This window comes from Alosa alosa, chromosome 21, assembly GCF_017589495.1.
Source record: "Alosa alosa isolate M-15738 ecotype Scorff River chromosome 21, AALO_Geno_1.1, whole genome shotgun sequence".
NCBI classification, from domain to species: Eukaryota; Metazoa; Chordata; class Actinopteri; order Clupeiformes; family Clupeidae; genus Alosa; species Alosa alosa.
Window position 1 is genome coordinate 207716 of NC_063209.1, and position 60948 is coordinate 268663.

Genomic DNA, 60948 nt, shown 5'->3' on the forward strand with positions numbered 1-60948 from the left:
TTAGCATTGCTAGCACTGCTATAAAACATTAGCTAAGTAGCATGGTTAGCAGAATTAAAAATCTTAGGATAACTGTTAGAAAACATTAGAGCCATTCCAACTTTCAGTTATCGTCAAATATCTACCTATACACAGCCATTAAACTATTTGAATATCAACATTCATTAAACTGCTAGAAAATGTTAGCTAAGTAGCATGGTTAGCAGGTTAGCATTGCTAGCACTGCTATAAAACATTAGCTAAGTAAAGATGGTTAGCATAGTTAAAAATCTTAGCATAACTACTAGCAAACATTAGAGCCATTCCAACTTTCAGTTATCATCAAATATCTACCTATACACAGCCATTAAACTATTTGAATATCAACATTCATTAAACTTCCAGTCTGTCAACAACTTTTAAACTATCATTAAACTATCTATTAAACTAGCTGTCTATCAACAACTTGTAAACTATCTACATTCAGCTTTTAAACGGTCTACTTTAAAACTATCAACTTTTATTAAGCTATGCAACCACCATGTCTATCCTAGCATCACCGTAGTAACCATCTCTGTATTATCTGTTTTAACTATACATTATATTTTACATCACAACTTTAGCATTTTCATGCACTGGTAATTCCTTGGAATTGCATTTCTAGTTATCATTTCTGTTTGTTTATTTTGTCTTGGGTACTATACTGTATACTTTTCCTATTTTCTTTTTTTATATTTAGTTAAGTTTGTGTTTGATAGTTTGTAGTTTGGTAGTTTACTATTTTATCATTATTATTATTACAGTGCATGAAAATGCACTGTACTGTTCTTCCAAGGCAACAACATCAACAACAACTTCTTATTATTCCGCTTACCACTTTTTCCGTATGCAATTTCTCTTGAACAGTTTAACTTAGAAACTTCGTTCAAACTTTGTAACGTAGGTCTTCAAACGGACCAAGCTGCTATGTCTTTTCAACTTTGAAACTTTTATACTTTTTAAACTATTAAAGAAAAACTTTTTAAAAATCCCCATAGACTTAACATTGCCGATTGTGACATCATAATACGGCCGTTAAGCAATTAGAATCCTATGACAGTTGTTCAGGCCACCTGCAGCCTCAGGCTTTAAGCATACAATCTGGGTCAATTAAGACTACACATCCTATTCAACTGTTTCCTCTGCCCAAAACTGTTTCAAAATAAAAGTCCTCACTACAATAATCCACTGTTAAACAATGAAACCCATTAAACTACTGAACTTTTTACATTCAACTTTTAAACGGTCTACTTTTAAACTATCATTAAACTATCTATCTATTAAACTAGCTGTCTATCAACGATCTTTCCTTGCTGCTCCTGCGATAGCACTGCTCCGAGACCAGTGTGGCTGGCATTCACCTCCAGGATAAACAGTAGGTTAAAATCAGCAAACGCCAAAGTGGCGTCTGTAACCTCTGCTTTAATGCCTGGAAGCTTGTCTCGGAGGCATCGGTCCACACCCCATCAAGCCTTGGCCCTTCCGGGTCTTGGTGCCGGCCAGCTCCGCCACCAGGCGGTTTAAAGGAGCTGCCAGCTTGGAAAAACCCTCCACAAATCGCCTGTAATAACCCGCGAAACCAGGGAAAGACCTCAGTTCGGACACGGTGGTGTATCCAGACGATGTATATGTTCTTCAACACTGGAAGAAAAAACAATTATATCGTCCAGATACAGTAAAAGGGACTGACAATGTTGTGCTCCAAACATTCTCTCCATTAGCCGTTGAAAAGTGATTGGAGCGTTACAAAGGCCATGCGGTTAAATTCGAATAACCCAAAAGGTGTGCAGAAGGCAGTTTTTGAACGGTCTTGTTTGGCTACAGGTACCTGGTTATATAGCCAGGTCCAGCATGGAGAACCACTGAGCCCCTGATAGTGCATCCAAGGACTCCTCGATGCGAGGGAGAGGGAAGGCATCTTTCCTGGTCCTGCTGTTTAGCTGCCTGTAATCCACACACATACGTAGGCCGCCGCATTTCTTTCGCACAATCACAATGGGAGAGGCATAGGGGCTACTATTTTCTCATATGACCTGGCTGTCTAGGAACTGTCGCAGGTGGGCCTTAACTGCATCCTAATCAGAAGGGGGGAGACGCCTGTACCGTTGCCTGACTGGTTTGTCGTCCAGCAGAGGTACATCATGGGAGATCAGATTAGTACAGCCCAGGTCACCCTCAAAAGCAGAGAACACTGACTCGTGTTTTAACAGGAATGCCCTTACTTGTTCTTGCTCAGCCTCCAATAGCACTGACAAATCAAGGGACTGTATCTGCTCCCTCACTGACTTAGGCCTGGCTTCCCCATTAGGAGCCTGCATGCTAGCCACAACAGACTCTATTTCTGGTGGGTCTTCAGAAATCCCCACAGGGAGGCCCTCAACAGTGGCGTGAACAAGCAACCCTAACGAATGGCGGGGGTATAATGTAGCATGTGTAAACCCCACGTTGACTACAGGGATGACCACTAGGTAAGGAGCCACTAGTCGGTTCCAACAGGACAGCAGGAGCATCACAAAAGTGAGGAGAGCAGGTGGCTGCCACCAATTTTACCATGCTTCCAGGTATATGAATGGGCCTTCTACCTCTAATTTTAGCTACACCCGTTTCGGGTGGAGGGGAGCTGAGCTGGACCCGATGACAATGCTGCAAGGCGTGCCGCCATGGGAGTGAGGCATTAACTACCGGTGGGAGATCGAACAAAGACTAACCATGTTGGCCAAATAGTTCAGCATAGCATTTGCGAATAACATTCATTCCAGGCACACAAGAGAAGGAGTGAGCTGACCTGGGGGATCAACCACTAGCCAACCTCGTTGGGGGATTACCTGCCCCAGCACTTCAACCATTAGCTCAGCATACCCGGTATTGGGTATGTCTAGACCATTTGCGGCCAGAAGCTGCAACCAATTACACTGTTGAAGTTTATCCTTGAAGTGTTGCGCAAAGAAACTCTCCACCAGGGTAGATTAGATACCATAGACCCTGTGTCTAAAAGACAATTGACAACTACTCCCCCTACTCTCACAGCTACCTTCGGGCACTGAGCGACAAGGGAGGTTACAGGGTGGCTAAGAGTTTTGGAGTATTGCAAAGCGCAAAGAGAGGGAACTGAATGGCTCCTACCTCTATTGAAGTCACTGGGCCTGCCCTCACACTTCCACCGAATGGCGGTAGCACGCACTTCTAGCATGGACATCCCTGGGGTCTGACGGACAAGTCTCTTCAATTCCCTGCAGAGGTCAGAGTCAATAACATGCTCTGTAAACTGGTCACGGAGCAGACTGGGGCACTGAGTCAGGGGAGACCTGTTTAACTTTATCCATCAGAGAGAAAAGAGCATGCAAATATTCTTTTAAAGATTCACTGTCCAATTGTTTTCTAGAAAAGAAACTTTCTTGTAAGGCAACATAAGACTGGGAGCACCCATAAAGTTCTTTGAGAATATCTGCAATCTTTTCCAGGTTTTCCCGATCAGTTCTTGGCCTATAACGGATCTCATCTTTAGCCTCCCCATCCAGATGATCAAACATAAAGTAAGCTTTGTCAAGTGCACCCAAATGTCTAGTACGTGTACAAACCTCCACCTCTTCCACCCACTCAACAATGCCAGTACCCTCCCTACCCCGAAATACAGGGCACTTTCGTTCCCTGGGGAGATAAACCAATCGTTCATGAGAAGCAGGGTTAGCAGAATTGTCCGGCTGAGGCGGCGGTGGTTGCGGCTGCTGCTGCAGGCGGTCGTTGTCTGCCTGCAGCTGACGAATCTGCTCTCTCAGCCGTTCCATTTCATCCATTGCTGCCGCAGAACAATGCCCACTTTAGTGGAGAGGTGGCGGGGCAATCAGTGGCCTTTCAACTGCTCCTTTAGGTCCCACGCCGTGCCCACTGCTGCTTTGCCCTTAAACTATTACTATGGCTTTCAAAATTAAAAAAGTGTATAAGCAGAAAAAAACAAATAATCCAAAAAAATGAAAGGCACGTCTTTGTGTGCAATAAAATCGAAACGATGTGTGTTTCCCATACATCGACTTATTTGTGGCTGCCCACCACAATATCAACACTGACCACCACACAATGATTTTCCATGTTGTACTGTTTAAATTGGATGGAATTCTTTCTTTGAAGAGCTATGTACATGTAGCAGAATGGAATATTTCCGCCCAGTTAGCTCACGCCAAAGCTAGCAGATAATTGGCCAGCCAATTCGTGGTTCTTGTACATAAGCTTGGTGACAGCCTTTCTGACTAGCTGGTTCCTGCTCACCTGATTTCCGCCACTCACGCAGCTTGCCTGTGGATTCTCCCCCTTTTTCTGCCCAACGCTTGTTGATGGTAGGTTTCGTTTTACATTGCGATTCTTTCACTGTTGCATCATATAGTAAACGTAGCCTGTTTTCACTGTAGGTATCAGCTGCTATGTTCCTCAGGCCATCCTTAAAAATATTTTTGTTTGCAGTAACTGCCAAAAATAAATAAAAATGGGTCGGTAGGTAGGTCAATATTTTTTTTTTCAAGATTCAAAGTAAAAGAAAAAGTACAATTTTGGTCATGGTGTTTACGTAGGAATGAATTTACACAAATGTGCATATCGTGACGTAACTGACTGGGTCTTCAACCCGTGCCTTCAGGCGCACCATTGCAAACCTCATTCTGATGCAGGTTATATAGACCAGCCTTTCTCAAACTTCTTTGACCTGAGGCCCGGTCATGGCAGACTTTGGGGTCATAGGGCTCATCTACATGTACCCAGAAAGAAGGCTACAATAGCTCTTGGCCACGTTATATTGAAATTTGACTATACAATACTCAATGCTATACAGTGTCCCAGTAAACAAAATAAAGTCATCTCCTCGACATTGTGTAGGGTTCCCTTTATGTCCCACGGACCTCTGTTCGGCCGTTCGCGACGTTTATATTTCCGCGATGGTAAAAAAAAAAAAACATGAAGCGCGATTTGGTATGGTATTACATCCTGTAAGTCTCAGCGTTGCTAGGAGAGAGGTAGACTGAACATGAACACGAATTAATGACTTGATCTACAACTACACAATCAACTTCACTCACCTCATATTTTCACGCATGTATGAAATCACGTCCTCCGAATGCATTACACTTATGATGAGTAGACATGGACATTTATACCGGGCTAGGATGCGCTGCTTTCACATCTACGGTGTCATTTTCTTAATAAACTAATACGACATTTTAATGGGCATATCCCGTAGCATATTGTTCAAAACATCATCAGATTAGGCCTAGGCTAGCCTAAGATAAATTGTTCAAACCATATTGTTTCAAAATATTAAAAACTAATAATAGCCAAAAATACAAAAAATACGCAATGCATGCTGGGAAGCAAAACTCGAAACATGAAATAAAGTAGGCTACATGAAACATAACTAGAATGCATTGATGTTATATCCACTCGTTTTCTTGGACCTGTGATCAAACAGGGACAGCCTATAAATGTAAGCCTATCTTCCTGGAACATTGCAGATAAAGAAAAATGTATCGTTTTCTCTAGGCTATGAATGCTCTTTGTAGCCAACTTTAAGATTAAATAAATAGATTCCAGATGTTTCTATTCTATATCATTGTTTTATTAATAAACAGTAAGGCTCTGGTGAGGCAGAGAGCTTGCTCCTCGTCAGAAATCTCATCGGATGTGCACTCTTTGCTGTTTCCACAAGGAGCTGCTGTAACATCAGGGACAGCTATGCGTGACACTTTTAAACGCGAGCATGCGTCAAATAAATTACAATGACATTTAAACATGAAGTCATGAAGAAGCAGTATCCTTAATTCTTCTGCAATGTAGAGCTAGATCGTTTTGCTTTACAAATTAAGAAGTCACTTCTGATGCTACGTGGTCTGTTTTTAACATATCTCTAGTTTTATTGCATCGTATTCAGCTCCAAAAGTCGGTTCAGTCCCAATTCGGCCGTGTGTGTGTTTCTGAAAATAAAACAGATAATAAGTACGTGACTACGTTAAATAAACCACTGCCTATTTAGAGCATGTTACATGCATCACGTAATGACAGTTATCTGAAGAAATGCGCATTGTAGGCTAAGCTACAAGCTAAGAATAGCGACTTCGCTAACTACACCAAGCATCACATCAGCGAACATGAATTTGATAAAATCCCTTCCCTAGTTTGTAACGTTATACATTAACGTTAAACTCAAAATGTATGTGCTACATAATTCGCAGACATGCTGAATCATGTAGCACATACATTTTGAGTTTAACATTACCACCCTTTTCCCAGTTTATGAAGTTGTGCGTCTATGAGCAAAGTAGACATATGGTTCTACTTTGCTCATAGACGCACAACTTCATAAACTGTATGATATGTTGCCTTAGACTACGGTAGGCTAATGCAGCTACTGCTAGAGACTAGATAGATAGATACTTTAGTCATCCCCAGACGTGTAACGTGAAGTCGTGCATGGATGTGATGTCTCCGTCCTGCAGGCGGTAGCCAGAGCGCTCTCAACTCCGCTGCCATGTGTGAATAAACAAACGTCCCCCCCATGTCCCCGGTATAACAATATTGTCTGGTCCTTAGGAGGTATTTGAAATGACCAAATGCAAATGTCATCCGAGGGACCTGACGGTGACGTCCCCAGAAAGTCCGGACGTCACGCAATAACCAAACGATAACTTGCTCCAGACGTCAATAAGGTCACCGGAACGTCCGCTAGAGAACATGACGTTCGGGACCAATCGGGGACATCGTGAATGTCGGCATAAGGTCCGGGGGACGTCCCGTGTTTGTCGGGGTATTATACAGTCTCTGCTCTGTTTCTAAGGAAGTTCCAAAAAACAACATCGTTCTATTAAGTTTCGTTAAATAAATAAATGAAGCGGAGCTTTGATACCAACGTTATTGATTAGTTTCAGTTTCTCTCGCGCAGACGCGCATTGAATGAATGCTCATACCACCACTTAATTGTAGGGCTCCATGTTTAATGACATCGATAGCAGAAAGTGCTGTGTAAAAAAAACAATCGGTCGGTATTAACGCAAGTTTACAACCGGCAAGTCGGTCGGACTAAAAGGGAAAAAAAAAAATATTTGGGTTGGTTCTAAATTGACAGGGTCGGTCGGGTTACGGCAAACGAAAATATTTTTAAGGATGGCCTCAGCGTTTGTCTGGATAGTAGAGAGACAGTTCTATCTACTGGTATATAGCCCTTCGAGTGTTCAGTCCAACTTTCTTCATCAATTTTAGCCTTAACTTTCTATTTTAAAGGCACACCAGGCAACGTTTTCGTGTTAATTACTCATCTTCGTAAGTCGGTATATGGTTAAATGGCTCATTACAGGGCGAATGAAGACTCTCTCGCCCGCCTCTACTGCCTGTAGGAAGAATATCCCGCTTGCAAGTTCAGTGTATCGTACCCAGCGACCGAAGCAGTTTCAGTTTCCATCCTGCATCCACAGCACAGAGGGAGGCTAACGAAACGCTAGCCATTGTTGCAAACGTGTGTATAATGGCAGAGCCGGGCGAAGAAGCAGCTTAAACCCTTGACGGAAGATGCAAAGAAAAGGAAAAGAGCTTCAGACCGAGCGAGGGGGAGTTTCGTAGAGAAAAAGCATCAGGCTTGCCTGGTGTCCCTTTAATATATTACACCGACTGTAGTTGATGTTTGCAGCTAACAGCTGGATGGGCAACAACTACAGCTTCTGTGTGAACGCTGCTGCTTTGGCTACCGAAGTTTGCCTGTATTGGGCCTGCAACTGCCCTCACGTCTCACCAACACGAGTCCTTTTTTTTTTGCTGCTGCTACTCTTTTATTTTTTCGCCTGTAGCGCTAACCTACTAGCCTAGAAATCTAGACGCGCCCCTAGCGGCCGCAAATTACATTTGCTGCCAGGGCTAGTCTAGCAACTCTCCGTTGGCTTGTGAGCTCCAGAAATCGAAACTTAATTAGGCCAATGAAATTGTGTATAGAGTCGTTAGGTGGGCTTAACATAACGATTGATGGCAGAGTTGCAACGGTTTGGCTTGTATTCCCTGCTACTTGAAAACAAATGAGATGGATGTTGCTGCTGGCGAACAGTGTGACACGAGTTAAGCTTTTATTAAGTAGGCAAACGTTTGAACTAGCCAACTAGCTCCGCTGGTGGGAAACGCATGGGACTCATAGCACTGCCGCTGTCCTATTGCGTGCAGAGGGAATTTGAAAGACAACTGATTATCCCGCCCCTCGGACTGAGCACTGCGAACGGTGAGTGCCCAGACCCTACATTTTAATGTGGGTCTGGCTCGTCAGGCTACTAACCTACTGCTTCTATTGTTTGAGTTGCTTTAACAGCGCATATAAAGTAACTATAAAAGCTAGCCAGCTGTACTTCTAGCTGGCTAACCTGGGGCCTGTACTACGAAGGGAGCTTAACCTACCCAGATGTAACCCAGGGTTACTTTGTTAAACCAGGGTTGACAAAACCTGGTTATCTTAAGTGGTGTTAATCGGTACTACGACACTGATTATGAAGTTGATTTGTTGAGCCAGGGTTAACCTAATTGGAGTTTGTGCACGTTCACATAAAAGGGGCGGGTTGCAGCGCAAGTCACCACTTTCAATGATGACGCGATCACCTTATTTTACGGATGATATTTTGAGTTCATAGAAAGGCCTACAGATGCAACCCAATTCAGAAGTGGGCATATAGATTACAGTAATAAGGATAATTGAATGTTTAAGTAGCCCCCATTGACTGATTTAGTGTATGCCTAATCCTGTGAACATTTCAGATGCAACACCATTGCCAAACGCACATGGCAGCAGCTGAAAATGAAACACAAAAACATTATTCAGAATAGTAGGTTTATATAGTTATAGCTTGCATTAATATTTCTTAATTATGAAAACATGTAGGCCTAGCTTATAGCCTTCACTTGGCCTCTGTTTTACAGCTAACAAGAAAAAGGTGTCTTTGAGCACTACTGTAGGAGGAAAGGCACCAGCGTGTTTTACAGTAGCAGAAGAGTTGGCCATCGCAAATAATAGTGGAAGGCCGATTATGGAGGGGGTTGAGGGAGGCATTCGGTCGGATTCTGGTGCTGTGGAAATGTGTAGCCTTTATGTGCAGGGTACAGTAATATGACATTCAATTCAACAAGTTTGTTAAAATTGTGATTTTAATTTATTAGGCCTACTGTAGGCTATGTCCGATTTATTTTAGGCTATTCTTGCTCAGATTTTCAGCATACTGTAGGCCTATGTCCGATTTATTTTCGGACATACAGTAGTCTTGCGTCACCGATGGAATACATGAATGTCCACGTACGGGCATTGCTATGAGACGTCTTCCTAGATCATCTGACAAAAATAACAAATTCCCTTGGCTGACAATATATATCTTCATAGAGAATATCGTCCGGGTAGGCTATATATATTTTCTGTCTCTAAAACCCCTCGCCCTGCGAAGAGAGTCCCTCACGATTTACGCTCCAATGTCGTATGGATCATCCAGGTACGCCGACATGTCTCGGGAGAAATTGTTAGTGGAGGGGTGGTACTTATAAGGGGTGTGGTTAACGGAAACCTCGGGTTAACCAAGAACATAACCTGGTCGGAGCAGGTTTGAGATGCAGCGTAAATTGCCATGGCAGCATACCTCGGTTAAAACCTATCCACCTTTCGTAGTACGGGTTAATCGGGAGGTTACGCCACACGTGATCAAGTTACTCTCGAAGTTACCCAGATAAGCCAGTAACCCCGCTTCGTAGTACAGGCCCCTGTACTAGCAAAAGGTCTGTGACCAGGAGCGCTATTGTTTTGGTCTGTGTGTCGGATGAATGAGAGTAGAGTGATTTATTTCTGTTCAGCTGTTTACCCATCCCCTGTTAGTCGTGTTTTGTCGATTTCTGTCATGTTTTGTTGATTTCTGTCCTGATTTGTCACTGGCAGGAGGCCCTTCTCAGGGCTGCGGATAACCAGTGCCCTGTATTTGTTACTTTATGAACTTTTTTGTTATTCTGTGTATTTAGTTTTGTTGGTTTGTGTTTCACTGGCGGGAGGCCATTTTGATAGCTGCTGAGAGCCAGTGTTCAGGTCTCAGCGATTGGTTACTGTCATTTGTTAAGTTTGACTGTGGTGTTGTTAACCCTATTGAAAAAATATAATGTCCGCAACACTGCTTTTGACTCCCAATTATTTAATGCAACGTTTCGACCCTGCTGGGTCTTCTTCAGGCAAATGGTGGACACATTTGGTGAAGAGATATATACAGTGGGCAGTGCTTCGACTTGGCCAGCTTCACTCGCGGTCCCTGCGTGGGATCACGCGACTTTAATTTGTATTTTCCCCAGTGTGACGCTGCAACAACCCAAACAACCGGTAGATGGCTCAAGTGAGCAGGGTGTCTCGTAAAAAGAAATGGAGCCTAAAACCCTACACAGACTTCACTACAAACTTTAGCAGACTGGTTTAGAAATAATTTAATAGTCAGAAATATGCCTGCCGTGCCCTAATAAAGAAATATTTGGTTAACTGCGAGTGAATCCCGTTTGCAGCCGTAGAAGAAACGCAGGACAAATTAAACATTCTGGTTTTCTCCGAGTGCAACGATGATAGACAGACATCATTTGGACAAAATATAGAGCATATTAACCTCCGTTGCTCAGCCAAATGCCTTCCTGTTACGTCCTGTTATCACGGAGTTACAGGCGATAAACGATTTTTGATGGTCACAAGTTTACTTCATTAACGGTTTATTTTTTTGATTTTTCAGCCCCGAATGTTTAAAATGTATATAGCCCTGAATATCATTTTAAAAGTAGTCTGACAAAGCTTATTGTTTTGTGACACAGCTAAACACTGGTACCTCATAGAACGTCTATAACAGACAGCTTTATGCGCAGGGGACTGCGCGCACTGTGCTTTATGATTGTTGCCTTCTGATGGTATCTTGCTAATTCACTGAACTGCATTAGGTGACACAACAACCGGTCTGGTGCGCTATGTAGATAATTTCTCGTACCATTTAATTTCTCAGAATTTAGGTCTACTAGGCCTACAATAACGTCATCATCAAATACATCTGTTATTTTTAGTTGATCAACCACAAAGAGTAGCATAGGCCTACTGTGCACAGTGCACTGACGACTGTAGCAGCCCAACGTAACCAGTTGTTGTAGATGAGAGGCAACCCCTTGTTTCAGATAGCCTGGACAACATGTTACCTGTGTGTTGCCTACATTATTAATTAATGGTAGCCTACAATAGTTAGTTGGCTCAAAGAGTAGGGAATCAGGATGGAGAGAGTCACGCTGCGGTGTTGCTTTTGGCGGATCAATCCAGTTTAATGCTAGTTTTCAAAACATATATTTTTTTACATGTCTTTTGTCCGAAAGGGCTGTAATGTAGCCGAAGCGCTCATGGCGAAAAAAAAGCGACTTTCAAACCGCCTAAAACAACTTGTTTGTGAATGTCTGACAACTGCTGCAGCGCGATGCACGCGCAAGGAAAACCAGTAGGTGGAGAAACCAGAAGGCACACAACACCAGAACGATTTTAAGGCTATTTCGCGATAGGCTACTCAATGGTGCTATTTCACACGATTATAGCGACCCCCACTCACCGGGTTAGTGGAAGGTATTAATAGACGATTGGCGAGGCCTAGAGTGGACTAGGGGCTGTCAAAATTGCTCAAAAATGACGCTCGAATATCCCCTCTAAAATAAACACATGTATTCGAATATATTGGAATATCTAGGCTATATTATTTTATGATTATGTCAGTGATGCGATCATGTCATCTGTTTTAACTTTTGTATGGTTATTGCTTGACAGGGGATCCCAAGCAGCTTTCAGCCATAAGGCATTTCCTAATTCACCTGACACTGATATTCAAAATGTTGAAACTATTTCGGCATAGCCTATAAGCAGTTTAATTAAATGTAATGTTAGTTGTAAACAAACGGGCTACTTGGTGAGGCTTGGCCTCACAGATGCGCTCGTGCCTTAAATGGCAATACAAATCTTCACGATAGGCCTATTAACTGACCACCCGATTCATGTTGGCTGGGGGGGCAGGGGGGCCATCAGACATTTGTTCCCAAGGGTCTATGAATTGTTAACCCGGCCCTGCCCCCAACGAACGCAACTTTCCACCTCTGAGATAGCTGAAAAGAAGTCTAGAGGACTCCTAACTCACTAGACCTACTTACTGTAGGCTGCACAAACCACAAGCCTGCATTCGAGGCAGGCCTTCTGTTGAAGAATCCACAGCTGTGGATAGTGTGGCATGCTCACGCTTTATGTCTCCTTCTTGCAAACTAGGCCTATAGCCCAACCATTTACGTCTTCAAAAAATAACAACTTGCCAGATATGCCTTCATAAATTTGGGCTTCATTCAGCACTTTGTTCTTCCACTGGAAATGACTCTTCTGCATTTGCTGCCTGCTGCATCCTTTCTGTTTGTATTGTTTAGAAAATGTTTGACGTCTTGAGTTAATGCATTAAACATTGTTTGCTGGTAACCAGCCACAAATAGCCTACAGATTCTTGCGTGCGTTCTCTCCAAAATGTGCCCGTTCTATTGGCTATCCAAGTGCATAATTCTGCGGCATAAAGCAGATGTATTTGTGTATTGTACAGAAAAATAAAAATAACCTGTCAAGCAGTCAATTGACTACATTGCAGTCAATAAGTAGTGTAAATTATGAAACCAAAACGTGGGTCATAGTTGTCTAAGCCTCTGCTGTGAGGCCAAACCCATGAACAAAGACGCATTGATATCTGCAATAGTTTTTTTTTTTTGGCGAAACAAGCTCACAGACGAACAAGTCATACTGAAGGGAGAGGCAACTGGCATGTGATCTCCCCACGGGCCAATGGATGTACAAGTTTTCTCCTGTGCCTCACGATATTTAATCCAGTGTTTTGTCAAGTTGCAAAATGCTATTCGTTTTTAACGAATTTTTTATGATAGTATGAAGTACTTTTTTGTATAGGTACTATCTTAATTGCTTTATACTCAATACTTGACCAATGGCTGCATCTGTCTATTGAAAGTGAGAATGTGGCATGTGATATACTGTGTAGGCTTCATAAAATAAAATAAACAGATTGCTAATGGCCTACAAGCTGATCTGGGGCGTTTCCGCACAACCACGGAGGTTAGATTTTTAGTAACAGGATGCATCGCTCAACTAACCAACATGTAAGTTATGACTGTTTCCCAAAACTGTCGTGACTACATAGTACTGTAAGTTTGGACCATGATAGTTTCCAAACTTCAGTAGTCTGACTAAGGTGGTTAATGACGTTTAGTAGCACGTGAACGGGCACCTGCACATACTTCTGTGCCGCATTATGCTAAGGCCGGGCAGATGACAGCCGCCGCTGCACAGCAGTTACCAGTCCCCGTCCAAGAGTTCGAATCTGGGTTAAGACGTTGACAACAATATTGACATCGTTGTTTACCTAAGTTTATCTTTTGTGCAGATCATATTATCAAAATCAGAATCAGCCTTCTTGGCTTGGTTTATGTAAACCCCCTCCATGAAAATCAAAGGCTACATATTCTCAGCTGACTCGTCAAAAGTCGCACCCACCTTATTATTATCTGCAAGTGTGTGACTTTTACTTACGTGCACATGGCTGCAAATTGACTTTTAATTTATGTATTTTCTGCCTTGGGCATTTTAAAATATGGATGTATGTTGTTTAGAAGTTTAAATATCAATTAGAAACTTTAATATATTTATACTTATTAATTTGAAAACAAATAACTGGCGCCAGTGACGTCTTTGACATGAAGATCCCTGAACTATGCTTCTAGCATTCTACCACAGGTCGAGAGGTGTAGTTGTAACTACACAACTTTACGATAGTGGTTCTTGAACGCTCGCTGCTACTATGGTTTTGGGAAAACACTAACGTTAGTGGAACGATGCATTGACTATGTAAGTTCCAAATATGAATGTAATTCTGCGGCATAAAGCAGATGTATTTGTTTATTGTACAGAAAAAATAAAAATGACATGTCAAGCAGTCAATTGACTACATTGCAGTCAAGAAGTAGGGCAAATTAATTTACGAAACCAAAACGTGGGTCATAGTTGTCTAAGCCTCTATTGCGTAGCCTGTTAAAAACGTCGCCAGATAGTATTAAATCGGCAACAACATTGTTTTCTGCAGAAGCCTACCCAAGGCTACAGATTAATTCTGAACAGTTATTTCCAGGGCTTGAAAACGAAATTATTTTTCAACCGTTCCGTTCCGAACGGTTCAGGTAGGCCTATGTTTAACGTTTTCGTTCTTGCATGCGTTCCGCCACCAACATATCGGTCCTGAACCGTTCAGAACGCAAAAATATTGTTCGTTCTTAAAGTTCGCAGTGTTTGGCCGGGCCTATCAAGTCTATTTTTTGTGGACTTAGAATAGACATACTCATTATTTCCCCTTGATTTAGCCTATACCGTAGCTATGCCCAAAAATAATAAATCACAGGCGGCATCCAAAAACATTCAGATGGGCTATCCATCCCATAGCCTACAGACTTACTATAGGCCTAACCTATGCCTATAAATAATTTCTTATCAAAAATATTTCTGGATACGTGCTAAACTCCTTACCTGGTTGTAGCCTAAGTTTTATCCATATGGAGATCTTCAAAAGCTTTGCGCCATAATTCCAACCCTGTTTATAAACGAACCTGTCTGTTGCTGACAAGGCCTATCTCAAATTTCTCGCTCAACTCTTCTACATAGAATAGGCTATAATTACAACATTTCAAATCCCGACTTTTAAAAACGACAAGGCGTGGACAGGCAAAATAGGCTATTACGCATAGGCTACAAACAATTTCCAAATCATTTTCAGTAGCCCACGCCTACGAGCTGGCCTAAGATCCCAAGTGGCAGACGATAGGTTACATTACAACAGCAAGACAAAATATACACATTTGGACCAAAGGTCCATTTATTCGTTTTTTTTTTTCTCAAACTGCAGAAATCAAATTATTAGGCTGTTCGCCTACAGTAGTTGGCTACATAGCGGCTTGTTAGCTCACATTATCAGTGTAGATGCGGGCTTGTTTTTCGCACAACCGGAAATAGTCTCCCTGACATAGGATATGCTTTTGTGAAATTTTATAAAATATATAGAGAACGGAAAAAAAAACGTTATTAACTGGTTTTGTGGATTTCAGAATAACGTTTCTGTTCCGGAACAGTTGAAGACCATTTTGTTTTCGTTTTTGTTTCCGCTCCTCGTAAAATTCCGTTCGTTTTCGGTTTTCGTTTTCGTTCCTTGAACCGGTTCGGAGCCCTGGTTATTTCTCTACTGGCTCAATTATCACACCACTGTTTTGATTTGCGTAGTTGCGTTAACCCCAACACTGACAATAATGTAGACAGCAAATTTCGATTTCGATTTTCGTTACCACCGTGTAGTCAAGCCTTAAGCCATACCCAAGTAGCCTAAATCGAGGTAATGTTTAATTATGCATGATTTATTTTGTTATTGAATTCGTAGGCTGGGATTACTCTCTGCAACAATTATGTTTAATGGTAGATCCTGCTTTTTCAGAAGGGACCGCAGGCAGAGTGATGTACAGTGGTAGAGCGACGCACAGTGGCTGAAAGTGGTACTAAAGCTTCCGCGCCCAGCTTCACGCCCAGCAATCGCGCCGAATTAAGTGGTCATTTGAAAGCGATGCCCACTGTATGTAGGCCTTACAATCAGCTGACATACCATGTGATGTCAATTAGTATGATTGGGTCTAAGAGCCCCACTAGTCACTCAATTAAGAGAACACTTACAGGTATTACACAAACCTATAATTTAAAAAAGGCCTTACAAACAATATCCCCAAAGGAGTACATGGCATTGCTATCAACAGAAAAGAAAGAAAAAGAAAAAGAAAAAACAATCAGTGGATAAACAGTTCCATATATACAAGCCTACCCAAACAATGAAAGGACATTAGCCCCACAGTTTTTTACCAGAATATACTACTACTATAAGAACGGTTTTATATCAAATTCCTCATTAAGACCATGGGGGGACATTGCATTTAAAAAGTGAATCCAAAAGGTTTCGCGTTGGAGCAACCTCTTGTCATGATCACCCCCTCTAGGTGGTTTATTGACCCGCTCCACCCCAATATACAGTGTCTGAGGGCGCTGACGTTATGTCCGACTACTTTAAAATGAGCAGCGACAGGACTGCGCTCATCCCCTGTTCTAATAGTATTCCTGTGCTCACTGATCCTGGTCCGAAGCGCTCGCGTTGTTTTGCCCACATATGCTAGGCCACAAGGGCAACGAATCAAATAAATAACATGTGTGGTGCAACATGTAATGGCATCGCGAATGGATAACGTCTTGCCAGTATGTGGATGATTAAAACTTTTGCATTTATGTGTGTACGAACACTGGGCGAAACTGCCACATTTATAGTTACCATCAGACATACTCAGAAAAGGGCGTGGTGGGTTGGACGATGCCATTTTTGACTAGGCGGTCTCTTAAGTTAGGAGCACGCTTAAAAACCAGCTTAGGTTTTTCTGGAAAAACTCTCATAAGTTTAGGGTTCGAATCAATAATATGCCAGTGTTTGTAGACAGCTTTTCTGAATTCTGACACAAGCGGAGAATATTTTATGCAACATAGAGGGGACTTACTTGGATCTTTGGTGCGCTTTTTTGATCGAAGACACTCCTCTTGTGTTGTGTGATCAAAACATATTTTGGCCAAATCAACCCAGTCTTGTTTATAACCTCTATTGAGGAATCTTTTAATCAAGTCTGCAGCATGTGTTGTTGTTAACCCTCCCTGTACTTTTCCTTGTCCCTTCCAGGAGCTGAGTGCCTATGGTGGAGGGGCTGCTGTCTTCGGGTGGTATGTCTTGTGCGGCGTGCCGCTTTACAACACGGGTGCTGTGTGTTAACCATTTTGTTTGCGTGTGGACACGTGTGCTGTGGTGTGACCTCTTTATACCTCTCCATAGGTAGGCCTCAGCTCCAGTGGACCCCATCCTCCTCCATCCCTTATTGTATGTCAAGTGTGAATGGGAATAGTGTTGATTGTTTGTTTTTATCTTTTGTTAATAAATTAATTTTAATGAATGAAACCACATCTCTTGCCATCAGTCAACGAACCTGAGTGCTTTCTGGCTGAATCTGGTACTCATATTTCCCTGGGTGAAATCCCCAGGGTGGTGTAGTCGCAATGTCCATGGGTTTATACCCCCTACTAGCCCCATCATGCCACATACACCTTTGTGCAGCCTCTCCTTGTCTCTCAACAAACCTACATGCATGTTTTTTTAAGAAAACATTACCAATCCTGCAATTGTTGGCATAAAAGTCGACTGGCTAAATTGTGCTTAAATCTGCATCATAACCACGCTGTGTTAATTTGTTAAAAACTGTTTCATTCAAGTTAATTCTGCAAACCTACCACCACAAATAGAATTCAATTCTGTGAGAAACACTGTACCATTCTATTTTTAAAGCAGGCCTACCTGCGAGCATGGGTTACAGGTTTTCTACAGGAATAGCATGTTTGAACGAGCACTGCGCTATTTTTGAAAAAATGACAAATACACACAGAGCTATGTAACCCACCCAAATATTTAAGTCAGAGTCCTTTGCCTATTTATTATAATTATATATGTATATGTCCATAGGTTAAAAAATATATATATTTTGTACTTGCATTATGTATTTGTGGGTACCTACATATAGTTGTTACATTGTAATACTGAGTGCTTTTACAAAACTTTGCCAATTTGCCTAAATTTTCATCAGAGGCAAAGAGCTGACCTGAGACCTGCTGGATGGGGTAAATCTGGTCATGATAGATTTGATATACAAACCATTCTTAGCTCCAGTCAAGGCCTGGAATAAACCTATTAAGTGTACCAGTTAATTACTTACACAGGGCTCTCAAGCTTTGAAGTTTGCAAGGAGTGAGACTTTGTTTCTGGGGGGGGGGGGGGGGGGGGGGGGGGGGGGGGACGTGGCATTGGCACAGTGCCACGGGTTAGTAGGGTTAGCTACTCGTGGCGCCACACCCCCTCCCCCCGATCAACAGACCCACCCTCCCCATGTCCCATCAACCCAGCTTCATGAGAGAGCACAAATTCCATTATTTCAAACACACTGTTTTATTTGTTCTAGAACCCTATAGTAAATAATAAAGAATAATAATAACGCATCACTGCAAACCTCAATCTGATGCAGGTTATGTAGACCAGCCTTTCTCAAACTTCTTTGACCTGAGGCCCAGTCATGGCAGACTTTGGGGTCATAGGGCTCATCTACACGTACCCAACCCCATTCCCTCCAAATCAAATTGTCATAATCATTATCACAATCATTATTATGCCTATATTGTTTTACATGCACTTTCACTTAAATGTTTTGTGACATGCACATCAGAGGACTGCTTTACTAATGTAAGATATAATTAGTTTCATTGCTTTTGGTTGCATGATGCTTGCATAAGAAGAATACTTCTCAAAACAGCAACAATTTTATGGGTACTATTGTTTTGGGATATTTCCCTCATGCATCATAGATTGGTAGGAAATAGAGAAAAAAAAACATGTTTTTTTAATGAAGTTTAATTTGAATGCCTGAATGTAAGGATTCAGGAAACACAATACCAGCTTTTTTGGCGAGCAGATAGGCGTAAATCACTGATCTGTTGATCTTTAACAGATAGAAAGAAGGCTACAATAGCTTTTGGCCACGTTTTATTCAAATTTGACTATACAATACTCAGTGCTATACAGTGTATTAGCCTATACAGTCTCTACTCTGTTTCTATGGAAGTTCCAAAAATCAACGTTGTTCTATTAGGCTAAGTGTCGTTAAACAATTAAATAGCATTCAACAGGTTGAAGCGGAGCTTTGATACCAACGTTATCGATTAGTTTCAGTTTCTCTCGCGCAAACGCCTGCATTGAATGAACGCCCACTTTATTGTATGGCTCCATGTTTAATGACATCGATAGCAGAAACGTTTGTTTTCTTTTTTTGTCGGTCCGCGGTATCTTGATCAACTGCAGCAAATTATCAGACGAAGCACCGGGCCTAATTTCACTCTACGACTCCGCGGACCAGGGGCCTGTACTACGAAGGGAGCTTAACCTACCCAGATGTAACCCAGGGTTACTTTGTTAAACCAGGGTTGACAAAACCTGGTTATCTTAAGTGGTGTTAATCGGTACTACGACGCTGATTATGAAGTTGATTTGTTGAGCCGGAGTTAACCTAATTGGAGTTTGTGCGCGTTCACATAAAAGGGGCGGGTTGCAGCGCATGTCACCACTTTCAATGATGACGCGATCACCTTATTTTACGGATGAGGAATGCACAATTATTATGCCAAGTTATGAGGAATTAAAACCCACTCTACGACAAAAATCAAATACGTCGGCATTGAACAAAGCAACGCTGTTGGCAACGTATTGCAGATCGGGTAGCCTAAATGCCTAAAAGTAAAGTTTTATTCCCACATGCTCTTCAAATATGTGTTACGGAAGATTAGTAGCTTGCGGAATGTCTGAAATGAGTTGAAATAATTAAATAGCCTATTTTGAGTTCATAGAAAGGCCTACAGATGCAACCCAATTCAGAAGTGGGCATATAGATTACAGTAATAAGGATAATTGAATGTTTAAGTAGCCCCCATTGACTGATTTAGTGTATGCCTAATCCTGTGAACATTTCAGATGCAACACCATTGCCAAACGCACATGGCAGCAGGTGAAAATGAAACACAAAAACATTATTCAGAATTGTAGGTTTATATAGTTATAGCTTGCATTAATATTTCTTAATTATGAAAACATGTAGGCCTAGCTTATAGCCTTCACTTGGCCTCTGTTTTACAGCTAACAAGAAAAAGGTGTCTTCACTACTGTAGGAGGAAAGGCACCAGAGTGTTTTACAGTAGCAGAAGAGTTGGCCATCGCAAATAATAGTGGAAGGCCAATTATGGAGGGGGTTGAGGGAGGTATTCGGTCGGATTCTGGTGCTGTGGAAATGTGTAGCCTTTATGTGCAGGGTACAGTAATATGACATTCAATTTATCAAGTGTCTTTGGCAGCAAGTGACTGCTACGCTAAACCCCCACTAGCTAGCGAGCTAGCCATCAAGAAACCAAGCTAAACACATACAGGGTTCACAATAAAACTGTCGAGCAAACACATTGTTCAAGAGACTCAAACCACATTACAAAAACGAAGTCACCCAAGGGTAGGCTACTTACAATTTCAACAGCAACAAAGCCAAGTCGGAGTCCGTTTTGCAGTCTTCTTAGAAACTACAATCTGACTACATTTTTGAGGCGCGATTGGATACTTCCGCTGAGTCACATCCGGATTTGTTCGGACCGCAACCAGAAAGTTGCATATTCAGTTTTTCCGCAGAGAAGCACTAGGGGGAAACGAAGCACTCACCAAACGACCCAAAAAGTGTTGTAGAACCATCAGAACGACTCTCAACCTGCATAATTAAGGACATTTCTGCTAAAATTGTTGCATAGGGCTTCTTTAAGATATATTATATTATTCTCCAATCTTCTCGCCAGGAGTTGTGTCTGGGTAGCTAGATTGCTAAAGTTAAGCCTAGTGCCCAACGATCGTCCTGTTTTTCACCTGAGCCTGTGGGGAATCCAACGGCTTGTGTCTGCGGCTCGAGCGTCTATCTCTCAACCGCCTGTACTGGAGGGCCAGATATCGCCAACGGCTTGTGTCTGCGGCTCGAGCTTCTACCTCTCATCCGCCTGTGCTGCATATCGCCAACGGCTTGTGTCTGCGGCTCGAGCATCTACCTCTCAACCACCTGTCCTAGAAGGCTCCAAAATCCAGGAGTAACCGAACTACACACAGGAACGCCCAGAACAGAACTTTAAAAGACAGATCTACTCAGTGGCAGATTAGCCTGGCTAGCGCCACCACTTCTCAATGAGACGTGGTCTGGGAACCAAACGTTCATTTTCTCGTATTTGAAAAAAATGCCCATATCCGTTTATTGGGTGCCACGGATGTCTATCAAATGCGTCTGTGCATAGCTCATCATCGTCTTGCTTTCCCCCCTGTTCTGTGATTGGTTCCCTATCTCAGGCGAAAATTTGCTCCATGGTCTCCAGGCTGCCTTAGCAGCGTGAATCAAATCGCGCGCAAGGCAGCATGGGAACACCCAGGCTAGTGGCAGATCGCTACTGTTGCAATTCCAGCTGGTCAGCTGGACGAATAATTCCATTTCACATACACTGATTTAATTTAGTTATACTCGCATGTTGTTTATATAAGCTGTATATATTTTGTTTTATATAATTTGTTTATTTGTTTTAATGGCCATATTTATATGTTATTTTATTTATTCTTATGAATCTATTCATTATTTGTCTTATCTACCTGGATAAATTATATTTTAATATTACCCTATATACATCTCTCTCTCTCTCTCTCTTTTATTAATAAATTCTATATTTTATATATATTATATATATATATATTTATATTCTATAAAACCAGATATATTATCCAATTTATTTGTTTATTATTCAATTAAATTGAAAGACCCTGTAAATTCCTCCCTCTCTGTGAAATCTACACAGGAAGGGTTACAGTCAGTTACAGCAAAGAGTTACTTCTATACTCTTTGGTTACAGTTACATGGCGGAACTAAATATGTAGGGGATTTCCTGTGTCGGACGCATAATTCAGTTGCGCATCCTCTTCAATCTATGGTCGAAACTAGCAAACTCATTGTTATACACGGAGAGGTAGGTGCTACGTTTGAAACTTAGATTACCTGCAAGACTTTTGTGGTATTTATATCCACCGTAGGCAGTATCTGCGTTCGCATAATTAACTAGTTAATTTTATGATATGCCAGCAGTTGACTAGTTACGTGAAGTTAGTGAATGTAACCAATTTTGAGACGGCTCTCTATGAGCCAAGGCAGCACGCTAACTTAACGTTAACCAACTAGCACTAGATTAGCACATTTAGAGAATATGGTATATGGAGAATGATATGATGCGTTAAGCCAGCTTTATAATTTCAAACCGTCAGTTTGTTTTCGGTCATACGATGCCCATGGCAAGTAAGCGTAACATAACGTATTGGCCGGATGCATTATAAGTTAGGCTAACGTTGCGGCTAGCTCAATTGTTGAGTGAGTTGGGTTTGACAGATTGAATCGTGTTTTCGCACACTCCGGTTGTGCGAATCAGTATTCATAATTGGATGCAGTTAGGTAATTTCATGTTCAGGATACGTATTTTCTGTTAACCGTGTCAGGTCTATAATACTTAACACTATGCAACAATTATTTGCGTGTTAATATCGTTAAGTTAAAGTTTTTCTTTCATTTTTGCGGGGGGTGCAACCCCGGTGTCATACCGGCGTCAAGCAATAGGGTCACGCAAACATCCGGATATTTTCGGCCGGCGTGTGGTCCGCCATATGATTCTGGTGGTGCTACCGCGTTTCGCCATAAAGATTGTATAGAAGTGGACTGTTTTGAGAGGTTTAAAACACATTTGACAAGTTTTACTAATAAATGGAAAAATTATTTGAATATGTGTTCACGTCTGGCATACCAGAGTTCTCGCGAAAGCACAATGGAATTGTCTCTGCGAGACACTCTGGCAATGAGCAATGATGCACGTTACTTTTACCCCGTGCATCTCGGGGAACCAATCAAATCGGCGTATATGCGGGCTAGAGGCGAGCTAAACTGATGACGACAGCGCTGCAACGTTGGAGGTCAGTAAACATTGGTCGTAGTGTTATCCACTTGCGTCGAAGTCCAGAATCATTCAGAGTAAACATTGGTCTAGTGTTATCCAATTGCGTGCAGTGAGATTTTCAAATGCATGCTTGGTGCCGCTCCTCGAGTCGGGCCATTACATTGTTCGTGGCCAGACACTTAAATCTTTCTAGTTACCAAGGTCTGGATTTTCCAGGCTACGTCTGGCACCTAGCGGTAGCATTTCACATCATAGAACACCAAAAGAACACTCGGAGGTGCATGGCGTTGCTTCTAAAACTGATCGTTCCGGTCCTTAATTATGATTGGCTGAACCACGCTCGATGCAGTTGTATGCCATGCCCCTGCGCTGTTTGCATATGACTGCCTACTAAGCACAAGCTCCCACCCCTTCCGGTTGGTAAAACCACATGCCTGAGACAATAATGTGAGTAAAAAACAACATAAGTCTTTTTCACACAGTATTTTAGTGGAAGTCTGCACCACCCTACGCACGCACGCCACATAAATCTATACCTTCTTCCTCCATCCCCTCATGGTCTTCAGCATTGTGAGCGCAAGCTCATCAGCAATCGGCTACCTCGTCCTTTTCCGGCTTGCAAGAAAGTCTGTGTAGGTCTAGTCATCCCCCATCTAAAACAACAGCAAAATCATACAAATGTAATACCTTTTATTATTTACAAAAAAAATAAAATCACAAAACTACAGATGCGTGCGTGCACATACACACACACAAGAAGAGGTAGCCTAAACTATTGAAGAATTCTGAGTAACTCAAATTATTTCTAAGGGCATATTTACACATGGGTTTAGCTACCCTAAATCTGATTGCCTGGCTGGCATCAAAATAAAGACAGATTACACCTAGTAACTAACTTCACTGCTGAACTGCCATAATGACATTTCTGACAGAATATGTGGTTTCACATCATGTTTTCTATAACTACATAGGAGCAGAATAGCTATCCTCTATTTCAAGCCATGCCATCTTAGAAAATGTTGAGACAAGCACGTTTGATTTGTCATTTAAGCTTAGAAGTTAGCAATAGTTCACTACACAAGATTGCAATCGTTGCAAAGATTGCAATTATGCTAAATCCTTTTGCTGCATATGTATGATGATCATGTGTGTATAATTTACTTGATCAGTTTATTTTCTCTAAATAAGATTTATTTGTGTAGTATGTTGTTCATGTTGCAATAATTATTTGGAGCAATTCAACTATGAACCATAAACTGTGTGTTTAGATTGGATATGTGCAGCAAACAAGTGACTTTTACTCTTACATTGACTTCCATTATATTAAAAGAGCACCACATGTGGTTCAAAGTGGTACTGCAGATCCAGTACAAATTCAGTGGATTTATAGATAATAATATTCAAAAAAAAATCTTCTCAATAAAGAAACTCTGCAACAAGCCCAAATTTTGGACAGATGATCCTCACATACAGAATGATAAAATTTAAAAATCCTGTTAACTGTCCACGTGGTGAAATGACAAGATGAAAACAGGCTTTTTTAGCCTGGCAGGCCATCCTATATCATTGAAATGTATAGTCTGGCATTGAACCATTCACCTCGCTTAATCCAAGGGGCGGGCAGAGAATTGTCTTTCAAACTGCCTAGGCATGCAATAGGCCAGCTTCGACCATATCCGTATCCGGGTCGGCAAAACGGCAAATACATCCTTCTTGAAAGGAATGACTTAAGTGCATTGTGTTGCTCAACTTTCAAAGAAAATCACAAGTCCAACTTCTCCAAAGTTGACGCCAACGCCGATTCAAACAACCGCTCTTAGTTAAGCCATAGCCACCTTCCTTGTTGTTCACCGTCGCAGGACGTCGTTATCCTGTTAAGCCCGCCTTAAGACTCTCTAACAAAATGGAGCACTGTGATTGAATAACATCCACGGTGTTAGCCAATAGAAATCCCTATGGTTTGATACTAGACGTACAGGCTGAGCAAATTAATTTGCCGCCGCTAGGGTGCGTCTAGATTTCTAGGCTTTTTTTGAAAATCAAGCCCAATTAAAAAAAAAATGCTCTGACAATATGATAATGATAACAACCAAAGTTAATGCATGGACATGACCTTATAATCCATATAAGGGGGAAAAAATCTGATGAATTTGTCACATACTTTTTGAATGAGAAAGATATCTTCACATAATGAATTTATAGCCATTTTCAGAGCTTTGCAGAGGGGAAACTACACAATATACTTCTGATCCGATTGGATTTTTTTTAATTCAACAGGAAAATGTACTTCTATTCACATAGTTTCACTAATGTGTGTGAAATACCAAAAAAATACCCTCCGGTTACAAGTCTGAAGCGCTAACCAGTATGCCACGGCTGTCCCTAAAGTAAATACATGTTTCAATTCAAAGCCAACTGATGGTCATTCAAATGAACCAAACCTTGCCAGGCTATCTGAAATATCTTACTATATTTCACGCCGGAAACGTCCAATTGATGTCGGAACACTTGATTTGATGTGTGATTGTAATCGGATGACGTTACGTCCTAAAATCCAGGGATAAAACGGTGTCTTACAACTTGTGTAACCATAGTTCTCAATGCACCTCCGACGTTGTTTGTACCTCTAACAGCATAGCAGCGGGGTGTGTGACGTAAGCTTTTGTGTATTAATCCGGCAAAATATTCCTTGGTCACCGCTGGTCTGACATGTACGGCTCCCATTGACTCCCATTAATCCCAAAAAACAATAAAATGTGCTCATGTAACGGTAGCCAGCTGGTTCATAGCTGGTAAACCTCCCTCCTGACAACGCCTTAAAGGAACATGCCGACATTTTGGGAAATTAGGTTATTTACTGTCTCCGCCAGAGTTAGATAAGATGATACACTTCTAGTCTCTGTGGGTGCAGTAACTCCACCGTTAGCATAGCTTAGCATAGTTCATTGAGTTGGGAAGTTCCAACTAGCCTATAGCACCCAAGTCATTAAGAACTCCAGCATTTTTCCATTAACATGTGACTTATAGTTATAAAATGTAGGCTACAAATATACGATTTTCTAAGCATATGCAAACTTGAAGCTTTTCATGTTCTCATTCAGGAAAAGCACTGCTACTTTGGCAGAGTGATTTGCACGCAGCACCTGAAAAGCTGCAGTAGCAGTGCTTCGCCTGAATGAGAATGTAGTTCCAAGCTTGTATATGCTTAGAAAATCGCTGTGTTGCATTTTACATTCAAATGTAAAACTCAATTTGATGAGTTTCTCAATGAGTTTTTCTCATTTTCTACATAGAAATTTGTACACAATGTAATTAGTCACAACATGTAAATAGAACAATGTTTAAGTGCTTTTGTCACTTTTGGGGGATAGGCTAGTTGGAAGTGCCTACCTCAATGAGCTATGCTAATTGTGGCCACACACACTAGGGGTGGGCGATATGGACAAAAAATATCATCTATTTTTTGTGATTTTGACGATAACGATAATTAGTCGATATCCTTTAAAAAAATTGTTTATCCAATAACCTAACCTGTGACCAAATCAACCAATGCATTGTCACTCTGACACATTTCCAATTCTGCCCCCACTTGTGTGTGTGGCAATGACATGGTCTAGCCAGCTACATTAGAGAAGATGAATAGGCCTAACAGTTTCCCAAGAGAAAATCTGAAGCTTAAGTTCCTTTCAAACCTTTACATAGGATTCACTGTAAAACTAAGAGCAGACCAACAGAGTACATCTCAGTTATTTCCTTCTATATTTTGTTTAAGAGCAATCACGTAGGCTAGCATTCCAAGTTACAGAATAGAAACTAATGCGTTAGCTTATGGCTAATGTATATGATATCCATAAATGGCAAGATATCCATAAATGGCAGAAAATGTCTAAAGTTTTCAAGTAAAGTTTTGGGATCATTACATACTCAAAAAGGAAAAGAACAAGCATCTGAACCTAAATATCCACTCCATGCTGTTTCACATACTCTTTCACACTACTACAACAACAAAGTCAGATTTACACATTTAGGTGTTTATTTCATTACATTTTGTCTACTCGTGCCTGTATATTTCTCCTAAATTTACCAAAAGTTAGCCTTCTAACGTTTCATGCTATACCGCGACCGTGATACGAGCATATCATGTGTAGTACTGTTGGAAAGCTGTTTTTCATGCATGACGTTCTGCAATCCAAATATGGACACACTATCCACAACCAATTGCGAAAGTTCAAAGGCGAGTCTAGGCAGAGAACGGAATCTCATTGGCTGTGTTCCAAGGCTGTTTTCTCAAATTGAGTTTTTTTCATTTTCCAGTAGAAACATCTCAGCCTATGTAGTTATGTACACCAAACTTTCCAGTTATACACTTAGCAGTATTCTGAAGATATTTACAGAGGGATTTGTTAATACATTATTCCTGGCCTGATTTTATGTGACATTTTAATCAAAAAAATATGGCAAAAATCGATTTAAGGCTATGGACAGTATATTTTGATTTCCTAGGTAATCAAAGCAGATATCCTGAAATCCCTCTAATTTTATTTTCATCTTGTGTGTAAACAAAATGAAAAAAAAGAATTTTGTACCTGGCTTTATCATATGTTCAGATCTATCTACCGAAAATATATGCAAAATCGTGCATACTTAATGAGTGCCTAATTTGCATAATTAAACATTCGAATTTCAAAAACTTGTAATACATTTTTTGTTCATACTTGTGTAAGTAATCAACTGAGGAAGTTTCATGGTGATGTCTATTATTTAAAAATAATAGCCTATTCACTAGAGATGCACCGATAGATCGGCTGGTGACCGGAATTGGCCGATTTTCACATGATCGGCCATGACCGGCGACCGGAAATTAGCTCTTATCTCCGCAACGTTTTGATGCATGATATCCAAACTTGATACAGGGAGCTGAATTGTGAGGACATCCAGGGAAAGTGGTCTCATTTGGCCTCTAGGGGTGCTGTAATAAAGAAAGTGAGCTCGCATCTCATCAACTCTTTGGTGTATGAAGTCCAAACTTAGTAGAGGGACATGGTAGCTGATTGTGAGAACGTACAAGGACATTGTTACAGTGCCCCTAGAGGCCAAATTACACCAAAGTAAATTATCTTATTTATCAGCCATTCTTTATCCGATTGCCATCAAACTTGCTGTGACTGCTTGCTCATGCCATGGCAACGCCATTCCTTCTAGCGCTCTGCTAGGCCCCCACATTGCTGCTTGCAGCTATATTTATTATTGTTATTATCATTATTATTATTATTATTATTATTATTATTTTAAAACAAAACAATCCCTGTCAGTTCCATGCAGTTTTCAACAGCTATCAGGAAGAGAGGTAATGCATCACTAGACTGTTCCATAAACATACAGTAGCTGTGAAGGTCTGTGGCTAAAGCAGTCCTAATGAAGTTTTTTTTTTATTCTTCGGGACCTTTAGTATTCTTGTGATGCTAATTAAAGCTGCAGTTGGTAAGTCTGACAGATTGAGGGGACTTGGCCAAAATGTTGAATGTTTACAACTCTCATGCCCCTCCCACACTACAACCGAGCACCCTCTCGTCGAGTTTGGGCTCATCAGTGCGCACCAGACTGTGATTGACAGTGGAAGAATGATCATCTGAATAAATCATTACATTTCTTGTTGCTGTGCCTTTATTTATCTTGCCAGATGTAGTAACCGTTTTAGAAAAGTAATAAGCCTGAGTCTGTACGCTACACTGATTTTGGAACGGCTACAGCCCTTAGCTGTTCTAAAAAACGGCCTATCGGGGCTTACATTTCTCAAATGTATGCATGGATATTATGCTTGTTGGACATTTCATCACAATGTATATTTTTCTCTTTGCCAGTGAACAACCTTAAACATGTTTCTGACAAGGTCTGAGTATGATAGGTAAGTTATGGAATCTTAATTCCTTCATGAGTGACATCTTAAAGCAGCAGTAAGGCAGCATGCTTAAGGCTACTTTGGGTTACACATTTGGAATGTGTAATGAATCTAGAATATATGAAATTCACTTTTTGAAATAAATTCTGCAAATAATTTTGGTATGCACTTGTAGGCTAGCACATTTTAAACTATATCATTTTTTTTTTAATAGGAAATATTCTAATTTCCAATGACTTCAAAATGAGGCTATACAAAGGTTTTTTCATATTTGGTATTTAGTTCACAAAATAATCAATTATTGTGTCTTTTCAGAGGAGTAAACACTTTCTCTCCAGAGGGACGGTTGTTTCAAGTGGAGTATGCCATTGAGGCCATTAAGGTAAGCATCTTATCTTTTCACATAGAACAGTCCTATTATGTAAAGTACATAGCCTGGAAACCAAACTCTCTGACTTCGCAGAGAGGCTGGCCTAGATCCATAGGCAAACGTTTGTTTCCGGGTGGGAGGGCACAGTTTGAGGTTTAAAATTGGAGTTCCTTTGAACCGCTTTGAACCAATCACTTAAAACCAGCGTTTCGTCATACAGAGAAGTTTCTCTGCATCACGCCCATAACAAGCAAGCGTGGATCTTATCAGCAAACAGTCACACGTTTCATCTCCGTAACTCTCACCAAAATGCATCATATGGTGTTTTGTGAATGTACCCAAGTCAAACTTTCATATAAATGCATAAGTACGTCCAAAGCGCTACTTTTAAGCTTGTATGATCGTTTTCGGGTATAGGGCCACTACTTTTTTGATACAATCGCGTCAAAATCGCTATTTTTCAAACACTAAGAAGGCACAACATGAAACTTTGATCATCAGTGTTTCTACACATGAACTCGAGCATTGAGAACATTGTTGGTGTACACAGAGTTTACTAAAAGAGAGGTTTTGAACAACTCACTTGTTTTTTCTGCTCGCTGCCATCTTGCAAGAAGTGAGTTGTCCAAAATCTTTCTTTTTAGTAAACTATGTGTACACGAACAATGTTCTCAATGCTCGAGTTCATGTGTTCAGACACTGATGATGCTTCGATCAAAGTTTCATGTTATGTCGAGCCTCCTTAGTGTTTGAAAAATAGCGATTTTGATGCGACCATGTAGCCTACTAAACTAAAGTTTGACTTGGGTACGTTCGTATTTCAAGTGACAAAATTAAGGTATGACAAAGCTGACGATATAACATCCTACTCGACTGTGACTTCGTTCGTGACGCTCCTGTTAATAGGCTAAACTAGAAAGAGCTAAAATAACTCACACCTACCTTATTAGCGCCTTTTATTCACATTTGCTCAAAGATTTCATAAGCCCTTTTCGCTCCCTACGTTGATGTATTCCTAGCGGTCTGCTTTGGGGGCGGGGACATAGTAATTGAAAGACCATGCCTGTGTAACGTAATCGCTCTCAGGGATGCCCTCTGTTCGCTAGTTGGGTCGGCTGCCCAACTACCGAAGTAAACAAGGGCGAATCAACCTATTCCAGACGGAGTACTGTAGGGAAAAGAAATCGAGCGGAAGTACGTAGGCAGGCAGAGGCCAGGCTAGAAAGTACATTTCATTGTATTGGGAATTCCACAATTTTGACTCTGCATGCCTCAGTGTCTGGAAGAGACTGTTATGGTCAGGTCAGTCTTGGCTTCTGGTACTCCAAGCCAATTCATCTTACCCTCAGCTGCCTTGTAGTCGGTCATGTTACCCGAGATTAGCCTTTCATTGTAAGGAAAGTTCTTAATCCTCACAGTCAGAAAAATGTAAAGAGTTAACACATTGATGTAACTCTGTGCTACTTTCATATCTCACTAATGTCTGCTGTTGATGAATGGAATGGTGTTGCTGTTTTTTGCTCAGTGGACTATTAACAGTTAAGCCTAACACATAGATCAAGCTGCTTCATGCAATAGCATGACTTATGCTTATAGTTCTATTCCAACGTTGATTTCTACCCAACGTATAGTAAAAAGAAAAGACAAATTTAAAACTAGAAACCTAACAAATATTCTTTCCATACTTCAGCATATTCCTCAAAAGCCAGAGGCATTTTCAGCTAACATGGGTTTACTAAATATAGGTACACTTACTACCAAAACCTTTGCAATCAATGATTTTATTAGTGAAATCTTTTTTTCTGTTTCTTGTTGAAACCTGGCTGACTTCAGACAGCGAAGCTGTTCTTGTTGAAACTTGTCCCCCAAATTATAATTTCTTCCACTCAATTAGAAAAGGCAAACGAGGTGGTGGAATTGCCTCCATTCTCTCAAACAAATATAGTTGCACTAGAGTCAACTTTGGCGAATTCGCTTCCTTTGAGTATATTGCCCTCACTCTGAAGGCTGACCCAGCTGTACTTCTATTAACCTTATACCGCCCTCCTAAACTATGGACTGGCTTTCTCGACCAGTTTTCTGAACTTATGTCGCTCATCATCACTAGCTATGATCGGATAATTGTAAATGGCGACTTTAATATTCATGTCAATAAGACAACTGATGCTAAAGCCAGTAAGTTCCTTAATGTGTTGGACAGTTTAGAGCTAAAGCAGCATGTTACAGGACCCACCCACAACCTTGGCAACACCCTCGATCTAGTCATTTCTAGAGGGATAGAAGTCACAGACTTATCAGTAAATTATATAAAAATGTCTGATCATCATTGTGTATCTTTTAATATAGTACTACATACTCCAAAAATTCATCCCGAAATTGCAATCAAATTGCCACTCTTGGACATTAGAGCAGAACAGCAGTTCATAGCTCTTAGAGGCTCTCAATCATGAATTAGGCGCTCTGCTTGACAGTGTGGCACCCTTAAAGACTAAAAAAAGGCCCTGTAGCAAACTGACACCTTGGATAAACGAAAATATCCATGATCTAAAAAGATCATGTAGAAAAGCTGAGAGAACATGGAGAAAAACTAAGTTACAGGTTCACCGTGCCATTCTAAAAGAAAAAATAGCAAATTATAATAGAGCTATTCGGAATGAGAGGAGGAACCACTTCTCTAAGGTAATTGCTGAAAACAGTGGAAACTCTAGGGTGTTGTTCTCTACCATTGATCGGCTATTGCATCAAACACCTTTTGATACACTCAGTCAGGCATCCTCTCTAAGATGCGAAGAATTTGCAGACTTCTTCAAAAACAAAGTCATTTCTATAAGGGAGGCTATTGGTAACACAAGTAATATGTTTGATAGTACACCTAAAAACAGCCCCCCAAAATTAAGGTCCTTTAGCACTATTACTCAATCTGAGCTTAGTAAAATTATAATTCAAACCGGCTCCTCAACATGTGTTTTAGATCCAATCCCTACTAGATTCCTCAAAAAAGTATATGATAGCTTAGCTCCCTTTTAAGTCCCATAAGTCAGCATAATGTAAACTTCCACAGCTACGCAGATGATACCCAATTGTATATTTCTGTGGAGCCAACTAACCCAGATGGCCTTTGCTCCCTCACTGCATGCCTAACCTCCATTAATCAGTGGATGAGCAACAATTTTTTGAAACTAAATGATGACAAAACAGAGGTACTTTTGGTTGGACCAAAACTAAAGCGAGATATTATTCTTAGTAATCTGGGGAACTTGGCGCACCAGGTCAAACCAAAAGTAACAAGCCTCGGTGTCATCTTAGATGCAGAGTTAAGTTTTAAGCCCCATATCAGTAAAGTTACTCATACAGCCTATTTCCACTTGAGAAACATTGCCAAAGTCGCGGCCCTTTTAACTCAACAAGATGCAGAAAAACTAATTCACTTTTTATCACTAGCAGGTTAGACTACTGCAATGCACTTTTCACTGGTCTTCCCAAAAAACATCTAAAGAAATTGGCACTCATACAGAACTCTGCGGCTAGACTTTTAACTAAGACTAAGAAGAGAGTGAATCCTTTTGGAAGAAAACACAAACAATCCTACTTCTCCACAGAAGCCTGTTTTCTGGTCAATATCTTGTACAACAGACACGATAAAGAAATCTAAATATCTAGCTTCTAGCCACAGGCTTTTTGTTGCAAACAAAATCAACCAAAGCATGCTCAGGTGACATGATAGACGAGACACCGTTGCTCATCTGTTCATCATCGTGCAAAGCCAGCCCAAACAATTTGATTGGTGCAGTTGGTTCGAACCTCTCTGTTTCGAGCATAGTTGCTTCTCAGTTGAACAAGTCCAAACCAAATGTCCCGACCTCAAATTTTGTGGGTGGAGTTAAATTTGGGCTGCTTCCAGGTCCGTGTATCATTCGTTCATTTGATATTCAATTGAGAATCCAAAATAAAAAAAATGAAAGAATGACTGATTATTTCATTATTTGTTTATGTAATGTGATGCAAACAAACAAATAACGCTTTGACCAGGCTTTGCCAGACTTTTGATATTATGGTCATATCAAAAGTAGAACATTAAGGCTTTCAGGCTACACCATCCTATGCATTGCATTATTTTTTTTTCAGTTTAGTATATAGAAAATATTGATGTATAAAATGTTAAGGTACTTTTGTTTTGTTTTAGTTGGGGTCCACTGCAATTGGCATTCAGACTTCAGAAGGAGTTTGTCTAGCTGTGGAGAAAAGGATAACCTCTCCTCTGATGGAGCCCAGCAGCATTGAGAAAATTGTTGAAATTGATACTCACATAGGTAAGTTATGATCAGTCATCTTAGGCAGTCATGAAAATTACATATATTACTTTTATTTCCATGTAGCTTACATATGTAAGCTTGTATTGGGGCAGTCGTGGCCTACTGGTTAGGGCTTTGGGCTTGTAACCGAAGGGTTGCCGGTTTGATCCCTGAACAGTAGGAATGGCTGAAGTGCCCTTGATAGAGATGTGCGGATGGGCTATTATTTCAACCGTAACCGCATAGCAAAACTTATCATCCATCCGCCATCCATCCACACCAACGTTTTTTGACCAATTTTCAAAACCGCACCCGCCCGCCATCCGCTGGTTGTTTTAATGTATATGGGTGATGCGTTTGATTGGTTCAACCGCCACCCGCCTGAATTTAATTAAAATATTATATTTCTTCACGTCATCCGCCCGATCCGCGGTTTAACCGTGGAGTCCGCGGCTATAACCGCGAACCGTGCATCTCTAGCCCTTGAGCAAGGCACCTAACCCCTCACTGCTCCCCGAGCGCCGCTGTAGCAAGGCAGCTCACTGCTCCGGATTAGTGTGTGCTTCACCTCACTTCACTAATTCACGGCTGGGATAAATGCAGAGACCAAATTCCTTGTATACGCAAGTATACTTGTCCTAGAAACCTGATTTATATTTACATAATTTTCAAACTGTCCACCACATATGTGGATTTTTGTTTGTTTGTTCGTTCATCATTATGCTGTATGCCCCACTCCCTACCCACTGCACAGGGTGTAAAATTCACAGGGAACTCAATTGTTATAACAGTTTTATTTTGAATTCACTGCTAGTCTCAGGTTATCATAAAAATGTTTGGATTCAAGACACGTGTCCATTCAAAACAGTGAAGTGAAGCCCGACAGTGTGAAAGCGGCTATTGTTGATGACTACAATACTAGTGCAAGAGAGCTAGCTGTCATCTTTGAGGTCAGGTGTTTGTCACCTGGGCATGGTGGAGAACTCGTAACGTCACCTACTGACAGTCAAACTTTGAATCCCGAATCCACAGCTGCAAGTCTGACACTTTGGCAAAAGACAAAAATCTGCCATCTTTTTTTAAAAATATTTCCTTTCCTCTCAGGTTGTGCAATGAGTGGTCTGATTGCTGATGCCAAAACTCTAATAGACAAAGCAAGAGTGGAAACACAGGTAAGTGTAAAAAGATTGGCTTTATTTCAGATTGTCTTTATTTAAGATTATCATTTCAAATTTTGGTATGGATTTAGGTCTACAATAATCCACACAAGTGTTTTGGGAAATTACCTCTTAGTTATGCAGTGGGGTTGTTGGGGTTATTATCTCTTACTCTTTAATAACAACATTGGTGATGTATGTGTCCATGACTGGGTGACCATATGTCATGCTTTATCCTCTGAATTGTTATAAAATCGCAATCTCGATTCACCCCCTTGCACAATTTCATTTCATTTTTAAATGACTTTGATTCTCATTTAATTTCACACCCTCAGCCAATGACAAAGCACCTTTTATTCACATGTTTCACTGGTGGAGCGAGCGCGGTAGTTCGTAAAGCCTTCGAGGCTGCAGCATCGTTTGGGCTAATGAGTTACAAAGTTACGCGCTACTGTAAATTAGTTACTTTATTGGGTAACAAAGTGAGGCATAACGCATTACAAATTTCAGTAATTAGTTAGTTACTGAATAACTGTGAAGTCCATTCCTGTGTTACTCAAAATACGTGTAATATATTGACTTAATGTTTCCATAGCAGTACGCAGTGATTGCTTATTTAAAATATAGATTAGCCTAGATACATTATTTCATTGTAGAGATGTGTGCAGGGTAGAGCACACATTCTCTTCCTGCACTGCTCTCTCTCAATCAGGTTGGCTTCAGCCCGCACCGCTTGTGCAAGCAAGGACTGTTCGACTACAACTGGTGTGGTGTAGCCTACACAACTTTGCAAAGTTAACTTAAATGCATACATTTTGAACAAAGTTAGTATAACCTACTTATCACAACGTTGTCAATCGTGTTGTCAATCGCAAACGCTAAGTTATTCAAACGTCTCTCTACCGAACTATCTTAATTTGCAGAGGACATGGAGAAAGCACCCGTTTTATAAATGAGCCAGTAGTGGAGAAATAACCTAGGCTAGGCTACTGCAAAAAACATTGGATACTATTGATGAGAATCGGCCACTCAGTCTCAAACCGAACTGAATGGCCAGTTGAATGTTATTGCCAGTTGAATGAATTAATTCTCTGAAAGGCAAGCAGTTCAAGAGTGTGGTAAGAAATCATTCTGTTTTTGATACTGTATACTTAAATTGGCAATTGACAGTAGCCTGGTCCTACCAGAGACATCTTCATCCAAGCGTTAACTTACTTGAAGGTGAGTACTCTGTTTGTTTAAAACTATTGGATCTGCCAGGAGCCACTCTGGATCTGCCATAACCAATCGCTAACGTTTGGTCATGACGCATGTCATTCTCAAACTAGCACACGACCTCAAAGGCATCGTTCTCAGCCACCCCCTCTGTTCGCTGATTGGACAGGTAAAATTTGGCATGAGAAAACCTGTGAATATACCGAAATCCCAGACGACGTACTGAAGGAAAATGAAAATTGAGCGGAAATACGTAGGAGGGCGCAGCCAGGCTAAATTGACAGTCCATTTCTCTAGAGACTAAAGCTGTAGCTGCAGCATGTTGATTGTAGACTACAATTTGTTAAATAATTATTGCCCAGATGTAGGATAGGCTACCCGAAATGCACTAATTAAAGCCCACAGCATATAATACCACCGAAGCATGTTGAGTCATAATAATAGCGGCTTATTGTTACGTGGTAGCAAATGTTAACTATCAAATAGACATAATGTAGGAATGCACACAGATATATTTCAACAGGTAATGGACCATCTGACGAAGACCTGAGTGGTTGAAACGTACTTGAACACTAGGAGCAAAGAAGACTATCTTCACTTTTTTCCCCTTTGCAACTGTCCCATAGCAACTTTGCAACTGTCACAAGAAATCCCATAAACACAAGAATGCCTAGGGTAGCCTACATCAGATGGCCTAAAGATTAGGCCCTTCTGCATAGCATTCAGTTATTTGCATGCAGCAATTTGAACACTGACCTTGATCTAGCCTATTTTGGCTATTTAAAGGTACTTTATTGCCAAAAGACAACACAATGTAAATGAACTATAACAAGCAATAAAGGGCTTAATCACACACACACTACTATTTTTCTGACTATAAAAATAATTATGTTGGAAGTTTAGAACCCAGAATAGACCTGCACACTACAAAAGTGCACCAAATTTAACACAAGTGACTCGATGCACTTGGAGGAGGTCTGCGTCCTTTCTTTTCCAGATATTTTAGGATTTTGCCATGGTATCGTTTCAGTATTGAGATATTTATGGCAGGTATTGCATCAAAGCCATAATTATGGTATCGTGACAACACTACTGTTATATGTAATATTTTTGGTAGCCTACTGTACTTAAATGGTCAGTATTTTCTTTATTCATTGAAGCCTCCATGTACAGGCTTGTGGTGATGCACAATGTACCAAACACATTGTACAACAATAGTTGTACAATGTGTTTGGTATTACCAATTTGTTTTGTTTTGGTTCATGTGTGCAATAAACATTACACTTTGTGAGAAAAAAAGATTCCGCCAGAGAATTGTGATATCAATTCTAAGCTAAAAAATCGTGATTCATATTTTTCCCCCGAATCATGCAGGCCTAAGGAGCATCTCATTACACTTTTCAATTACTCTGTGACCAAACTAAATTGTGTATCAGTAGCTGGTAATTTATTTAATTGATTTCTGAATTTCATGAAGATAACTGGCCTGCTTTCACTTACCAAGCTATTTCATATTCTCATTTAGAACCACTGGTTCACATACAATGAAACCATGACTGTTGAGGCTGTGACACAGGCTGTGTCCAACTTGGCACTGCAGTTTGGGGAAGAAGATGCTGACCCAGGAGCAATGGTAAATTGAAGTGTTCTGTGTTTTTGTTTTATTTAAAAGAAAAGGCTGGTCTAAGAACAACCTAGGGTCTAACTGGCACCAACTTGGCAGGCAATATCAACTAATTATTTCCCCATCATTGATCCTTTCTAATTGGTCTTGCCACCATTCATTTAAGATAATATGCAACACTCCATTTGTTAAAGAAATACAATTACAATGGAACTGTTTTCTTTTTGATTGTTTTGTTAGTGAGAAGCCACTCAAATAAGTATTTGGGGCTAAGGCCAGTAGGTGCTCCTGGTCTGGACCTATGCCTGACTCTTTCTTTTTCTATCAGTATCCTCATTTTATTAAAAAACCTAAATAGTGAAAACCTTTAGCCTGGAAGCCAGCCTAAATTTACCCTACCCCAAATTGGAAAATTCAGTCTTGACTCCATCCATTGAGAAACCTGTATGCACACACCAGATCTGTTCTCACAATAACATTGTCTGGGCGGGCTTTACACAATGATTACATTTCGCCATCACGTCTCTTGCACAAGATATTGATAGTGCAATGGCCCATTTGTGAAAAGTAATAGCTGGCTGTGTTTTTTTAATAGCAGCATTTTACATGAGGTTGAACCAAAGTCCTCCACTCGGCAGCCATATTGCAACGCTTTTTGGGCACTAATCGGGCATCTATTTCGGCAGAAATGTGCGTGCGCAAGGCTTCACGACACCAATCTTGCTCCAGTGGCGATCACAACACATGATTGGCACAATGTCTTCACAACACACCACATTATTGGCTCAATGTATTCACATGTCGACGTTTTGCCGCAGAAGGGGTGTGATGTGTAGATGACAAAACTAACCCCATGCATTTCTATGGAGGATTTTTGGAGTGCTGTCTCCTCATTAGAAAGTCTCTGGTTGAACCAGCAGGATTGGCATAGTGGAATTTGACAAACACACTGGGTCTTTTCGAAACAGGAAAAACTGCTGCCTTTTAAGATATCTAAATGGGGAGCGAGGCAGCAAGTGCGGTTCGAAACCAAAAAAACACATTTTGCTGCCTTCTAAGATATCTTAGATTTGGAAATGTGCCTGCCTCTCGTAGGCTACTCGTTCATGACTACACAGCTATTGACAGTTGGCCTTTGCTAATCTGGTAACCCAAATAGGAGGACGCGCCAGCCCATTATTAATACGCTTTTCTAGAATGAATCGTTCAAAACATAAAGGAAAATTCTAAGAGATCCCCGTAACTTTTTTTTTTTACGGGTTATAGTATTGTTGTCAAATAAGCCATTACTTCATCATTCGTCTTCATTCTTAATTGATCATGTTTCCTTACTCTCTGATGACATATGGTAATACATTTTTGGAATGGTTACAATTTGTTTTCCATTATTTCCTACATACTGGTCCTTTAAAACCATGTGAAAGTGCAGTGAATATCTGTAGAACCAGGAAATGTTTCTGGCACGGAGCCTACATGGAGAGGCCATCAGAGGGAAATTTTTCCTCGAAAGGGAGCGGAGACTTGGCACACATCAAAGCGCTAGCTACGATGTTAATGGACCATTGAATCACTCAGCACAGAGGCAGGCTAACGAAACGCTAGAGATTGTTGCAAACGTGTGTATAATGGCAGAGCCGGCGAAGAAGCAGCGAAAACCTTTGACTGAAGACGCAAAGAAAAGGAAAAGAGCTTCAGACCGAGCGAGGGGGAGTTTCGTAGAGAAAAAGCATCAGGCTTGCCTGGTGTCCCTTTAAAAGCAAGTTTTGACCCAAATATCAGTGCAACCTGGCTCCAAAGGCGATTTCACATGTTGAAAACAAACCAACTGAGGTCTGTTACTGTTGCCGGTGCTGCACACACCACACCGATTACAGCTCCCACACACAGCTGCGTGCATCGCGTTGCTGTAGACGCATCCCATTCACTTTAAATGGGCTCATGTGATCCGTTGCCGAACTGAATTGTGGGTCCGTCGCGTCGCGTTTCTCCCGCTGCTCGCGTTGAGGAGTTCAGCTGTTGCTGCACCGACAGACGCCACCGGCCAATCAAGCCAATCTACGGACGGCACCAACCAATCACATTACGGTTTTACTTCAAGTCATTTGCATAGCTACCGTCGGGAACACCCACTGGAATGCGTTGACGGAACGCAGCTGTGTGTGGGAGCCGTTACAGCCACAGTCAGTCATCAAATGGTCAGAAGTGGTCTACACTCTCCATTACCCTTTACCTAGCAGATGCTTTTATACAAAGCAGTGTTTCCCACAGAATTTAATTCTATTTGTGGTGGTATGCAGAATTAACTTGAATGGAACAGTTTTTAACAAATTAGTGCAGCGCGGTTATGATTCTAACCAGATTTAAGCACAATTTAGTACAACCAGGAAAATCATTGTGTGGTGGTCAATGTTGATATTGTGGTGGGCCGCCACAAATAAGTCAATGTATGGGAAACACTGCAAAGGGACTTACAACAATAGCAATCAATATTACATTAGCATTAGATTTAACAGTTTAACATACAATAATTCATAATAGCAAGTGTTCATAGTAGCAAGTGTTCAAAACGGCAATAACCATGACTTTGTAAAAATATGTAATTAGTTACACATAAGATAAAAACGATCAAAAAATGTTCCCAAATCACTCCCAGAATATCCTGAAACTCTCTCGAATGGACAACACTCGATAATCATTCCACCAACGAGGAACAATGAATGAAATGTCTTTATTATGATCTCAAATTATGAGTTGCTGCAGTAGTAAAGAGCTCTACAAGCAAGATAGACCTGTTCCTGCTTTGTTTTTGTTTTTTTATATTATTTTTATATGCTGCTTCCCACTTATTGCTATATTCTATATTCAGAGTCGACCATTTGGCGTGGCACTCCTTTTTGGAGGCATGGATGAGAAGGGACCCCAGTTGTAAGTGCATCGTTTTAACTCTTAATGCATCCAAAGGGACTGATAGTTATTTATATTTTAAATACTTCATGTATGTTTGCCCTGAAGAGCATGTTGTGCTAATAAAACCTTGTTCTGTAGATACCACATGGACCCATCAGGCACGTTCGTTCAATGTGATGCAAGAGCCATTGGCTCTGCATCTGAGGGGGCCCAGAGCTCGCTGCAGGAAGTCTACCATAAGGTACTCTTACAATGTCATAATTCACTCACTGAATAGAATTGTGTCTGGACTAGCATACTCCTGTGCAAAGTATACACAGATTTTAACATCTTATTTGCTATCTGATTTTAAACAACATATAAACAGTTGTTATACTGTTTTAGACAGTCCTACTCACACATTCTACACCCTCAGAAAAGCAGGCGCAAACTAGAAAATATTCTCCAAGTAAACTGTAGAATTGTACTGCAGTAAAATCTTAATTGCAGTAAAGCTTTGTGCAAATAGACCCCGGAGTCTGTGGTGTCCTAAGCTGCGGGAACTGTTGTGATCTTCTTCCTCTTCCTCTTCCTCCAGCCGTTCTGAGTCTGGCGATACCACTTTCAACTCCAGCCTAGCATAGATCATTGAATTGGATTAGCGTCTCACTTCTCGTGCACTAACATTTCCGGTAATTTTCCCATTTAAAATTTGACTCTTCTCAAGTTAGAAAGTGTAATAAGAAAGTGTAAAAATTAAACGTGGCCATTTTCTAGGCTAATTTGACATGGAACTATACTCTCATTCCGGCGTAATTATCAAGGAACGTTGCAACGTACTATGGGCACAGCACCACAATGATATCACACGATTCAATGATCTATGCTAGGCTGGAGCTAAAAGTGGTATCGCCAGACTTTGAGAACGGCTGGATGAACTGGGGAAAGGTAAAAATCAATTGTTTAATTTGAGGGGAGGTGGAAAATTAGAGTGTAATTCCACAAATCGTGGAATATCCCTTTAAGTACGAAAAAATGTTTGACTTGTCGCAAGTTCACCAACCTCCCAAACACATTCCACAAGCCTAGAGCGCCCTACGGCTGTAGTTTCATGTAGGGTTCATGTCAATTCATACTGACTAACATTTTAAAACATTTTTAAATTATATATTTATTTATATATATATTTTATATATATAAGTCCCACCTGACTATAAGACCAGACAAACTATGAAAAAAAGTGACTTCTACAAAAATGTTCCCTTTATTTGTGTTCATAACTAATAAAAAAAACATAACTAAACCTGGTTTCCACTGTTGAAACGACAATGGTCAACATAAGTACACAAAGAATTGGGGGCCTAGCAGCGAAGCTGCGAAGGCACCCATTGAGTTACTAGCTTTTCCTTTTATTATTATACATCCGCCATTGGAGTCTATGGCAGCCCATAGAACGCCTGGCTAAAAAGTGCAGATTTTTGGCAGAAAGTTTTGGGACACTCCACTGACCGCTCACACTCATTTACGGACCTCTAAACCCAGCCATCTAGCGCCACCAACAAGTCAAAATCTGGCCGAAAATTGAACCGCTGGGTCTAAAGTTATACAATTTGGCACACTGATTTAGCACTGTCCCATGATCACTCTCACTAATTTACAGAACTCTATGCCCAACACTCTAGCGCCACCAATGGGTCGAACCTGGATTGCATTCACTCATGACCATTGAACGGTGCGTCCGATTTTCACATATCAGGCACCGTTGGAATCCCTGCACCGCCCTAAGTTCAATGACCCCTATTACGTCACTTTTCGCCATATTGGACCTCCGGATTTAGTCCAAACTCTATGAAAAGTTTCAGCGGTCACAAATTTCATCCGATTTTCACGGAACTTGGCGGAGATGATCTTCTGCCCGAGCCGCACAAAAGATACTGGTCAGATTTCATTTCATTTCAATTTCATTTTTGTTTGCCCGTGACAGCCAATCAAATATGCCGATGAAGCCGCCAAACAGGAAGTGGACTAACATCTCTGTGGCACTTTGAGTTAACATAACAAAACTCGATACCATTAGTCAGGACACTGTCCCAATCACTCACAGCAATTTTTATGCATATACATTGAACACTCTAGCGCCACCACCAGTTCAATGCTGGACATGCATTCATGCACGTGATCTTTGACTCTTTTGTCTGATTTTCACAATTGAGGTAGCGTCTGAATCCTTGGACCATCCTGATTTCATCTACCCCTATCCCGTCACTTTCCGCCATATTGGACCTCCGGCATATTGGATTTGGTCCAAACTCTACGGAAAGTTTCAGCAGTCACAAATTTCATCTGATTTTCACGGAACTTGGCGAAGATGATCTTCAGACCGAGCCGCACAAACGATACTTGTCAGATCTTTCAAATTCCACTTTATTGGCCCATGACAGCCAATCAAATATGGCGATGAAGCCGCAAAACAGGAAGTGGGCTAACATCTCGGAGACGCTTTAATGTATGAAGTCCAAACTAGGGACTTCGTATCTGATTGTGAGGACACAGTAGGAAATTGGCATCATTTGGCCTGTATAGGGAGCGCTGTAATACAGGAAGTGGGCTCGTATCTCAGCAACTCTTCGATGTATGAAGTCCAAACTTGGTAGAGGGACATGGTAGCTGATTTTGAGAACGCACAAGGACATTGGTGTAATTTGGCCTCTTGCTGTGAGTGCTTGCTCATGCCATGGCAATGCCATTCCTGCTATAGCGCACTGCTAGGCCCCCGCATTGCTGCTTGCAGCTATATTTACCCTTAAACCTACCTTGCAGGAACTGAACTCGCGCACTCATGGCACATACGATTGGAAGTCTGACGCGCTAACAAATACTACACCGTCAAACACGTATCTCCTTATGCACAATTTGGCATGGGACATTGTCCTGCTGGAAAAAAACAATCCTCAGAGTTGGGGTAACATTGTCAGAGCAGAATGCCTTGCAAATAGATGCAATAGATAGATCTCATTGATGAAGGGCTTTTGTCCAGCTTTACACGACTTGAGCCCTGCCCCTAGGAGCCTGTTTTGAACCGTTTTCGCCGTGCATTTCACCCCAGCTGCCATTTGCCACTCTCTTTGTCGGTCACTTGATGCCATCGTACGGTTGTTGAGTAACATTCGAATGAGTTGACGGTTAGTGGAGAGTCGTTTCACCCTCTGCCCTATTATGTATTGACATTATTATGTATTGACATAAGTATTTGTATTATTATTATGGTAACACTTTATTTTAAGGTTCACATGTTAGCCACCAATACATACCTAATTAATACCTGTATTAGTGACTTGTAAGGCATGTGTTAGGCAACATTAACCATTTGTTAGGTGTGTATTCACAAATTTCTTTTTCATGACGAATTAGGCCTTTATTATTGATATAATCTTAATAATGACCTTGTAAGCCTTGATCTCTACATATTAATTAGTAGTAAGTACCAAAATAGAATATGCATAACCTACTTGTATACTGTCTGAATAAATCCCAAATAGTAGGAGAACAGTTGTAGAATAAGCAAGTGTATGGCTCAACCTCATTGCTGCATTTCACTGCCCAGGTTGCTGTGTGAAATAGCACTTAATAACTGGGAGATTGGCTCCCATTCTAAAGTGGAAACTGGTTCCTTGGTAGCAAGCACATTATCATCAGTAATACCTCTGCAGAATGTACTTATTAGTCATGAATTGGTTCCATATTCTAAAGTCAGGCATTATTATTAAGAATTATATGGTATGTATTGGTGGCTAACATGTGAACCTTAAAATAAAGTGTTACCATTATTATTATAATAATATTATTATATATTTTTTTTTTCAGTCCATGACATTAAAAGATGCCATCAAGTCTTCTCTTACTATCCTGAAACAAGTTATGGAGGAGAAACTGAATGCTACAAACATTGAGGTAAAATAACTTTGTTCTGCTGCTGTCATTTAGAGATCTGTTTCATTTTCCAGTCAGTGCATACACAGGAATTAAAATTCTCTGTTGCTATGACAGATATCTGTCAATTTATTTCCAAAAAGACTGTGGTATCTTTGTGGATCCCCAATGGAAAAATGTCTTTTAGACGCATGTTGTCAACTAGATACTATTGTCTTATTGACTTAACAGTATCTGGTTAGTAGTGCTATCTGGTAAGTGAGTACTATACCTACTACTAGTGGGGACTACTTTACACCTTTGTGTTCGGTAAGGTCTTCTGTTTATTCTGATATATGTTTTGTCATGTGTTGAACGAACGGTTCGTGAAGTATTCGACCGAGATGAATGGGTAGGGAGATGTGTGCAGAACTTTAAGTAGAATTTATGATCATATTGAATTATATAATTTACTTTTCTCGCGAACCGTTCACCACAGCAAATAGCGGCTAACATCATTTAAAAGCTGAGAAAACGCTCTTTCATGTGATGTGATACTTGTGATGTCTGTGTGATAGTGTTAATTTCGTCAGACGAGACGAGAGGAAATATGTTCGTCAACGACCTTTTTTTTCATGGCTAAGACGAGACGATGACGAGACGGCAGTAATGTCCTGAAACACTGACTAAGACTATCTTAAGATGCATTATTGTTGACGAAAAAAGACGAGACTAAAATGTTTTGCATGAAATAAAAACTAAGATAAAATCTCTCTTCATTTTCGTCTACAAAATGATGACAGAATATCTAGCTGTTATGTTTTCAAAATATTCTGAATGAGTTCATACGTTCAGCCTTCCTGTAGGCTAGTCTACGTGCTGTTGCTGCAACCCTGTGGCTGCAACACGAAACTACATGGAACAAGAACACTGCAATTTCTGCCAGAGTTATCAAGCTAACTACCTAAGCTTTATGCCACAATGCTACATACCCAGAAGTTGAAGCTTCTCTCATACAAATTAACATCCCCCAGAATGTCCATATGAAAATGTTCATCATGTAATGTCAACTATTTAACTAGTTAGACTGATGATGCAAAGTTTGCTAGCAAGTAAGCTAATATGGAAAGTTAGCTATGGCTAAAATGGAGAGTCTGTTTGGAGAATGTGTTGTGTTTGGGTGCATATTGCCATCTAGTGAGGCGGAGTAAAACATTAATACTTTGGCCTATGACAAACTTTTTCAGTTTCAGGACCACTTCTAACCCTAGCAAAAAAAACCTACTTCAACAATAGCCTATAATTAGTCTACACAATAGGCCTACTTACTGAACCACCTTGCTTATTGTCTTTGCACTTTGCTTATTGTGTGGATTCATACTGTATGATTTAAACTGGCATATCTTACATGAACAGTGTTGCAGAACTGTTTTTACATACAAGTTGGTTCAATATTGCAAACAACTCCTCTATATTATATTTTACCACATCTGCTCGCGGACTACTTGGGATAGCTTGCGGACCACCAGTGATCCCCGGACCACACTTTGAGAAACACTGGTCTACGAATATGACAATGGTCCAGTCAAATATTTTACTGTCAATGGTCAAATCCCAGCCGAGATATAACTGTAGCTCAACTTACCTGTGCATGTAAACATACTGACTGACAAAAAATCTGAATGAGTAATTATAACAGACGAGTAGCCCTGTGGGGACACAATATTGTTTTAAAATTGAGATGTGTGAAACACTATTTGACTCAAATGGTAATCAGAAATAATTTGTTATAAAAAAAAAAAAGACTAAAAAGTGTTGACTAAAACTGACTAAGACTAAGATACCTTTAGTTTTCTTTTGACTAAAACTAGACTAAAATGACGAGACTTTTAGTCGACTAAAACTTGACTAACAAAAACGATATTTGAATGACTAAATATGACAAAGACTAAAAAGGACATTTCGTCACAAGACTAAGACTAAATTAAAAATAGGTGACAAAATAAACACTACTGTGTGATGAGTAGGCTACTTCGCGAGTAGTTCAACTGAGAAGAATGGGTGAATTTGGACGCACGCACTTTCTTGGCGCGCGCTGTCACTTTCTCCACTGCATAAAAGACTAAATCAATTTGCGCTGTGAATGCTAAGATTATTTTGACAGGGTAAATAAAAATCGCTATTATTCGGACGCAAAGCAGAATATTGAAAGAATAATAATAATAATAATAATAATAATAATAATAATAATAATAATAAGCTTTATTTGTATAGCACCTTTCATACACAGAATGCAGCTCAAAGTGCTTTACATTTGAAGCATGTAACACAATAATAGTCAGTCAGTCATTATCAATCACTTTTCTTTGCTGTTTATGATCTACTCAGCAACATATCAAAAATATAGAAAATGATGTCTCAAGACTGGCAGCCTTAACCCTCTTACCCCCCACAAGCACGCCATATGGCAACTGTGGCAAGGAAAAACTCTGATATTCCAGGAAGAAACCTTGAGCAGAACCTGACTTAATAGGGGGAGCCCATCACTTCTGGCTGGCTGCGCCCTCCAATAGTAGCAGATGTAGAATAATCTGAAAATGTAGTCTACAGGATAAGAGGAGTTAACTAAAAGCTTTCCTGTACAGGTATGTTTTCAGATCTTTTTAAAAATATTTACTGAACTTCGCCTGCTTGATGTACAGAGGCAGGGTGTTCCATAGTTTGGGGCATAATGGATAAACGCAGCTTCTCCACTTTGTTTGTGGAGCACTTTGGGTACGATTAAAAGATTAGAATTGGATGATCTAAGTTTCCTTTGTGGTTGATAAGATATTAAAAGCTCAGAGATATATGAAGGTGCTATGCCATTCAGAGCTTTGTAAGTAATTAACATAACCTTAAAATCAATTCTATAGGAAATAGGGAGCCAGTGCAGTTCAGCCAACACAGGGGTGATGTGTTCTCTCTTCTTAGTCTTAGTTAAAAGTCTAGCCGCAGAGTTCTGTGTGAGTGCCAATTTCTTTAGATGTTTTTTGGGAAGACCAGTGAAAAGTGCATTGCAGTAGTCTAACCTGCTAGTGATAAAGGCGTGAATTAGTTTTTCTGCATCTTGTTGAGTTAAAAAGGGCCGCACTTTGGCAATGTTTCTCAAGTGGAAATAGGCTGTATGAGTAACTTTACTGATATGGGGCTTAAAACTTAACTCTGCATCTAAGATGACACCGAGGCTTGTTACTTTTGGGGGCAAGAAGGGGGCACCAAGGCCACCGTGGCCTGTAAACCTCTGAATTTCAAAGGGGCATCACAGCCAACGCAAGGCCGCCGTGAAATTCCTACCCTGGATGTCACGATTAGAGATTTTGGTGATACGATAATTGTCTGAAGAATAATCACGATTTCACGATTATTGCGATTATTTTGCATGAATATTTTTCATAACAGTGCTAATGTATAAAATCACACAAACACATTCCTTATAGTTTTTGATCTTTAAAGGTTACTTATTGCTGTTTTTGACACATTAAGACACTGCATAGTAATAATAAAATAATCACTCTGCTTTGTAAACCATATCTGCATTTCCCTTTTGGAAAAAAATGTCTTTCTCCTGATAATTCAACACACCAGTATACTCGTATTTCCAGTGTGTGCGTTCTTTTAACATTTGTTTTGGAGGTAGAAAATGGAAACATGGAATAGGCTAGATAGAAAATGAATTTGAAATTGAGAACATCCTAAATTCTGTTCCACCCTCCACACACACACACACACACACACACACACACACACACACACACACACACACACACACACACAAACAGAAGATTATGGCTAAATGTCATGTTTCTAATTCGTATATTTTTAGAATTCATATAAAGATTATATATTTTGTTAATGATTTACAGCGGGGAAAATCAGTATTGGATAAGTCAAAAAAAAAATTCTACTAAGTATACTTCCAATGAGGCTATTTGCATGAAATTTTCACCAGACATTAGTATTAATTTTTCCTGTGTCCTTCCACTTTATTACACAAGAAGTATACTTACTGAAAGAAATGTTGACGTGTTCAATACTTATTTTCTCTGCTGTGTAGTATTTAATGATGTGCGTAATTACTAGTAGGTAAAAATAGTTGTAATTTAAATAATTCATATTGATTTTAATCTATATCACTTAGGCATATCATTAATGTGGTGTCTAGGTCTAATTGAGTGCCTGTCACTTTAAGAAATACATGAAGGGAATTAGCATTCAGTCTCACATAGGGCTGGGCGATATGGCTGAAAACTGTATCACCATATAAGTATTTCATATCAGTCGATATTGATAATTATTGATCATTATTGATTTTTAAAAAAAAATCTATTTCAGATAAGGACCAGAAGAAAAAAAGTTAAATTTAAACACTTTTATTTTAAACTTAACCTTCCTCTGATTTTAATCACCTCGGTTATCAATTAAAGCAAACAGGGAAAAGAAATAGCAACACAATCATGAAAAACACTCACATAAATAAATGTGCACATAAGTCTGAATGAAAAGCAGCACTGGTTGGATAGATAGATAGATAGATAGATAGATAGATAGATAGATAGATACTTTATTGATCCCCAGGGGAAATTCAAGGTCTCAGCAGCATACATACAAGACAAACACATTCTTTAACAGCAGAAGAGTAATTAAAATATATAATATAAAAACACAACTAAGCAGTAAGGACAGTAGAAGATAAAGAATATGCTAAATATACTAAAATACAAATTATACTAACACTTAATACAATATATAAAAATATACTAAAATACAAATAACAAAATTACAAATTATACTAACACTTTATCTAAATCAATTCTAAAAACAGTATCCACATAGTGGTGATTAATAAATCAGAGGCGCTTGCAATGACTGAGGCACGGACTGAGCCTGTGATTCTCTGTGCATAGTAAGGTATGGTAAGGTGCTCTAAGGTGCTCTGTGTGAATGAGTGTCATGGTGGTAGTGCAATGGTGATAGTGGTCATGGTGATGGTGCAAATGAGTAAGTCAACAGTGCAACAATGCAGAAATAAAGTAAAGGAAAGTCTATATATCTATATATTTAACTATTTAAGAAAATAGTGTGGCCACAGTTCGGCTGTGGCATGGAGTGGGGGGTTATGCATATGTGCTAATGTGCTAATATAGCACGCAAACAGTGAGGCATAAAGACAGTGGTACAAGTGGCTAGTGGACAGACAGTACCAAACATGGAGGGGATGAAGAGGCAGACAGACTATGCAGAGAAGTCTATCTCTCCTCTTCCCTTAAGTGAGGCATTGAACAGTTCAATGGCCCTGGGGACAAATGACTTTCTCAGTCTGTCAGTTGTGCAAGGCAGTAAGCGAAGTCTCCAGCTGATCAGGCTCTTCTGTTTAACAATCGTGCTGTGGAGTGGGTGACACTCATTGTCCAAGATGTTGATCAGTTTGTTCAGGGTCCTTTTGTCAGATAGTGAAGTGATACACTCCAGTTCAGCTCCCACTACAGAGCCAGCTTTCCTTACCAGCCTGTCAATTAAGCCCCACATCCTTCTTCCTTGTGCTTCCACCCCAGCATACTACTGCATAGAAGAGGACGCTGGCAACAACAGACTGGTAGAACATCCTGAGGAGCTTACTGCACATATTGAAGGACCGCAGCCTCCTCAGGAAGTACAGCCTGCTCTGCCCTTTCTTGTAAAGTGCATCAGTGTTGGCTGACCAGTCCAGTTTATTGTCCAGGTGGAGACCCAGATACTTGTAGGTGCTAACCACCTCCACATTGACCCCATCAATGTGAACTGGTAGCAGAGTGGGCTTAGACCTGCGGAAATCCACCACCATCTCCTTGGTCTTTGAAGTGTTAAGTTGAAGATGATTGAGTTTGCACCATTGCACAAAGTCCTCCACCAGGCTCCTGTACTCCTCCTCCTGCCCGTTCCTGATACACCCCACAATTGCAGTATCATCAGAAAACTGCATGTGGCATGACTCGGTGTTGTAGCAGAAGTCAGATGTGTACAGGGTGAACAGGACTGGAGAGAGCACAGTTCCCTGTGGCGCTCCGGTGCTGCAGATCACAGTGTCAGAGAGACAGTTCTTCAGTCCTGACCAACTGTGGTCGCCGGTCAGGTAATCTGTAATCCAGGTTACCAGGTGAGCGCCCACACCCATCTGCAAGAGCTTGTCTCCCAATCTGAGGGGCTGGATGGTGTTAAAAGCACTTGAGAAATCAAAGAACATGATTCTCACAGCACTTTCCCCCTTGTCCAGGTGGGAATGTGTCCTGTGTAGAGGATAAGTGATGGCATCGTCCACGCCCACTTTCTCCTGGTAAGCAAACTGTAACGGGTCTAGTGCATGGCGCACCTGGGGTCTGAGCATGCCTAAGACCAATCGCCCATTGTCTTCATCACATGTGATGTAAGAGCCGACAGGTCTGTAGTCATTAAGCTCACTAGGGTGTGGCTTCTTAGGGACAGGGGTGAGACATGATGTCTTCCACAGTGTTGGAACTTGTCCAAGGCGTAGGGCTCAAATTGAAGATGTGCTTTAGTGGTTCCCCAGTTCAGCAGCACAGGCCTTGAGTAGCCTTGGGCACAGTCTGTCAGGCCCAGCTGCTTTATTGCTGCGCAATTTCTTAAGTTGGACTGTCACTTGATCCTTTGTAATGGTGAGGGGTGTAAGGGGAGGGGAGGGGGAGGGGTGCATCTGGGATCTGTGTGTCGTCTGGCTGTTGACTGAGGTCGTTGTCACCTCATTGTTAAGTGATCACCATGTGGGGAGGGTGCAAAATCCAGTGATGGTGGGGGTACGATAGCCTGTGATGATGGAGGTGAGTGTTGCGCTGGTATTGAGGGGGTGTGAGGGTGGGGGCTGGGGGATGGTGGACAGACCACCACCATTGGAGCTGGAGCAGGGGAGTCAAACCTGTTGTAGAAGTGGTTCAACTGGTTCGCCCTGTGCAGGTCCCCCTCCACAGAGCTGCTGTTCTTCTTCAGGCCAGTGATAACCTTCATGCAGTCCCATGTCTCCTTCAAGTTGTTGGTTGAAGCCTGGAAATATTGTAATCAAAGTTTGCTAGTTTATCATAGTTCAGTTTCCCCACGTGTGTAAGTTTTAAATGAATACCTTTTCTCCTTGGGACAGGCCCGTTTGAGTCTTGGAAAATACTTTTCCATTTGCATTGGGATTGAGATGATTAGAATTTAGCAGTCAATTTGAATGCAACAGTTTTTTCAACAAATTTGTGCAGCGTGCTAATGATGCTAACCGGATATAATAGCAATTTAGTCAGTCGTCTTGCATGATTGTGAATGTTTGGATGTGCATGCTGGACGGATGCACCTGTTGAGAGGGAGAGAGAGAGAGTGAGTGCATGGGGCAAGGACTGGAGTCTGTTCTATCGCCTACTCTGAAAGAGTTGCACATACTAGCTACAATGCAAGATATATTTAGCCTACTTATTTATGGACAACGTAAGGCGGGAGGTGTGTGTTGCTTTTAATTATCAAATGTTCTATCGAACGTATTTTTCATTGATATCGATTACATGTCTATTGCGATACATATCGTTTTATCGCCCAGCCCTAGTCTCACAGTTTTAGGCTAGTGAAAAATAGTTGTGCATAGTATGTAAGGATATGTGGATGCAATTCATTGTGTTTTCTGTGTCATATAAAATAAATGTTCAAAAAAATTAACAAGTCGAAGAAAATCTTTCTGGGAAGATTAGTGTCTCGCAATGTTCCGTTATGATTTTGGTGAGCACTACTGAAATGACTGACATGACGTGAGCTAGCGAGACAGTTAGCAAGTACAGTGGGTCCCAGTTAAGTTTGGACGGGTTCCTTCAGGAATCACGCACCCCATTTTCTCAGCAGAAATGGCACAAACTGCAGTTGACACAAACAACCACAAGGTGTCACTTTGGAGTTCTGCCACTACTATTTTTGATACGACTTGACTTACTGCTTCCATGATGCATTTTCCAAGTCAGTAGAACAATCAGAGAAAGCTGAGCCATTACCAAACATATATGATAATACAATAGCGTGAGTTTATATATCTTATACCCTATTTGTCACGGTTACTTTTTTTTGATTTGATGGTGTAACGATAAGCGCATGAGACTTTCAGTGGGGGCACGGGAACTTAAATTGATCGCGGTAGTTTAAGCGTATACTTGACAAAACATTATAATATGACAATGTAGATGCAATTGTTGTAAGATGGTGCAGCTCCATCCTTTAAGAAAGCACCGTGTGCAGGGATGGAGAGAGAGAAAGCGAGAGGGGATATGTGTTAGAACTTAGAGGCATGTGGAAAGTGCTGTTGAGACTGGAGCGAGTCATATTCAAAATAATGCAAAAAATAAATCCGCAGATAAAGCCAATTATCCTCATTCATTGCAACCGCAGCATGCCTGCTTGCCGATGTTCAAACGAAAAAGATATCAAAGCACCTTTTGCGTTTGAATGTAGCACAAATTTAAACAGCTTGACAAATGATTTAGGTAATTGATTATAGCCTGTACAGCAATTGTTGAACATTTACCTGTACAAGTACATTGTTAGCCTACAGACCAATTTCCATAGTGCACATCTTATCAACAGTTTGAATGTCGTGTGTGTTTCTGCATTGACAAATACCGTTCAGCACAATGATTCATGCCCAATTAATTTCCCCTGTTAAAGTGTTCGCCTTTGTTACACTATTTGGTTTCATGATGTAGCCTATGATAAACACCATATGGCCAAATATGTGACTCGCCTAATGTTATAGGCTATACAATTTCCCCTCTTAAAGACAAGCTGGTGTAGCTTATTAGACTACTATTAAAATGCACCGACGGTAGCCTTGGCTATGTGTAAAGTGAGCTATCGCATGATTTCATGCACGTAAGTTCATGCATCTGTCAAGTTAGCACAGGGCCTCGCACCCCTTATGACGGCCCTGCAGCTCCTCCTAAGACAGCGAGGAAAAAAAAAGTTAAAATACGCGATAAACCCGGAAAAGTTGACAGGTTTGTTTCGGGTCCCAGTGATTTATTTGTGAAATTGTGCAAACGACAGCCTTTTCAAGGCATTTCAAGGAAGGAGTCAGAAGCATGCAAGCTCCCAAAATTGACGAGTAGACAGAAGGCATCAATAGCCTAAATTGTTGGGACTGGGGAGGGTCATGCGTTTTTTCTCAATCACTTTGGAGGGTCATAGAAAAATGTCTTGCTGGCGAGGGAGGGTCACGTCTTTTTTGACTTTGACAGTAGCCCAGCCTAACAAGCAGATGTTGCAAAAAAGACGCAATTAATCAGAAATAAATAATGTAATCTGCATCGCTTTATTTAACAAACTGCAAGCAACAAGAGGGTTGAGTTCGCTGTGAGGCCAAACCCAAGAGCAGAGCCTATCTGCTAAGGCACTCAATAGGCTATAACGAGCTGTTTGCGCCTGGAAAGACAATAAGATGCTTTCTGAATAGCACAGCGAAGACGGCTCTGGTCATCCCATACCCTCCCCCCACTTCCTGTAGCCTACCATTATGACTTTGCCGTTTTGGGACATTAAGCTTTTTCACGTTAAGCCCCCCTCCCCCACCCTCTTCTTTCACAAGCAGTGGGGGAGCGCGGGGCACAAAGTAACAAAGGTTTTGGTAGACAAAGGAGGGTTCTCCGTGCTTCTGTCGTTTGGCCACAATCCGGTGCAACCAGGCCAGGACAGATATTTTAGAGCAGGGGTGTCAAACTCATTTTCATAGAGGGCCACATCATTGAATTTATAGGTTACTGAGGGCCACATAATCGGCGAACATGTGCATGGTGCAACCATGAAATCGGTATTGCAGTATGGCTTATTCAAAATTGGTTTTCTGTATGACAACATTTCTCTCTATGGTGTCTCTTCTATAGTTATGAAAACCTAGCTGAATGGATCTAATCTGAGTTTATTTTCCAATATCCGATCCAGTTATTTTGGTCAATATCTGTCCTATACCGATCCTGCCTATCGAATCGGCTCATCCTTAGTTCACACTATACAATTTTGAAATCAGTAACTTGCTTTTGTTGACAACTTCCTACTGCAATCAGTGATCATCCCTCTTAGGTAACTAGGCCAAGTAGCTTGCTCGCTAACTGGTGTGATTTATAAACTCAGTCTCACTGAAAATGTATTGTGCCAGCAAGTGCAGCTTGATGGACAAAAATGAAGTCTGTCGATTACTGGCATCAGGTCTGATTTCTTATTGACTATTTATTGACAGCGAACAGAGAAGTACCTCTGGCAAAGCTTAATTAAAATTCATCATTATTATTATTATTATTATGATTATGACCGCCGCGCAGCGGTCATATAGGTTTAGTCAGATTTTTTTTTTTTTTTTTCGCATGTCCAAATTTCCGTCAAGGATTCCCGGGACACTGTAAGACCGGGGTACACGAAATTTGGTGGGCATGTAACCCCACATGGATAGCATGGAACCTCCTTTTTTCGTTTTGATCTGTAGCCCCTCTGCTGGACTGGACCCCCCGAAAGGAGGGTAAGGCAGACACAGTTTTCTGTGAATATCTCGAGAACCGTAGGGTTTAGGAGGACCTTTTTTTTTGTGTATGTTGTTCTCAAAGGGCCATGTCAACCCATTCCATAACCACTCATTTCTTGTATAGCGCCACCTAGTTAAACACAAAAAAGTAAAAATGAGATGTTGTAATCGCAGGTATCTGTGACCTAACATAGTCAAAACTGCACGAAATTGGAAGTGTAGGATCATTATGACGCCCTCTGAATGCACGCCAAGTTTCGTGGAATTCCGTTCATGGGGGGCCACACAATAAATTAATTTATGTTACAATACACCAACTGGCCTGTAGGTGACCGGAGACAGTTTTCTGTGAAAATCTCGAGAACCGTAGGGCCCAGGAGGTCCACCTTTTTTTTGTATGTTGGTCTTAAGGGGGCATGTCAACCTATCCCATTACCACTTATTTCATGTATAGCGCCACCTAGTTAAAAATTAAAAAGCAAAACATTAGGTGTTTTCATCACAATATCTCTGGTCAAAACTGCACGAAATTGAAAGTGTAGGATCATTATGACGCCCTCCGAAGTTTCGTGGACTTTCGGTTATGGGGGGGGGGCCTTAAAATAAAATAATTTATGTGTACATTTAGTGACCGTACACCAACAAGGACTCCCGGGACAATGAAAGACCGGGGTACACGAAACTTGGTGGGCATGTAACCCCACATGGAAAGCAAATGGAGCCCCCCGGCTGGCCTGGACCCCCCGAAAGGAGGGTAGGGCAGACACAGTTTTCTGTGAATATCTTGAGAACCGTAGGGCTTAGGATGACCAATTTATTGCGTATGTTTGCCTCCAGGGGTCATGTAAACCCATTCCATATGCACACATGTGCATAAACAGATACACACGCACACACATACATTCACAGTAATCCTACGTATGACACATACTCACACAGTAGACATATATATGCATGCATGCACACGCACGCACACACAGGCACATAAACGGGCAAACACACAAGCACATGCGCATGCATGCACATGCACATAAACAGGCAAACACACAAGCACATGCACATGCATGCAAGAATTTCTCAGAATTATGAACAGGCAAGATGAGGGTGTGGTTGCATAAAATGTATATTACATGTAGGGTTGGGCACCGAAACACGGTTTTAATATGGCACCGGTGCCGACACAAACGGTAGTAACTGCATCGAATAACAACGTGGATTTTGGTGCCTCATTTCGGTGCTTAAATAGCGTTTTATTTATTTATTTATTTATTTCGTTTATACAAGGCATCACTGCATGTCATGCACCTCTAACGTCTTGCTCTGATAGCAACACATCCAGATACAGTTAGCTAACATAAGTGGATGTATAAACCAGAGGGGTGCACCACATAGGCGAGTGGACAGTGTTTGCAAAAATGACCGCCGCCCAGTCCAGCACGTTTTCCACAAAAACAAGTCACGCTGAGGCATATATGATTCTAACTGTCTCACTGAATTGCATTATGCACACTCAATTCTCACTGGTATCTGCTAGACAACAAGTACCAAAACATCTATAGTTCATAGATTTCACATGTAATTAGGGTTTGGTATCGTTTGGGTTTTATCCGATACCGGTGCTAAATCGATACTTTTAAAACGGTGCCGGTGCTGAAACGATGCCTGAACCGGTACTTTGTTTTTAAAATGTTTTAAATTAAAATGGTCTAAAGCATGAATGGCTTTTTTTCTAGCAAAACTGCTAAAAATGATTAGCTAGGTTAGCTAAGTCACATGGTTAGCATAGTTAACATGCTATCATATTAGTTAGCATAGTTAGCATAACTACTAAAAATGATTAACTAAGTTAGCTAAGTAACATGGTTAACATAGTTAGCATGCTAGTTAGCATGAAGCATAACTATTAAAAATGATAAGCTTGGTTAACTAAGTCACATGGTTAACATAGTTAGCATGTTAGCATAGTTAGCATGTTTAGCAAAACTGCTAGAAAATGTTTAGCAAAACTGCTAGAAAATGTTAGTTAAGTTAGCATGTTAGCATTGCTAGCACTACTATAAAACATTAGCTAAGTAAAGATGGTTAAGAGAATTACAAATCTTAGCATAACTGTTAGCAAACATTAGAGCCATTCCAACTTTCAGTTATTGTCAAATATCTACCTATACACAGCCATTAAACTATTTGAATATCAACATTCATTAAACTGCTAGAAAACATTAGCTAAGTAGAATGGTTAGCAGGTTAGCATTGTTAGCACTGCTATAAAACATTAGCTAAGTAGCATGGTTAGCATAGTTAAAAATCTTAGCATAACTGCTAGCAAACATTAGAGCCATTCCAACTTTCAGTTATCGTCAAATATCTACCTATACACAGCCATTAAACTATTTGAATATCAACATTCATTCAACTTCCAGTCTGTCAACAACTTTTAAACTATTTACCTTCAACTTTTAAACGGTCTACTTTTAAACTATCATTAAACTATCTATTAAACTAGCTGTCTATCAACAACTTTTAAACTATCTACATTCAGCTTTTAAACAGTCTACTTTTAAACTATCAACTTTTATTAAGCTATGCCACCACAATGTCCATCCTAGCATCACCGTAGTAACCATCTCTGTATTATCTGTTTTAACTATACATGATATTTTACATCGCAACTTTAGCATTTTCATGCACTGGTAATTCCTTGGAATTGCATTTCTAGTTATTACAGTGCATGAAAATGCACTGTACTGTTCTTCCTAGGCAACTTCTTATTATTATTATTCCGCTTACCACTTTTTCCGTACGCAATTTCTCTTGAACAGTTTAACTTAGAAACTTCATTCAAACTTTGTAACGTAGGTCTTCAAACAGATCGGGTTGGTATGACTTTTCAACTTTGAAACTTTTATACTTTTAAACTATTAAAGAAAAACTTTTTAAAAATCCCCATAGACTTAACATTGCCTATTATGACATCATAATACGGCCGTTAAGCAATTAGAATCCTATGGCAGGTGTTCAGGCCACCTGGATCAACTGCCAGTCTCAGGCTTTAAGCATACAAACTGGCCCTATTAAGACTACACATCCTGTTCAACTGCTTCCTCTGCCAAAAACTGTTTCAAAATAAGTCCTCACTACAATATTTCACTTTTAAACAATTTAACCCTTTAAACTACTGAACTTTTAAACTGTTCAGCCATTGTAACTGTTACTTGTCATCAACTATGACTCCTACCCACTGTAGCTAGTTAGCATGGTTGGCAGAGTTAAGATTGTTAAAGATTTTTAGCAAAACAGCTAAAAATGATTAAACTTTAATTAACATCGCATTAGCATTTTAGCAAAACTGCTAAAAATGATTAGCTAAGTTAGCTAAGTAACATGGTTAGCTAAGTAACATGGTTAGCATAGTTAGCATGCTAGTTAGCATAGTTAGCATAACTGTTAAATGATTAGCTAGGTTAGCTAAGTCAATGGGGTTAGCATGTTAAGATGTTGTTAAGATAGCATAGTTAGATAACTACTAAAAATGATTAGCTAGGTTAGCCAAGTCACATAATTAGCATAGTTAAGATGGCAAAGATTGTTAGCATGCTAGTTAGCATAGTTACCATAACTACTAAAAAATGATAAGCTAGGTTAGCTAAGTCACATGGTTAACATAGTTAAGATGTTAGCATCTACCTATACACAGCCATTAAACTATTTGAATATCAACATTCATTAAACTAGTTAGCATAGTTAGCATGGCAGCATTGTTAGCATGCTAGTTAGCATAGTTAGCATGCTAGTTAGCATAGTTAGCATGGCAGCATTGTTAGCATGCTAGTTAGCATAGTTAGCATAACTGTTAGCAAACATTAGAGCCATTCCAACTTTCAGTTATTGTCAAATATCTACCTATACACAGCCATTAAACTATTTGAATATCAACATTCATTAAACTGCTAGAAAACATTAGCTAAGTAGCATGGTTAGCATAGTTAGCATAACTGTTAGCAAACATTAGAGCCATTCCAACTTTCAGTTATTGTCAAATATCTACCTATACACAGCCATTAAACTATTTGAATATCAACATTCATTAAACTGCTAGAAAACATTAGCTAAGTAGCATGGTTAGCATAGTTAGCATGGCAGCATTGTTAGCATGCTAGTTAGCATAGTTAGCATGCTAGTTAGCATAGTTAGCATGGCAGCATTGTTAGCATGCTAGTTAGCATAGTTAGCTTTAGCAAAACTGCTAAAATGATTAGCTAAGTTAGCTAAGTAACATGGTTAGCTAAAAAACATGGTTAAGATAGTTAGCATCTTTGATTAGCATAGTTAGCATAACTGTTAAATGATTAGCTAGGTTAGCTAAGTCACGTGGTTAGCATGTTAGCATGTTAGTTAGCATAGTTAGCATAACTACTAAAAATGATTAGCTAGGTTAGCCAAGTCACATAATTAGCATAGTTAGCATGGCAGCATTGTTAGCATGCTAGTTAGCATAGTTACCATAACTACTAAAAATGATAAGCTAGGTTAGCTAAGTCACATGGTTAACATAGTTAGCATGTTAGCATCTACCTATACACAGCCATTAAACTATTTGAATATCAACATTCATTAAACTTCCAGTCTGTCAACAACTTTTAAACTATTTACCTTAAACTTTTAAACGGTCTACTTTTAAACTATCATTAAACTATCTATTAAACTAGCTGTCTATCAACAACTTGTAAACTATCTACATTCAGCTTTTAAACGGTCTACTTTAAAACTATCAACTTTTATTAAGCTATGCAACCACCATGTCTATCCTAGCATCACCGTAGTAACCATCTCTGTATTATCTGTTTTAACTATACATGATATTTTACATCACAACTTTAGCATTTTCATGCACTGGTAATTCCTTGGAATTGCATTTCTAGTTATTATTATTATTATTATTAACTCTTGGCAACATGAATTTTAAGATAAAGTACCTTTTAATGTACTATGGGGCTTGGCAAAGCTTTTGTTAATGGGCGCATAGTTTTAATACATAAATTGTACTTTTTTCTTTTCCCACACCTTAGCTTGCTACAGTGGAGCCTGGAAAGACTTTTCACATGTACTCTAAAGAGGAGCTGGAAGATGTCATCAAGGACATTTGAGAGATTTAATTGATGCAACTGGATGATCACAAAGCACTCATATCTGGCTGTCCAACATCTCTAATAATCTCTTTTTTGTGGAAGTTCAGTAAAGCTTAAGAGGATATCTTGGTACAAATAAACTGATGAGTGATATTGACGTTAATCATATGCTTTTCTTAGATGTGTGTAGTTGCATCTCACCATATAGATAATTCTCTGACCATAAATCAATTGTATGAATTCTGTATAACACAAAAAATGGTATTTGTATTCCTAAGCAACATGGGTGGCCATGTTTTAGACCAAGTGCCAAGATGGTCTGTATTGTTTGGTCATCTAAGGGCTTTTCTGCATTTTGATATCCTGTCCTAATAAATGTATTTCAGACCAACCTTTCTTACATATTTTGTCACAAATGTTTTTATTTAGATCATAGACATGAAAACTGAATTATACACTTCTGGCCATAAGCCATTAATGTTTTTTCTTTCTGGGGAAAATAATACTTCACAATTTATAACACAGTTGGCTACAATAGCATGCTTTTTTAAAATCCACATGCATAATTTCTTTCTAAGCAAAGACAAACACAAAAAACAAAGCTTGTGTACGCACAAGTCATGGGTACGCTATCTTTGATTATGGTCGGATGTATCAAGAGTGAACTCAACGTGAGTGTGCACTCCCCCACGGCAATTTAATTTCTGGTGTACGTACATTTATAGGGAGCTTTGTCAGTTGGCGACACTTGGAGGCAATGCATTGAAATTGCATTAGGAATTGTTTTTACGATCCTTCGCACTACATGCAAAAGCCATTACTATTTAAAATCAATCAATTTAAATTCATTTACATATTGACACTTTGAACTCATGGGAATAATCTATCATGCAGTTAGCTGAGTGCATTAAAGCGTGCACAAATTGGTACAATGATTAATAGGTTGACAATGGCAGTTCTGGCCTTATTAGAGGACCTAGCCAAAGGCCGAATTCGAAGGGAACAGGAGATCACTATGATTTTCTGGTCGATGATGACTGGTTTATCAGCTGTTTCAGATTTCCAAGAGCTATCCTCTTGGAACTCTGCTGAGTTGGGTCCGGTTTTGGAAAGAGACACGGCGAGGAGCCACGCATTGCCCTTACAAGTGCTGGCA

The 60948-nt window shown here is 40.3% G+C and overlaps 1 protein-coding gene across 1 annotated transcript; it reads left to right on the forward strand.

The window, feature by feature from the left end:
- Positions 1-21700: 21700 nt before the first annotated feature.
- On the forward strand, positions 21701-60192 carry psma5 (proteasome 20S subunit alpha 5). The gene is made up of 10 exons (XM_048231654.1): positions 21701-21784; positions 28618-28661; positions 28971-29037; positions 33209-33335; positions 34422-34489; positions 37215-37322; positions 40180-40238; positions 40359-40461; positions 44064-44150; positions 59733-60192. The coding sequence occupies exons 2-10, from the start codon at positions 28633-28635 to the stop codon at positions 59808-59810; spliced, it is 726 nt and encodes a 241-aa protein (XP_048087611.1). The 5' UTR covers positions 21701-21784; positions 28618-28632; the 3' UTR covers positions 59811-60192.
- The last annotated feature ends 756 nt before the right edge of the window (positions 60193-60948 follow it).

Coding starts and splice junctions, on each gene's coding strand:
- psma5 (XM_048231654.1), top strand. CDS start 28,633: ATGTTTCTGACAAGGTCTGAGTATGATAG. Junction 33,336..34,421: donor TGAAATTGATACTCACATAG/GTAAGTTATGAT, acceptor CTTTCCTCTCAG/GTTGTGCAATGAGTGGTCTG. Junction 40,239..40,358: donor GATGAGAAGGGACCCCAGTT/GTAAGTGCATCG, acceptor CTTGTTCTGTAG/ATACCACATGGACCCATCAG.